A 72089-nucleotide genomic window follows, 5' to 3' on the forward strand; every position below is an offset into this window, starting at 1 on the left:
ATATGCACTAGTTACACTGATTAAACGTGATATGAATAACAAAGCGAGCTCTCACTTCCCATGCTGGCTGTGAGAGAATGCGGTCGAGAATACATGTTCAAGAAGATTATTTGTGGTTAGTAAACAGAGGACTGGAATGATCCTAAAATCGCGCGTTCTAGATTAAAATACCCGTAACCAGATTTAAGTTACTGAGAGTCGGAGGCGGAAAAATTTAGAGCAGTAGCAGTATCTTGGCCCCTCTTAGTTTGCAGTGTGCGCAAAAAAACTCCTTTTCATAAGAAAATATTGACACGCATTTTCTCCTCGGGGAATTTCAGATTCACACCACCATACCATGAAGGGGCTGCTGGGCATTTTTCTATAACTGTCCTTTTAGGCACATTTCTGGCAACGACTAAACGGTCATTCTTGTAAGATAAAGGAGATTGGACGAATTCAACATCAAACTACAAAAATAATTACACGTTGTATTGCGAGTGCCTACTTCTCGCGCTTCCTCGAGAGCTCAAGAAACCTGTGAGAAGCTGCCTCTCAACATTAGACATTTTCTTCTTACCGCCCGCACAGCAGCTGTCCCCACATAATTTTCTTCGGATGGTGCGAGTAAAACACGAACAATTTACCGAAGACCAAGACATGTGAGCTGACCTGAGCGAGGACCCTAAGGAACGTAAATCTTCCTGCAGCTCTGCTACCGTCGCACTCATTTGACAAAAAGCAGCGTCGAGGTCGTTTAGCGTACACACGGCAACCTGTGTCTTCTGCATCCAGTAGTCTCTTTCCATGATGATGGCTTCCAGCTCCCATTCGAGCTCAATGGTGCGCGTTAGGTAGGCCTTCTGCCGCAAAGATGCTGCTCGACGGAACTTGCCTGGTGCGGTCGCAGTCGCGTCCCCCGCAGATGACGGGACGCGTCCCGCATGGAAAAGGTCGCTGTAACGTTCATTTCCTGTAGCATTGCCAGTGGTGTACGAGGAAGCGCCGTGTATCGTATTTGTAGCGTTACGTCGCTTCTTTTCGGCGCCCTTAATCTTCAGGGACCTTCGCCAACCTTTAGGTCTCAGCCGGTTAACAACGTTCTGGAAGAGCGGACGTCGCAGTGTATTCGATGCCGAAGATGGTTTTCTTCGAATGCCGCAGGTCGGTGCCACACATCCTCTGGGAGGGCAGGCGGGCAAGGTGTGGCGATGGTACGCAGTCCACTCGTTGCCGTTGACTTCGCAGTACTGCAGCGACGTTGTGGGGGATGATGCACGTGCAGGTGTCTTCTTCCTCCATAACATGATAGCACCCGCGATGTTGAGACGAGTGAACGCACGAAATAACAAAACTACCTGCTTCTATCCCCGGTGTAGTTCGGAAGGAGAACGGACAAGGCGCGAAATTTCCGCCGTCTGGAGATTTTTCCTCGGACAAAAGTTTACGCATGTGCGCACAAGCTGCAACCACGGCAGAATAAAACACAAAAAACTGACGACAGCGATGTTTGCGTGGAGGGTTCTGGCACTGTACGTGTGAGAAGACGGACTGAGGCGGTTGCAAGGAAGTTAAGATTTTACGAAAGCGGCTTCCGTTTTGTTTCGTTGTGTTTTAGGCAACTTCGTGAGAGGCAATTGTGGCATAACCGACGTTGCCTCGTTTTCATCCCGACATCTCCCGCGTGCAGAAACAACAAGCGCTCTCACTCGACGCGCTTCCGTGGCTGTCTTTTCCTTCCGAGAAAATAAAACAACATGTCGCTTGCCACACGACGTGCTGTGAACGAAAGCAAAAAATATTAAAAATGCGGTCGTGCGGTCTGCACGCCGACCGAGGTCGCCATGTCACTGAAAACAACACAACGTTTGTGATGTCTCCACAGTTCCGGCGCGCCACCTTGTGGTGGTAACAAGAACTCTAGCCATATAAAACCCACTACGCCTCCCAAGGAAACTCACTCCCCTCCTTGTGTAGCCATCTCTTCGGACTAACAAGTACATTTTCTGAGGCCCTACGAGCTTGCGCTCAAACATCACGACCTCCCAGCCATGTTCAGAAAAGTAAGTCTAATTTCGAGATGTAAACTCTTTAGTTATGGTGCTTATTTCATTGTATGTATGTCTATTCTTCTTCCCTAATACAGATAGTTGATATTTCGAGGCACTAGGGCTGCATGCAAGCCTCCTAGCGAAAGATTGATAGCTTGTCATGCATCGGAACGCAACTGAAGGGCGCAGAGAAGACCGGGGACATGGATATTTGAAGCGGGGTCAATTCATTTAATTGTTTGGGTAATCATTGCACGGTAATCGTGAGTACTGTAGCAGTCAAAATAGGGGAGTTGTGTGACCCTTAAGCTGGAAGTGGCGTCGATGGCATCTGTCGTGACATGCGGTCGTCTTCCGCTGCTTCACGGAGCCAAAATGCAGCGGTGGATGAACGACCCCAGGAAGACCTAGGGCATGGCTGTACGCAACGGGAATTACTAATTTATTGGCACGGCTAATCTCTGCACGAAGATCATTATTATTTGCGCATACCCGGTGGGGAATTTAACAACGAGCATGTTCGCTAAAGAACTCCAAATCGCACGAGTCCTTGGGAGAAACCTGGAAGCATAATGCAATCCGGGCTGTACGAGAGAGAAATATGTAAATGGAAAAATCGTAGACCGGATTAAGTTTTTTGACCCGAGAAGTTTCTTTCGCCGCGTATGTCGTACGCTAAGTATTAGAGCGATAGTACAGACATTGTCGGTCCCACCTAGGTGCCCGCCAAAAAGCATTATTCGCAAGGATATTAGCTTCACTCCCCAAAAAGCTGTATCGACGTACACAATAGCGTCCACATGACCAGTGGATCCAACTAGGCGCTCACAAATTTTATTTATATATTCAATGATTGGTTGTAGGGTTTAACGCATCGACGCAACGCAGGCGATGAGGCGTGACGTAGTGGAGGGCTCCGGATTATTTGAACCACCTGGGGATCTTTAACATGCGCCGAAATCTTGTACACACGGGTGTTTTTGCTTTTCGCGTCCATCAGACAAGCGGCCGCCGTGGTCGGGAATCGAAACCATGATCTCATGCCCGGCCGCGCAACGCCTCAGCCACTGAGCCAGCGCGGTGTGTATTTATATATTCAAGTATTTCTTCACAGTGTTGATTTGCCTTTTGAGCGAGGTACAGCATTTGATAAATAAGACCGAGGGGTAGCGTCGTAGACTACTTACTTTTTCTTTTCAGGTCCTTGTTGCGTCTCTTCTCTCCTGTGCCTTCGCCGAAGGCCCGTACGGATTCCAGGGCCGTTCTTACGGTGGCTTCGGTGGGCCGTTAGTGGCAGCCGCGCAATCCCCAGTATTTTCTTCAGTGGACCCCGTCTACGTAAGTTCTCTATAAATCATTTCGTACTCATATAACTATCAATTGTAGCCGTGGAAGCAATAAAACACCTTAAAGCGGCAATAAAATTCTGCAACACGCGAATGGTTGAAGTTAAAGCAGTCGTAAACTTATGCCACTCATGCCTAAACGTCAAGCATGTCACTCTAGAATGGCCGATCATTACTCCTGTCATGCGCAGTACCTCGTATGTGGAATGGGTTGTAGAAAAGGTTTGTGGACACGATATACCCTGGCCTCTTACATTTTTTCTGGTTCATTATGATAGTGGCACTGCACGTTGATGATGCGGCTGCACTGGTAAATATTATTATGCGAAAATTGTAAAAATAATTGACCTGAAAATTTTCTTCTATTCAGACAACCATAAATGTGATACGTGAGTGGAACAGTAAGAAAAAAAAATGAAGTTTTGCTGGTGTCAAGTTTTTAAAATTGAGCGGTAAATTAACCACGAACGTCTTTTGAAGGCACCTTTCAAAGGTAAATATTTTCAAAGTCTGTTTTTCAGCAATCTTGAATAGAAACACACACTTATCTTAGTTTCCGTGGTCTAATTGTCTAAATCTATTTGTAACCCCTTTTTCCTTGGAGGGTTTTTATTTCACGCTTTCTGGCATGCTTTTACGAGAACGCACAAACCAGTATAACGCACGAACTCGGTATTTTTGAAGTTGAACTCTCCTCAACCTCATCAGTCCGAGCTGAATTTGAAGTAGTTCCTGCGAACATGTGGGCAAGGTAGCTTTTGTGAGCCCCACCAACCTTCTGTTGATTGTGATGAGATAAATCATGGGGGCCTAATTGCGGCAGCTTTTGTTCTCGTTCAGCTGTAAGCGATTACAATCTTCCCATACTCGCAGCCGCCGCAGCCGTACAGCTTCGGCTACGACAACGTGGACGAGTTCGGAACGCAGACGTACCACAAGGAGCAGAGTGACGCCAGCAACACTAAGACCGGCTCGTACGGCTACCGGGACGCGTACGGCATCTTCCGCCGGGTCAACTACGTCGCCGACGTCAACGGATTCCGCGCCACCATCGACACCAACGAGCCAGGAACCGCGCCGGGCCGTAGCGCCGACGCAGTGTTTAACGCCAACCCTGTCGCTGCCCCAGTTGCTGCCAAGGCGGCGTCAGCGTCGGCGTCGGCTCCGGTTGCCGCTTACCTGCCTGCAACAGCATACGGAACAGGATTTACCTCTCGTAGAGCTCATGCACCCTGACTGGCTGAGTTCAATAGGAAACATGCAATACATTTTAAGTCGATGGGCCCGTAATAAACTTTAGGTACTCACGGCTTGTCTCTTTGTTATTCAATTGCTTCTTAGTACTGAAAAAAACTCCGTAAAAACTAATCGTCTCTTGGGGCATCGGTTCATGACAGCGGATGCAGGGTGTTTCCTTCGCTCTCTTGGCCGGTCTTAGCAGCATCAACTGCTGATTCCGCTGTGAAGTGACAGCCGCTGAGTTACGATGTCAGGAGCATTGATGAGAGGCTTTTGGATTTTTTGTTGAATCACCGTAACCAATAGGCGGAGAATGCTGTATCGCTAGCCTGCTCGCAAGCAATGTAGGGCGCCTTTAAAATCCGATTGTCTTGGTGTATCCCAAAGCACCAGTTATCTTCCGTCACTTTGACCACAAAGTGGGCATACAATGCTGTTCTGGGGCTCCTTGTTTTATCTTGATTGATTGTAGGGTTTAACGCGCCGACGCAACGCAGGCGATGAGGCGCGCCGTATTGGAGGGCTCCGGAATAATTTTAACAACATGGGGATATTTAACGTGCGCCGAAATCTCGTACACACGGGAGTTTTTGCTTTTTGCCTCCATCAGAAAAGCGGGCGCCGCGGATGGGAATCGAACCCGCTATCTTCTTTTCAGCAGCACAATGCCTTAGCCACTGAGCTTGTTTTATCTTCGGTCTTTTGATACACACGCAGTAGTTCTCTAGGGAAGCCGCCGGTAACATCTACCCACAATATTGAAATGACATTTAGAGGACGTTCAACCACCGCTGCTAAATCACTTGTTCTAACAGCTGCTCAGTGGCTAAGGCGTTGCGTTGCTGAGCACGAGATCGCGGGTTCGATTCCCGGCCGCGGCGGCCGCTTTTCTGATGGAGGCGAAAAGCAAAAACGCCCGTGTGTACGAGATTTCGGCGCACGTTAAAGATCCCCAGGTGGTCAAAATTAATCCGGAGCCCTCGACTACGGCGCGCCTCATCGCCTGCGTTGCGTCGGCGCGTTAAACCCTACAATCAATCAATTGTTCTAACAGCTGCGACGAACATAAATACTAACTCGCGGATCTTGAGAATTTATGGGGAATTTCTTTTATTTTTGTAGTACCACGTTGATAGCAACTGTTGCAAACGTAAGACGAAGGGCCATCTCAGGCGCAGATAACAATTTGAAAGGCGAGAAAATGGGAGGAACAGAAGAAAGAGCCCATGACGATTAAGTTCAGGATAGCGACCCAAAACCTGCAATCACAAGTTTCGCGCTTCCCCACCACCTGTGTGCCCGTGTCCTTGGATTAGAACAATAGTAACCTGTGACCTTATTACGGAAATTGAGATAGCCACATCGGTAAAGTTGGTTAAACGGGTTAACTGCTGTTATACACGTTGCTGCATAAAATTAACCAAATACCGCCACTTTGTCTAAATAGTAACAATTACTAAGTCATTCGTACTCCGTTTTTTTAAGTGTCTCAAGAATTCTCTTCGTTCCCGTCTACCCGGCAAATAATACTTACAAGACCATATATACTTACAAATCCATATCACAAACCCACATTTAATACTCTCAAACCAAAGGTCTCGAAACATACATTTCCAGATAGAGGATAACGATGAAAGTCTTTGCTGACACCGTGACACGCCTTCATCAATGTTTAGCAATTGTCTGCGAATCCTCCAAAAATAGAATGATTTCCCAAGCAGTAAGTATTTTCATGTTTTTGCTTTTCCGTTTATTAATTTTTAATAAGTACTTGCCGATCCCAGTTTAACCTCGAACCAGCCTTTTCTCGCTGATGATTGCTTGATCTATCGCAAATATTTATGCAAAGACGACGAACTGGCGCTCCAAGATTACGTACACTGTATAACCTCTTGGTGCTGTACACGTTAATGTCCAAATCAAGTCAAATCAAATCTTTATGGATTTCCGTTCATAGAGAAAGAGAAGAAAAGGATAAAGGTTGTGCATTTTTAGCACTACGGAGCCCAAGACCACCATTTAATTTTGTTCGGTAGTATTTTAAAATATGCATCAGTTTCGACGTAGTATGTCGACTACATACAGTTTTGCAGAAACAAGTGATTCGTTTTTTTTTCGAAATGAGCCAGATCCACAAACCTAAGCTAAGTCAGCTAAAACGGCAGTGATAGGAAAAACCATGCAACATTTCCCTAATAAAAGGTGAGAAAAAATGGTGAAATACCGCCCGGCAAACATGTACGCGGATCACAGTTCGTATCATAAATGCGCCAGATCCTGCTGTTTTACGGATCAAAATGAGCCGCGGCTATTTTCCCCACGGGATTTTGCTTTTTGGTTAACTGTTCGGGCTGTTTCGTGGGTGTTTTCCGAAGTTTTTTTGCTTTTTGGTTGAGAAGGAGGAGTAGCAAAACTTTATTAACAGTGAAGCCGAGCGGGATTGTGGGCGGTGTCATCAGTCCTGGACTCCGTTGGGGCGGCCTTTCGCATTTCAGCAAGCCAAAGCTGCTTACTCAGGTCTGAGTCGGCAGGCTGACTTATCATGAAACCCGTTGGCAATTACGAATAATGTGTCACCAGACGACGACGACAAAGTGAACGGAAGAAGAAACGAACGAAATGAAACTGAGATGTGAAACAATCACTTAATCTTGTTTCCCCCATCCCTACAAAGTAACTCATTATATTCTATCTACCATTTAAACCAAACGTTATGAGGTTTTACTACAACAATAAAAGTCGTCCCAGAAAAATACACATTGAACTGTTTTCATTATCATGATGAAGATGATAAAGACAACGACCACGACAAAATTTATTAAAGTGAAAGGCATGGCGTCATGTCAAAAACTAACGCATTTCCCCATAGACCGGTTGTAAACAAAAAACTCTCATAAGATGTCTGAATACATGGCGCGCATGGGAATCCGGGCTTATATTCTCTCAAATCAGTTGCTTGTAAATCTAGGTGTGAAGATCCGGCAATACACGATTACCTCACTAAGGAGTACAATAGTATACCTGTATCTCATAAACCACGGATCCGTGTACATTTAGATAATTCGTCGAAGAGTTTACTTACTGCGCGAACAATAGTGGCATGAATTCGCTTTTTGTTTGTGATTTGTGTTTGGAGGTTTAACGACCGATCATACAAACATTCCGCGAGAGTCGGATGCACGTTTAGAGAAATTTTTGACGCAACTCTGGCGCAGTTTTGCTGCGAGAAACCCTTCGCGTTTTTCTCAACTTTCTTTAGGAAAGACTGGTAAGGTGTTTGATTTAACAAAGGTGCAGATTCTATTGCACCTGCACGTTGGGGTGCATCCGTACTCCGGGATACCTGTGCTCGGATGGCGCTGCCGGCACGTTTATGTGTTCACCATGGATTACTAAGTCCGCGCTCGTCAGGCAATCCGCACACTTTTGGTCGCGGGTGGATGCTACTGGGGCATTGCCTGGTATCCGCTGCCGCTCGCAAATCTGATGGAACAGTTTTGCAAGCGCAGGACCCGACCATTGTTTCTGCACATCTGCACGTCCAAGTGAAGTTCCGCAATACCTAAATAAAATTGGCCCGGTACTTCGTGCCCACACGGGCACGAGGGAATGGGTGGGAGTGTGGCGGGACATCGAGGAGCGCAGGCCAAAACCGGCCGTAAATTCGTCAGAAGAGGCCTTCCGATTGCGCACGCGTCCCTGCAGAGGCCTTCTGGACAAGTTTCCTCTTCCAAGGATAGAGTGCTCCTTGGTTCTTTCGTTGTTCAGTGTTTTTATTAAGAAGAGTTTTTTATCAACAAATATCCTGGATGGCCATACCCGGGTTCTCTCACTGTGCGGTGGTCCTCGGTGACATCTTCGTATGCCGGCATGCCGATAGTGTCCGCAAGATAAGCCAAGATCGCCGTGCCAGATGATACCAACCATCATATACAACGTTCACTGCTTAGAGGGACGTTTTTCTGAGCCTTTTTGACAGCAACGCCAATCAATGCTCACATTTGCTGGTGGAGATCAGAATATTGTTAAATACTGCTGTAGTGTGGCCCAGGCCATTTATGTCGTTTTCCTGCAAAAAAATGAGAGTCACCTTTTAACAAAGGAAATTTCTTAACAGCGATGACAGCGTTATCGGCTTATTTTTATTTCAGCTGTCGAACTGTGTTCAATATCTGATTTTTTATGGAATGTATAAACAGTTATATCTGAGTAGACTTTTTTTTTATGTTTAACACGTAAATGTTCCAGAAACGCAGAAGAACCAAGAACAAAACATTAGCCACATCGGGAGTATATGCATGTCGCAAAAAGATTGATATTTGGTTCCGGTAGAGTAATATCAGTGCGAACCACCAAAAGCAGAGAACACTTACTAAAGCTTCGTAACCTTCGGCCGTGAATTTCCTAAGCGTCAATAATTTAGCCCCGGGACCCTGCGTTATATTACACAGCCCCTTCAACGGAGCGGAAAGCGGGCATGCCCATTTCGTCTGACTCTCGGCAAATACTGAACCCTAGCTATAATGAACTAGGCCAGAGATTCGTTATCACAGTCGCTTAGGATGGTCACCTGAGGTAAAAACATTACTGCCTTAAACCGCTCTGCAGAACCAGTTGTCTGTCATGATGAAGGGGCTGCATTGTGAAAACTCATTGCGAAGGTCGCAGACTCACAGCACGCCCGACTAAAGCCTCAGATGCTTAAGAAGTTGAGTGCGAACTAATATTAAAAAAATATTCTTTTTCCGATCGGTATATGTCCGGGAACGGAGGAGTGTGGATGAAGAGGCTCTATTGCGCCATTTACTAAAATATTGTTGGGCTCAAACTAGGAGGGAGCAAAAAAAATCAAATTTTGCAGCAGGGTTTCTTTCGTTACTTTCAGTAAGTACCGTGAAAACCCTAACATGTGCAGTGGTTCCGCACGGACATTCCGCAGTAATACATGCTACCGGTGAATCGACGACTGAAATTAGGACCTTGACCTTGGTCCTGCACAGAGTAAAGTATGTGATCTTTCTCTGTGTACACCTTTTGTGGGGGTAAGGTATGGAACGCGATTTATTGGCGCACGAACCACTGCACGCCCGTAGAACTGAGAGTGAAACATCGCCGAGTCTGGGGTATAACTTTTTTACAAGATAGTATTGCACTACTGGATAAATATTGTTACGTGGCGGCTGGACAATGATGAGGCGAACCATGGGCGACGATGAAGTGATGTATTTACAAGATGTTGCCGCAGAGCGATGCAATCTATTTGCAAGCGGCCATGATCGCTCGGGCGAACCTCGGGCGAACCGCATCCTCTTCGTCATCTTCGGTGACGGGTTATGGCGCTATGGGGCGTTGTCCACGTAGGTGTTCCGTGACATCACCCCCTCCCCCCCCCCCCCCCCCCCGGCGGAGGACGACCATCCCGGTCGAGGCCAGGGTAAAGACAGAGTGGCGAAGCGGATGAGCAAAGCGATGAGAACATGTACAATGATGTCCTTGCCGCCACTGATGATGGTGATGGTAGCGATGAGCACCGCCCCGGAACAGCTGTGACCACCGCCGTCCCCACGAGGCAGCGTCCAAAGCTTTCGGAGAAGCGCCGGAGTTCTGGGCGGGGGTCGTCGTCGGCGGTACGTCTGGTCGTGGCTGGTCAGTCAGTTCGTCTGGTCTCGGCGGGGCATGGGCAGGGGACACGGGGCTGGGGAATGTCGCGTCCGTGGCTCACCGGGGCTGGGGCGGGCCGACGCTTTCCAGGAGCCAGGATGAGACTGCTTCATGAGCCGAGACGGGGTGAAGCTCGGGGCCGGGATGCGACTGAAACCCGCACCATCCACCAAAATGTTACGTGGCGGCTGGACAATGATGAGGCGAACCATGGGCGACGATGAAGTGACGTATTTACAAGATGTTGCCGCAGAGCGATGCAATCTATTTACAAGCGGCCATGATCGCTCGGGCGAACCGCATCCTCTTCGTCGTCTTCGGTGACGGGTTATGGCGCTATGGGGCGTTGTCCACGTGGGTGTTCCGTGACAATATAAAGGCTATACGCTGTTTTACAAATTTACACATGTAACACAATCCACCAGCGCACGCCTCTGACTTTTACTGCATTCTGGTCCTGGTTTATGAAAATCGATTTAAAGCTCTAAGAGACTTTAACCAACACGCCGGTACGTTAGTTATCGAAGCTGTAGTCGCGTGCAAACAAAAAATTACAATTGCTTGCAAAAAACCAGGTTGCACAGATAGAGAGCTAAGAGGTTTCCAATATTTATGTAGCCAGCGTGGCGGCACAGTGTCTACTGCAGGAGTTATGATCGACCCCCCCCCAATCAGTAGCGTCGAGAAGTGCACCTTGCTTCAAAGGAGAACACGCACGCTGCAAGAAAACCGACCTTTCGATTACATCTGAAGAATTTCAAAACGATGTTTAGGACGAGTGTGTTAAGAACTACATAAAGTATCCCCCAAATTCGACTTCCTTGGAACTCACTTCACTTTTCCTTTTACAAGGGGTGAAAGGGTCGATCCCATGGGTATCCTTTTTGTAAGCCACGTTGCTGAAATCTTTTGTTAGTCGCATCGTGTGAAACTGTACTCGTTCTTGCCTCAAAGTCAAACGTTGAAAATAAATAATATACAGGGGCAGATAGGTCATTTCACGATGGACGCGAAAAGCAAAAACACCCGTATGGCGCTGTTTCAGTGCATGGTGTAGATCCACACGTGGTGTAGGCAGTTACGGAGCAATCCACTGACATGCGCCTCATAGCCTAAGCGAACTCCGAGTTCGGGTGGGTGAAAGGGCCAAAATTTGAATTTTGGGGGGAAACGTTGGTAGTGTTGCTTGCACCACTGGCTGCCCGGCTCTGCATCAGTGACGCCACGAGGCGAACGACGTTCCTTGAGCCGTCCACGGGTAGTTTTGCTTTCGTTTCGCAGATTGTTCTCGCGCTGCCGCCATGACTCCAACTGCACCATGAAGATCTTGCTGTACATCACACAAAGAAACCTGTGAACGTACCGACACGAGAGGTCAAACAAACAGCTCTGTCGATGTCGTCTGTTTGTTCTGAATACAACTAGCATAACTCCTCCTCTGAGAATTATTTTAAACTTCTACACTATTAACACCTGTTAGACGTTCTGCCCTGCACCTCGGTTCGCAAACTGCTCAAAAGTAATAACCTAGAAAAAAGAAGAGATTATGGGCGGGCTGCACCCCATTTTGAAGTAAATACCCCCCAACCTCACAAAAACAATCGCCGGTAAGCGGAACAAGTTTAAAATTTCATATTCGTTCCTCCAGCCATAAACAAAGCCCTTTCAGGCCCCCAACACTTATTTCAGCGCAGAAATGCATGTTTCGAGAACTTTCCACCGCATAACTCCAGCAGGGAGCAACTGCCAGATATTTTATTGATAAAGCAATGCGCATACAGGTATAGAGAAAATAGGTTTTTAGATATGGTGAAAACCGAAGATATTTCGTCATACGTCGACTCATTATTAGTTTTAACGTGACGCTGGGTTCTGTTCCTAAAGTGCTAGTACTGGTGGGCTGGAGGTGCTGTTGTATTAGCGTGGACACTGTATTTGTAGTGAGCGAACATGAAATCCTTATTTTCGAAGAGAATGATGCAGATGATAGATACTCCGACACTTAAATCTATCAAGAGCGCTTCAGTTCCGGTGCTCCGTATGAAGCATTAGAGTGGGTTCCACTGCAATTTGTGACCCATACATTTGTTTGTTTATTTAGGCAGAGTACAAGTACACTGCGCAAAATAGTACAATTTTCCATCTTCTGCCGAGGTAAACGGGGCAAAAGGCGTTTGAGCCCATTTGATCGAGCCCTATTGATAGAGCCCGATCGGGCCGCCTGACGAGGCGCCGTCCCTGATGTAGCACAACGCCAGCAGCACTAGCAAAGTGCGTTCAACAACCAGTGAATCAAATTATAAACATGAAACAAACCAAATGCCATTATAGAGAAACTATATCAACACAATTGTTGGTTATATAAAACTATGACAAAGCACAAAAAGACAGTATAATGATAACAGATATAAACAACGAAAAAGGGAGACCGTGACATAAGTAGAAAAAATTTAGCAAAAGGAAGTATTACCCGAACAATACCAAAGCAAACATATTTTTCTTCTGCTCTGATGGCGGGTACGCAGCATGATTTCAGCGGTATACATAAAACAATTCTCAAGGAAACCTACTCATGATGACACAGAATTCGGCATAAAAACCGATCACGCGTGACATTCATTTTTGTCTGGAAATTTTTTTTTAATAAATGTACCGAAAGAAAACTTTTTCACAACTTTCTTGGGGGACATGGCGAGAGGAAAAACCATGCCTCACTGGGCCAGGACAACCTATAGCTGTAGCGGCTTCGAATGGTACGTTTGTTTACAATTTTAACACCAAACAAGAACAAAAAATGTAAATAGCGGCGGAAAAGAGATAACAAACTGTATCAATCAGGTGCACAAAAATATTTTTATTTGCGGCATTCCATAAACAATGAAAATATAACAGTGAATTTTGCGTACATGAACTGATGGTAACAAAACCTAACAAAACATTCATATGAGGTATGTAAAATTTAACACTGCGAATAGGTTGTCAAACATTTCATCTATACATTAATTTTCAGATGCCCTTTTTTCGAGGACTATTTCTTTTATAAGTATTTTGAAAGTTATCACTCGTATATAACTATTTAAATGTTGCAATAAATTGCGCTTTGATTCAGTAGATCAAGTATTTGAGATGCTAATTTCTGAGTACCATAATTTGTTCGGCAGCGCAGTTTTTCAAATGAACTTCTTCGTAGTTCATAACAGGTGTTTGCCGGGCAGTAGTTAGTTTCAAACAATGCTTTATCGGTCCGATGCTGGCGGAACATTTCTAGGCCTAGTTTGTACTTGCATAAACATCGAAGATCGAACACTTTATAAGTTTCGAAGTACGGCTCTACGCTGCCAGTACTATGCAGGATGCCAATAGCCCGCATTCATCTTTCATGTAGGTTTAAAGGTTTCTTAAGTTTGTGTCAGTTGTAGTCGCCCAAACAAAACAAAAGGAACTTATATGTGAGTGGACGAGCGCATAATATATATCCCATTTAACGACTACCGGTATGTAATATCTTAACTTATTTAGGATTCCAATTGCGCGACAGAGATCTGATCTAAATTAGTCTACGTGTGGTGTCCAAGAGATATTTTCTTGGAACAGGACTCCTAAAAACCGAGTTGAGGTTGATACCTGAATTGGAGAACCGCGAAATTGTAGGTTTAAATTTAAAGCTGCGAATATCCCTCTCGGTCTAAGCAATAGGTATGTGGTTTTCTTTACATTTAATTCCAGTTTGTTGGATGCGAGCCATCAATTTAGATCGGACATCCCGCTGTTGGCCTGTAAAAATGAGTCTTGCACGTCTACTCCAGAAAAAAATACACTCGTATCGTCCGCATACAATAATAACTTAGCGTCACCTTTTATGTTTACCATATCATTTATATGGGAAAGGAACAGTGTAGGCCCTAAAACTAATCCCTGAGGTACACCATACTTTAAATACTTAATTTCAGAATTTAGGCCAATTATAACGGTGTACTGGGCTCTAAAAGACAGGTAGTTCTTCATTGCGTGACAACTTGACTCCTCCAATTCCATAGAAAGATAGTATTCGTAAAAGAATGGCGTGCTGAACACCATCAAAAGCTTTACTTAAGTCAGGGAAAAAACCTAGCGTGAAACCTTTGGCTTCACTGTTTTGAAGTATCTTCTCCTTATTTTCAAGGAGAGCGCTTTCTGTGAATTTATTTCTACGGAACCCGAATTGTTCCTTCGCCAGAATGCAATTAGCTGTAAGAAATCCTAACAACCTTTTGTGTATAATGTGTTCCGTTATTTTAGAAAATACTGACAAGACTAAGATTGGTGTGTATTTATTCAATTCCTCTACGGATTAAACTTTGTGTAGCTACAACGCGACCACGTTTCATTTTTTCAGAAAAGACACACGTAGTGAGAATAATCACAAATGTGCGCTGACGGCGCTCTTACGATGTCACTAACAAGTTTTAGTGGCTTTACTTTTACCTCATCTTGGCCAGCAGCACAACAATCTTTCAGCCCAAAAATTATGCACAGAATCTTATTCATTAGTGGGGAATAGATATAAGGAATTCGGGTTTTTTACGCAGATGATTTGCTCGCAAGGTTTTCCTGCTACGTCGCAGGAAGGAGCACCTATGTTGACAAATTATCATTGAACATATTAGCCAATTTCCCATCAGGGAACCCCTGTTATTAAACTATGACTAGTTTAGGTGGCTGACACGAAATTAGTTCTCTAATACTTCACCAGATTAATCGTGAATTACCCAACATTCCCGAGAACTTGTGTATGTAATATTCACGTTTGGCTCTTTGAGGGTGAGCGTTCAGTTTATTTCTAACGGTTTTAAACTATTTCAGGTCAGACTTGTTTCTGTTGCGTAGAAAGGCATGGAAGAATTTCTACGATATTTAATTCTTTTGAATAGTTCACGTATGATTCATTGCTTGCATGCTTTTTTTACGTCTTTGTTGTGTTTTTGAAGGAAACCATAAATTGTATATTCGGAGAAAGATCGTTACAAAGTTGTTGTAGGCGGTATTAGCATGTGTGCTACCCATCACTGAACTCCTGTCTTGGTACAGGAGGTTTATCCATGAAAGGTTCCATATTTGTTTCCGATAATTCCCTGGTTAAAGTATCGTTTTTTAAAGTGGAGGGATACTTAGTAGGAAGAACACAGTATGTCATATCATATCATCATTATATTTTATTTCGTTAAAGACGATGGTGCTGTTCAGGTAGATGTTAGGGTTGGGCAGTTCGGTTGCATTGTTGCCAGTAGTGCTGTAGCGGCGGAGATAGGGTGTTGGTCAGCACCTGCCTCGCTTTCACAAGGCGGCGCGTCCCGTTCCAAGCAAAGTCCAACGAAGAACTCGCCAGGCGGGAAGCAGTAGGTGCAGGACCATTGCCGGGAATACCTGCATGACCAGGGTGAAGTGGCAAGTGCTCTGCGACGTGGCACAGCTGCTTAGGCAAGTTGCACGTCGCAGCGTGGCACTTGCCTAGGACTTAAAAACTCAGGGCACGACTTCAAAACGTTGGTCCTGCGTGCCGTGCCACCCCGCGCGAAGCTGTGGAAGCTGTCAGTGTCTTCAACGCGTGGGGGTACGACACAACACACTGAAGGGCTGCCTACCGGATGCAGTAAGGATGTCTCGCGAACACTCTCACCCTCACCGTATAGCATAATGCGTCAGATCGCTTTCGAAAGCACTCACCTGTGGCGCAAGAAGCAGCGGCAGCCACGCGCTCCGAGTATCGCGTTTCAATCGCCGAGCACTATACGTCCAGTTTGAGCTGAGCTATATCGGCAGCTGAGCCTGCTCTTAGGAGCTGGTCAAGCCGCTTCGACAAATCTTTCAGTGTTTTTAACGCGATAGTGTTATTAGGCTCAATTTCCTTTGTCCCGTGCCTGCTAGCCGTCCGCAATCAGCCGTGCCCATCAAGCGTCTACGGAAATACGCCACCGCTGCCACCCATAAGCTACGACTGCGAATTCTAGGCAGCGAGATGCGAATGTCCGCCTAAATGCGGAAATTGACACAACGGCACCTGAAGCGTGGAAAGGAGGAAAATAATACTACGGCGGAGACAGAAGAAAGGACACACATTTCCAGCTGATGCCGTGCCTGCGCAGTAAAGTTCGTTCTACGTCCTGTCGGTGGTAGCATGCTCGGCAGATACAGTCGCGAGCCATGCCCAAAGGTGGCGTGATCTCACCAAAGCACCTTTCGACCGAAAGATAAAAACTTGAACGTTTCGGTAATTCACGTGCCCAAGCCCAACCCGAATCTCGAGGCGCGCAGTAGTGGAGGGCTGCAGATTAATTTAAGCAACTCGGGAATCTTTAACGTGCACTAAAACTTCGCAACACTGACGTGTTTATTTTGTGCTTCCATTTGGAAAACTGCTGCGACGGCGGAGAATCCCACCCGCGTCCTTGGGCTTAGTAGCGCAACGTCTTACCCAATCAGCCACCGCGGCGTGTTTTCTAACGTCACGGAGGCCGGCCCCAGCACTGGGTAACTAACTTAAACAGGGGCAAAGGATTACCGCCAGTCACTCAGAAATCAAGGAAAGATTACAATATGAGCAGAAACGAATTGGAATAAAACCCAGTGTACAGCGTCTCATACATGAATTTTCAAAATATTTTTTATAGTCCCGCGCTTCAGTTTCGCGACAGGCACTGTTTGACAAAAGACGCAAGCCACAACGGGGCAAAGTTAAAAGTCACCCTGGAAATAGGCATACACATCCTCTTAGAGCGCTATGACGTAAGAGTGCTCGGTGTGCCTTAGATTCAAGCAGCAGAGCCGCTCTCAAAACCACCGAAAAGGAAGGAAAAACCTTTAACCACTTGCTCACATTATGAAACGCCTAACCAAGAGAAGAGCAAGAATGAGAGATAAAACGATGATACTGATTAAGCCCTTGATCACAAGGCGGATTTTACTGAGCCTACCGAACCAATGTAACTTACCCGCAGCGACGAAGATCAAGTTAACACCATCATCAGCAGGGCATATAAGACAGAACCTGCTACTCGCAATTTTTAGCGTGAGACAAACTGACAGCCGGTGGGCCAGAAGCGCAATAGAATTGAAAGACAAAGAGGGGTGTAAAAGAAGGGGAACGGCGTTAGTTCTATGGAGGGAAAAAGTAAGGAAATTCAGAAGGAGATAAAAAATTTGGGCTGCGCTGCCCTGGCGAGGGTGAAGGCCTTCGTTGTGCCGTGGATCTTAATAACTTGTTGATGATGTTGACATTGATTAGGTCCCTAAATTGCACCTTTAGAACATAATTGAAGAAGCTAGACAAACCGTTTACCTGGCACCTAGGCCATGGCTCGTAAAAAGCAATCGCGCAGGGTCATTATCGTATGGAAGACCGGACAACTCCCCCCCCCCCCCCAATTTCCCCCCTCCCCCATCGCCGGGAATTATCGAGTGCACGCCATCATGGTCATGTCACCGATCCAGCGGCTCCGCTAGAAAGCTCTCTACCAAAAACATGGAGGAACAAAGAAGCGGACGTCGGAGCCATCCTTTTGACATACCCAATAGCTGCAGCAGGAAACAGAAGCGTAACTTTCTTGTAGACTCTCAAAGGGCCTCACATTTTTCGCTGCAGGCAGAATAGCTAGAACCTTTTGGGAATTTTCTCCAGTCCATAATAAATAAAGTTAAGGACGTCACTACGACACCCAAGCACAACGGTTTGAAGAGACTGAGGCACCGACCGAAAGGACCCCGAACTCACACACCGTGCTACTTTCGACTACGACTACAGCACTCTCCTCCTAGAAACGAGTGACGGCGTCGTAATCCAACGCCTGGAAACAAGATCTCTCTTTCACGTAACGTTTTCTCACGGGCGGTCCTATTGTCGGAGAATTGCGAACCCTGTGGTGGATAAACCAACAAAACTATCTACCAATAAACATGATCAAGGTGTTAGGTGGGAATAACATAGACTAACTTAAAGTTCCTCTACATTCGGGCACATACTTACCATCTTCTCTGTACCCAAAGCATGTACAGGGGTATGCTCACGGGCGAGAAACTCAAGCATCACACATTCTAGTTACATTGAAACATTGAAGGCAGTTTTGACCAGCTCGTTAGCTCTGGACCAGCGTGAGCTGATTGTAAGAGCAAGGGCAGGACCTTCTGCATCCATTCTCTAGACTTCAAGTTCCACCTTTGAGCTTTCTCACATCTGTTTACCCCTGTTCCAGAACCCCTCCGTATTTCTTCCGCAACAAAGATCTCCAATGTGTACCTCTCCTTCTGTCTCTCCCGCTGCGCCAAAATCAAGAACGTTCAGTCCGACAAAGAAATTAGAAAACAAAAACTTTGAAGCACCTACACTGCCACCTTCTCCCTCACATTTGCCAAACCCTCGTCGCCGCATCCTTTCACGCTGACATCTTAATCCACAGAAGAATGAAGGGTCTCAGGTCTCTTCTGGCACACGGCGAATAAACACCCATCCTGCTAGTCCCCCTCTCTTCGCTGACCTTCATTTCTCGTCAAGCATGCATCTCAAATGCAGCAATTTAGTTCCAAAACGTTCCATTGGAGTGGAAGCGACGCTATCGCATCGTACATCTTAAGACCCAAACGTAGATGTCCTCTGCAATTTTTTTCTCGATGAGCCAAACTCGTCTGAAACTCCTCAAATTTATTTGACATTTCGTGCACGGACGCTTCAAGGGCATCTGCCTTGTCAGGTAAAACAAGAAGCCCGTCCAGCTTATTTTCCATCGCTAGAATTCGAACTAACAGCTCTCTGTGTGTTGTTAGTTTGCCAGGGTCACCTTCCGATCCCACGGTCACTCCCCTGCACTTTTCGCACTTCCAGGCTTTCCGGAAACTCTTATGTTTTGAGTTATACCGTTTCCTCAGTGACACCAGAACAAGATCCTCTATGGAATGCAAACTCACATTCTACCCAAGTCAAACCCGGCCCACACACACAGAAGCGCAACGTACTTGAACGAAAAAGCAGCACAAAGTTTGGCAGTGGTGGCAGAGAAATGCGCGATAACTAATAGAAGTTGACAGTAAAATGAACCAACCTAGAAAAGTGTAAATGCCAAGATCAGGTTGTTGCTCTTCGATACCGCTGCTACCAAATGCGAGATCTGCCCTCGTTGAACCACAGTAGCGCGCGGTGTCTCTGCTATCGTTGATGCAGTGGCGATGTCATTGGTCTGGTCAGGTTCTGTGCGATAAAATTGGAGCAGCATCAGTAAAAAAAATAACACAAAAAAGCAGAAACTGGCTCTTCGTCGCAGCAGCAGGCAGGCAGTCTCGAGGCTTCAGCGTATACGGAACCGCCTCGTCCGCAGCCGGTCGCAATTAATCAGAAGATGACAATTTGTAAACTGCAAGACAAGTTTGTTACCCCTCGATGCCGCTGCTGCCAAATGACAAGCTTTCAATCATATGAAATTTGGGAATAAAAAACTGGAAGCAAAAATACAAACCACAATAACAAATCCAGTGTTTTCAATGCACCTGAGTTCCCCAAGTTAAGCGCTTATACACTTGGGCGATTACGATTAGAACACAATGTCGAAAGAACGTATTTCAGTATGTCCTATACACGTAAAGCAGTATTCCGTTGGAGGAATTTATAGTATTAATGTTCATATAAAGAAGTCCCAAATGAGTCATGCAGACCTGAAAGGGGTTGTGAATGTTTTAATGTAATGAAACCGCAGGGCATTGGTAATAATAAGTACGTGTTTTTTGTGATCACAATAATTCCTGTTAACGGCTCACCCCTATACGTACTAGCTTGTGTTTTATTTAAAAACAACCAGCAAAATAACACGAAAACGCATTTCCCTTTTCTGCCCTAAAAATGTTGTTACGAAATAGCACACAGTTGTTTTCTGTTTTAGTACCGCGCAGAGAAACTTTTAAGAAACCTTACAATTCCAAGCTGCCTTCATAACACAGCAAGAACTTACGTTGCAAAGGGTTCCTTCCCGTACGGCAGTTCAGGCACGTTTTCTCCCAAGGCGAATGTAAAATAAACACTTGCGTCTACAAAACGTGCCGTGAAGAACCGTGCAGACAAAAAAATATCCGGTTGTGGCAACGTCGCTTTGTGACATGACTCCTAACGCACCTAGCAAGAAAATAATAGTGAAGTCGTCTTTCCGGGTCGCCACTTGGCGGCGCAACGGTAGGTAACTCTATAAAACACGCTTACCCAAGGAATCATGCAACCATACTCTGTCAGCCACCTCTTCTACTCAGTCAAAATAAGTGTGCTTGCACAAACGTACAATTTTTGCAAAAATTCTTCGGGAAACCATGATTGGAAAGGTAAGCTTTCTGAAAATGAGACTGAAGATTTAGGTTTTTAACATACTATGGAGTACACTACATTCCGGACACAATTGGATACTGCTTAGAGGTAATGGCAAGTAAATCTCATCGCTCCGTTGTCGCTGCATTTCAGATTCTCGTCGCATCTCTCCTCTCCTGCGCTTTCGCCGAAGGCCCATTCTTCGGCGGATTCCAGGGACCTCTTGTCACCGCGGCAGCCACCCCCGGAGTCGCTTCTCTTGATCCTGTCTATGTAAGCGGCCCCGTTTAACTACTGGCTCTCTGCCTGAGTTTTCGCAGATCAAAGAGTTGTTTTAAAACACGAACTACACAAAAAAGGTCCAGCAATTGAACCATTCTTAAACTGAGCAGTTGCGCTCGGAATTACGACGCTGACAGCGTGCTCTTCATTCCTCGGGGCTATCTATGGTGGCGCGTTGTTTTATTAATGAATAAACATTAAATTAAAGTTGCGGTGCGATTTGGGTTTTATGAGCAGTTATTTATTTTAACTTCAGATAAAGGAGCGACCTTTACAGGTGGCTCACCACTTCCTGATGCACTACTTCCGCCCAAAAAAAAGCGATTCCGAGACGCTAGTAGGGATTCACTCCTTTCAGTAGTTTGAAACGTCAAGACGTCGAAATACAAATTTTAATGGGTAAGCAGATAAGTTAACGAGTCATTTTCAGGAACGAAAGCTACCGTTCTCGGGAGTTCTTAGGTGGCTGTATTGTAAACTAGAAACTTAGTCGAAAAACGGGTACGATTGCGAATATCATGCAGTGATGAATTAAGGGGACAATATTTCAAACCGTGCAAAGGGCGGTCCTCTTTTGACCCCCTCATGAGTCGACAATGGCAGGTCGCCACCAATCCATATCATGATAGTTATCGTGCAGGGGATCCGGTATACAGTGAATGGGCTTTAATCGAAGCAAGCCTTTGTTCGAATAGAATAACAGTGGTGAATAAATAATAATGATACTTAACAGTATTATCTTGCGATACAATTTGCTCGCAGTAGTTCGGTACAATTGCTCGCTGCGCTTATTCAGCGTGCACCAAACGTGCCCCGCCCCCCTCCGTCGCATATTCTTTCCGCCGTGCGTTCACAGATGGCAGGAGAGGTGGCGAGCGGTAATTCGAATGCAGCGATGTGACAGCTCAGATGGGAGAATCCCTCGGATTGAAGTATTTAGGAATATCTACAGATTCCCCTATCTACACACGCCCTCCTGAAAGGTGTTACAACGTACATTTGGTTATTCTAAGCGGTATAATTAAGTGCTCCCCTATAGTATCCATAACATCACTGGACAAGGTTGCCAAAAAGAAAGTTGGGTTTGTTTGCTTCTGTGGAAATTCCCTGCTGATGTTTACATCGATTTCCCTCGCGGTAACCGATCTGAAGAGAAAGAGACTTTCTCCTCAGGGTATTCCTGCAATTACTACAAGAAGGGTAGTACGATTTGATAAATGTTTATCCAAGAACATCGACCTTAACGGGTTTTTTCTACACCCACTCACAAGTGTACATTACAACCGTGCCCCCAGGCTGTTGTTTTGTTCAACCACTTACCCATCTCTCTTCTACAAATTCACGCAGCCTCCACAGCCGTACAGCTTTGGCTACGACAACACGGACGAGTTCGGTACGCAAACGTACCACAAGGAGCAGGGTGACGCCAGCAACACCAAGACCGGTTCGTACGGCTACCGGGACGCGTACGGGATCTTCCGCCGGGTAAACTACGTTGCTGATGTCAACGGATTCCGCGCCACCATCGACACCAACGAGCCAGGAACCGCGCCGGGCCGCAGCGCCGACGCAGTGTTACACGCCAACCCAGTCGCTGCCCCAGTTGCTGCCAAGTCGGCGTCGGCATCGGCGTCGGCTCCGGTTGCCGCTTACCTGGCCGCACCAGCGTACGGAACAGGATTTACCTCTCGTGGAGGTCATACACCCTGGTCTGGCTGAGTTCAATAGAAAATATTCTCTACATTTTAAGTCCATGCGCCCGTAATAAACTATAGGTTCTGCCCTTTGTTATTCTATTGCTTCTTAGTATTGAAAGCTGCAAAAGAACGAATCGTCTTCGGGGCATCGGTGAAGGACAGCGGACGGAGGATGGTTCCTTGGCTCTCGTGGGCTTTCTTAGCTGCTTCAACAGCTATAACGTTGCTGCTGATTCCGCTGTGAAGTGACAGCCACTGGATTACGATGGTATGAGCAATAATGAAAGGCTTTTCGATTTTTCGTTGAATCACCGTTACCAATATGCGGAGAGTGCTGTAACGCTAGCCTGCTCGCAAGCAATGTAGGACGCCTTCCAAATCCGGTATGCTTCATGTATCCCAAAGCACTTGTTATTTCCCGCCACTTTGACCACCAAGTGGGCAGAGAGTGCTGTTCTGGGTCTCCTCGTTTTATCTTCGGTGTCCTGTTACCTAAGCGGTAGTTTCCTAGGAACGTCGCCGGTGACATCTACCTGCAATCTTGAAATAACATCGACGGGATGTTTAACCTCCGCTACATAAAGCACTTGGACGAATAGCTGCGTTGAGCCTAAATACTAACTCGCAAATCTCGAGAAGTTAGCAGTAATTTCCGTCATTTTTAGTACAACCACGGTGATAGGTACTGCTGGAACCGTAAGCCGAAGGGCCCTCACACGCATGGATAACAATTTGAAACGCAAGAAAAGGGGAGGAATTTAAGAGAGCACTCACAACTATTCAGTTCAGGATAAAGACCCAAAACCTGAAATCACAAGAATTGAGCTTGCTCAACAACCTGTACGCCCGTGTTCTTGGGTTAGAACATTAGAAACCTGTGAATGTATTACGGCAATTCAGATAGCCACAACGGCAAACGTTGGTTGAACAGGTTAACTGCTGTTATGTGCGTCGCTGCCTCAAAGTAACCAAATAACGCCACTCGGTATAAATAGTAACAATTACTAAGACAATTATACTCTGTTTTTTAAACGTCTCAACACAATATTCTTTTAGTTCCAGTCTCCCCGGAAAATAATACATAGAAGACCATATATACTTACAAATCCATATCACAAACCAACCAATAATACTCTCAAACGAAAGGGCTCAAAACATACATTTCCAGGTAGAGGATAACAATGAGGGACTTTGCTGACACCGTGACACGCCTTCATCAATGTTTAGCAACGGTCTGCGAAACCTCCATAAAATACAATGATTTCCCAAGTCGTAAGTATTTTCTTGTTTTTGCTTTTGCGTGTATTAATTTTCAATAAGTACTTGCCAATCCTAGTTTAACCTCGAACCAGCCTTTACGCCGACTACTGCGTGATCTGTTGCAAATATTTATGCAAAGATGACGAACACTCGCGCCAAGATTACCTGCACTGTACAACCTCTTGGCGCTTTACACGTTAATATTCAAATCAAATCAAATCAAATCTTTATGGATTTCCGTTCAGAGAGAAACAGAAGAAAAGGGAAAAGGCTGAACATTTTCAGCGTCACGGCTCCCAAGACAACCCATGTTATTTTGTTCCGTATTATTTTCAAATATTTATGTTTTGACGCAGTATGTCGAATACAAACAGATTTAAACAAACAAGTGATACGTTTTTTTCCCGAAATGAGCTGGATCCACAAAGCGAAACTAAGTCAACTAAAACGCAGTGATAAGAAAAACCATGCAACTTTCCCTTAAAAAGAAGTGACAAAAAATTGGTGAGGTACCCCCTGCATGCGCGTACGCGGATCACAGTTCATATCGAAAATGATCCAGATCCTGCTGTGTTACGGATCAAAATGAGCCGCGTCTATTTGCCCCACTAGAGTTTGGTTTTCGGTTGACCGTCCGAAATGTTTCGGGGGTGTTTTCCGAAGGTTCCGTTTTTGTTTTTGGAAAGCCGATGGCAAGAAGGAAGGACCTGTCACCAGACGCCGACAACAAAGTGAATGGAAGAAGAAGTGAACGACTTTCGATGACACGAAACACGATGGCAAGAAGGAAGGAACAGTCACCGGACGCCGACGACAAAGTGAATGGAAGAAGACGTGAACGAAATGAAATGAGAGATGTGAAACAATCACTTAACCTTGTCTCCCCGTCCCCACGGCGTAACTCTGGTTATATTCGACCCACCATTTAAACCAAATGTAATGAGGTTTTAATGCTACAATAAAAGTTGTTCCAGAAAAATACACATTGAACTGATTCATTATGATGACCATGATGATGACGACGACAACGACGACCACGACAAAATTTGTTAAAGCGAAAGCTTTCTGCATGGCGTCATATCAAAACTAACGCATTTCCCTATAGACCAGTTGGATTTGCATTGGATTGGATTCGATTGGATTGGCTTGGCTTGGCTTGGCTTGGCTTGGATTGGTTTGGATTGGATTTAGATTGGATGGGATTAAAGTGGATTGTGTTGGATTGTGTTGCGTCATAGCCGCGCCACGTTTGGCCATAGCCGCGGCAAGGGGGTTCACGGCATGTTTCACGCGATGGGAGAATCAACCTAACGGAAAAAACAACGGAACCCCCTATGCGTCGCATGTACACAGGGGTTCCCGCGAGGGAAGGTGGAAGAAATTTTTCTTTCTTTCGGTATTATTTTGAACTATGCATCAGTTTCGACGTAGAATGTCGAACAAAAACGGTTTTACACAAACAAGTGATGCGTTATTTTTTTTTCGAAATTAGCTGGATCCACAAACCGAAACTAGGTCATCTAAAATTGCAGGGATAAGAAAAATCATGCATTTTCCCATAAAAAGAACTGGAAAAAATTGGTGAGATAACGCCGTGCAAACGTGTACGTATATCGCAACAGGTATCGAAAATGACCCAGATCCTGCTGTTTTACCCATCAAAATACGCCCGGTCAATTTGTCCCACGAGGGTTTGCTTTTATCTTGACAGTTCGGACTGTTTCGCGGGTGTCTTCCTAAGTTTTTTCTTGCTTTTTGGAGCTGGCTTATCACAAAAAGATCTGTCACAGACGCCGACGACAAAGTGGATGTAACAGGAATTGAACGAAATGAAACTGAGAGATCTGAAACAATCACTTATTCTTGTCTTTCCCGTCCCTACCCTAGGGAGTAACTGTGGTTATATTCGATCGACCATTCAAAGCAAAGGTTATGAGGTTTTAGTACGGCAATAAAAGTTGGCCCGAGAAAATACACATTGAACTGTTTTATTATGATGACGATGATGGTGATGACGACGACGACCACGACGAAATTTATTACAGCGAAAGCTTTTTACACGGCGTCATGTCAATAACTAAATCGTATAGATTGGTTGGTGCCCCAAAAGCTTTGATAAGACTTCTGGATATATGGCGCATTTGTTAAACCAGGCTTACATTTTGTCAAATCAGTTGTTTGAAAATCTAAACATGAAGATAAGACAATACACGCCTAGATCACTAAGAAGGAGTAAAATAGTATAGCTGTATCTCATAAACAACGCATCGGTATACATTTAGATGGTTCGCCGATGAGTTTACTTAGTGCATGACCAATCGTCGCATCGATTCGTCTTTCGTTTGTGATTTGGGTTTCGAGATATGACGACCGATTGGACGAACCTTCAGGGAAGGTCGGACGCACTTTTAGCGAAATTTTGGACGCACCTCTGGCGCTGTTTTGCTGTGAGAAACCCTTCGCGCTTTTGTCACGTTTCTTTAGGAAAGACTGGTAAAGTTTTTGATACGAGAACGGGGCAGATTCTAGGGCACCGGCAAGGTAGGGTGCATCCGTACTCCGGGATACCTGTGCTCGGATGGCGCTGTCGGCATGTTTACTTGTTCTCCCTGGATTAATAAGTCGCGCTCGTCAAGCGATCCGCACAGTTTTCGTAGGAGGTGGATGGTACTGGGGCATTGCCTGGAGTCCGCTGGCGATCACAAATCTCGTGGTGCAGTCTTCCAAGCCTAAGACCTGACCGTTGTTTTTCGTTTTTGCAACATCTGTGCGTGCAATTGAAGTATCGCAATGCCTCAGGAAACTGAGCCCAGTTATCCGCCCCCACACGGACGCAAGGGTGAGGGGTAGGTGGAACATCCAGGAGCTCTGGCCAAAAAAGTCGGGAAATCCATCAGAAGAGGCCTTGCGTTTGAACACCCGTCCCTGTGCAGGTCTTTTCGTCAAGCTTTCTCTTGACGTTCGCCACGGATGGAATGCTGCTTGGTTCTTTTGTTGTTCAGTGTTTTTATTATTACGAGTTTCGTTATCTTATTGACATGTATTCGCGAAGGCCATGCGTGGCTTCTCTTACTGTACGGTGGTCCTCGGCGAGATCCTCCTATGCCGGTGTGTCTATAGTGCAAGCAAGGTAAGCCAAGGTCACCGTAGGTAATGATAGCAATCATCCTACACTACGTTCACTGCTTAAAAGAATGATCTTCTGAGCCTTTTTAATAGCAATACCCATCAATGGTTACATCTGCTGGGAGAGACGGCAATTGTGTTAAATACTGCGGTACTTGGGCCTGGCCCATTTCTGTCATGCTCCAGCAAAAACGAGAGGCATCTTTCGAGACAACATAAATTTCTTCAAAGCAAAAACAATGTTGTTATTCTACTTTTGTTTCCAGCCGCCAAACTTTGTTTCATAACCATTTTTTAAGGAAAGTAAAACCAGTGAAATAGTAGTAGACTCTGTTTTGTGTTTCTGTTTTGTGTTTCTGTTCTACCAAAGTAAAATAACCAAGGACATAACATTCCTACATCGCGCGTATGCGAATGTCGCGAAAAGTTGATACTTGGCTGCTGTGGAACAATACCGGTCCGAAACACTAAAGCAGGGAACACTCCTTAATGGTTCAAAACCTTCGGTCGTGAATATCCTGAGCGTCAACACTTTGCTCCAGTAACCCTGCGTTATATCCGGGGCTATATTGTGCTATACTCTTTTGTATACGGGCAAGCACCAGTCGCCCCTTGTGCCTCACCTGTTGTTCAGCGAAATCCATTAAGGAATCTTTGCTAAGTAAACTAATTAACAAATTGCCACAGGGGGGGGGGAGCTCATGAGGGGAAATATTTGCCAAGCTATAGTAAACTAGGCCAGAGATTCGTAATCACAGACGCTTAGGATGGTCGCCTGAAGTAAAGTAATTACTACTTTAACTACTTTTCGGTCCCAGTTGTCTGTGATGATGAAGAGGCTGTATTGTAAAAACACACTGCGGAAGGCCCAGCCTCAAGGCACGCCCTCTAAAACCTCCCATGCTCAAAAAGTTGAGTACCAACAAATGGTCAAAAATAACGTAATTTAAACTGGCAGATATTGGAGGACGGAAGAGATCTCGCTGAAGAGGCACTACTGCACCCTTTCCTAAAATAATGTTGGGCTTCACCTAGAAGGGAGCAAAAATATCGAATTCGACAGCAGGGTTCCTTTTGTTCATTTGAGTATGTTGCGTGAGAAACCTAACATGTGCGCCGGATCCGCACGAACATTCTGCAGTATTACGTGGACCCGGTGAATTGAAGACTGAAATTTGGACCGGTACCTAGGTCCTGCGAACAATAAAGTTTGGTCTCCACCTTTCTGTACCAGTTTTACGTCTGCAGGGTGTAGAACGTGATTCGTTAACGAGCGTAACGACTCTTCGCTCGTACAATTCAGAGTAAAACGTCGATGTGTCGGGGGTATAAATGGTTGCTTACAAATCCAAAGAAATGCGCGGGCAGTACCTTACCATGCCGGGTGAAATTTAAAAGCTATATGCTGGTTTGCCAACTAGGACTTGCAAGAAAATCCGCCAGTGAACGCCACGGACGTATAAAGGGACACTGAAGGAATGTAGCAAATTGGGCTCAGACAAAGTCCAACTGCCCCGAAGCCCTGTTAGCGTTTATTGGGCGGCGAAAGATGCTTTAATTGTCGAAAAATTACCAATTAACAAACGCATCTCATTCCTCGCGCCTTTTCATGACGTTTCGCGTGACGTCAATGGTGCCGGAAGCGAGTGAGACGGCGGTGGGGTCTAGCAGGAAAACTAAATCTTACCGAGGGAACCATCGGGGCCGCAACTTGCCCGCCTTCACTTCCGTTACCTGCCACTCTCTGTGCGCCAATATTGGCGCTACACGGGACGTAAGATGGTGGTTAAATAATGTGAATTTGCCGCAAGGCCTTTTTGTTTACCTACAAAACGTCTAGTGTACAGCGCGACCGCAGCGCGAACGACGACAGGGGCGTTAATTGAATTTGCATTCTCGAGCCGTTATTGATAGTCTGGTTTTAGTCACTTCAATGCACTCGGAATAATAGTGTGGCGTTATCTGTTAGTTTAACTTGTGATAGAGTGCCACACTAAGTTTATGCGGCTCGCTACGTCGGCACCATGACGTGAGTTTTAGTAGAACGTTTCGTCAGTTTACCGTCGCGATATGGTAACGCTTATTGCGTCATCTTGAATGTTTTGCGAAGCGAATTGCCTATCAGCCAATCTGCCCGAAGCGCGCTTGGAGCTTTTATAAGTGCCAAAATCACTACTAACAAACGTCTTGGCGCCAGTATCGAATAAATAAGAAACGTGCATAACGTAATACAAATATACGCACCGTAGTGGAATCATAGCAGCACACAACGCCCTGATCCAAAACACCCGGTTTGACGCCCACATTTTGTTCACCTTCAAGACAATTAAGAAATGGGGTCAAACAAACTCATCCTCACGTCATGTGCGTTGAGACCGAATCGCAAAATTTACAGGTGATCGATTGCCTCTTGTTTGTCGTAAGGGTAGCACGCGCACTTGTGCGATTATGGGGGGTGAACAAGTCCCTTCACACCGGCACAAGCCGAGAACGTTTTTTAAAAAAAAAAACGCACACACTCTACATATCCGAGGCGTGCTGAATCGTAACTAGTGGTAATTCCAATGTAGTAAGCACAGTGCAGCCGCGGGAGCTCACCGTTGCATTTTATCGCGTAGCGAATGCGACCAGAACACACACAGCTTCGGCCGCCGCTCTGAGTGCAAAAATTTCTTCGGGCACACAGCGCTACGTGAGGGAGCAAAACACTTCTATCAGACGAATTGCTGTCCACAGAAGTCCGGAACACTGGAAGGCCGACGCGCTACTTGCCGCCATGATGTCAGCAAGGAGATAACAGGCATGTGATTACGCCGAACCTGAAATAACCTTTGCAACCGCCAGTGGCGGCGCGGTTTGGGAGCTAGCGAATGCGGGCACGACTTGAATTCTACCCCTACAATTATACTTGTTCAAGGCTTATGCAAGTTAACGTGCAAACTAAGATTTTATGCATTTCTTTGAGACCTCGTGTGCGCGGTTCTCGTTACGTTGCTCGTTACGTTATTCTTGGCAGATCCTCTCAGTCGCTGTTTACGTCATCGCTGCTGGGCGACTTATCGCTTCACTTTTTCATAATTTGCGCGATAATTTTCCAGGTACTATTTTCAAGGTATTTTCACTTCTTAATCTTAAAAATACTATGCCTGGACACGATAACATTCCCGCCACTCTCATGAAAGAGAACGTAGATTCCATAAGGGATATCTTCACCCATGTACTTAGCCTGATTTTCAAATCTGGAGTATTTCCCCCTGAACTCAAAAGAAGCTTGATAATTCCTGATTTCAAAAAGGTGATAAGGTAATAAAAAATAGCTACCGCCAGGTTTGAATTGTAAAATTTTTTAGCAAGGTAATTGAAAAAAATCACAGAAAAGTGCCTCTCATCATATCTAAAGAAATTTAATATGGTAACCGATAGGCAATTTGGGTTTGGGCCTGGTTGATCCCCCAACCTCACAATGGTAGCTCTGACAGAATATATTATCTGACAGAGGTGCACAGCTGGGCACACTCTGGCGGCAGTGCGCCTGCCGCGGCTATGACATCACTCCTCTATAATGCGCAGGCCGGCGAAAGTGGAGACCCAATACTCCAAACACCCGTACTCCAATTGGATTGGATTTATCCAATCCAATCCAATTCAATCCAAATATAAATCCTATCCAATCCAATCCAATCAAATCCAACCCAATGCTCCTCTCGCTTGCGCAGCAAGGCCCTTCAAGGTCAACGCAAAACTGCTCAACCTCGGCCAGTGTAGCTTACGCTACAAAAAAATTACAAATGGTACCAAAAATATCACGCGTCTCCACAAAGTGAATCATGACCAGTGGGCGAAGCACTGGGGATCTTTCTTACCGTAAACAACCCGTGAGAGTTCTTACTGCTGCTAAGACAATTTCCGATCCAATCCAATCCGAAACAATTCAATTGAATCCAATCCCATCCAATCTATTTCATCCAATCCAATCCAATTCTATTCTTTCCAGCACGGATCTCCAGGAACACTCTCTCCGTCTCTTTCTCTAACCTATTGTGAACCATATATTTTGTTCTTGTTACCCTTTTGTGAATCTTTTGTTCACAGATGTTTCAATTTACATGGTGCTGCGGTGTCTCTTTCTCTCTCTCTCTCTCTAACCTTTTTTGAACCTTTTATTTCGTTCTTGTTAACCTTTTGCGAACCTTTTGTTCGCAGATGTTTCGATTTACAAGGTGCTGTGCCGTGAGAACGGACACCGGACGTCGGACGGACAAGCCTCGGCCTTAAGGTGCTTCGCCCCTAAACGCCAAGTGGCAGTACAGGCCTGGTGATTTCGAATCTTTCGGTAGCCAGCAGGGCGGGAGAGCGTCTTCTGAAGGCGTTTGAAGTACCCTACCAGTCAGAGGCGTCCAAAAGAAAGGGTGCGTTGCCTCACGGAAAGTGCACGCTTTGCAAGAAAACCGACCGTTACATTACCTGTGGCGAATTTCAAAGAGGTGTTCAGGGCGAGTGCGTTAAAAACTACACAAACCTGCCTCCAAATTCGACTTCTTTGGAACTCACTTCACTTTCCCTGTTACAATGAGCGATCAAAGGGCCGATGCCATAAATATCCTATTTTCTAAGCCACATTGCTAAAAGCTTTCATTCATCGCATCAGTTGAAACCCTACTCGTTCTTGCTTTAAAGTCGAAATACGAAATTCGGAACAAAGTGGCAAAGGCGCAAAAAGGTCGTTTCGGGATAGAGGCGAAAACCAAAAACGGCTGTGTGTCGCGATTTAAATGCATCTTATAGATCCCCAAGTGGCGTAGACAGATCTGAAGCCCTCCTCTGGAACCAAGAAATTGCCGAGTGCCCGCACGTGACCGCGGGCCCGCTGCGACCGCCCGGTAGTTAAACCAAGAAAATGCTTAGCGCTCGTTAATTGGTGCCTCGTGACGACAGCCCAGCGTCCTCTGCGCACGTTTGCCAACCCAAGCATACCCACTTAGGGAGATTGACCAAGATTGCGGCGAGAGACCGCCGGTTGAAAAACAAAAAAAATGCCGTACACTCGATGGTGCGTGCCGCACTGCCACCGCCCAGTTTTCCCGGCGCACGGTTGTGAAGTGAAGCATGACCACTTAAGGAGAGTGGCCAAGATTGTCAAAAGAACTACAGCATTCGCCGTAATCGGGGCAACACTTGCTTAGAACGAGAAAGACTCCAGCGTTCGCCTGAATCGTGCAACAGTTGCTCGGAACGCGAAAGACACGTCATAGCGTACGCTCCTCCAAGGGGACGACTTATGTTTATGACTTCTAAAAAATGAAAGAAGCACGCACTTACAGAAACAATGATAGAATAAATGTCGTTGCGGCAGCGAAGGAGAAGCAAATCGGGTGCTATCGTGGACTTAAACCTTCGGGGTGGTCGTGAACTTTGCGGAAAGCTCCGCTACATAGAAGTCTAACACGGTAGTGGTGTGAGCTCCCCGTGCTATGAAACATTAGAGAAACGTCATAACTCCTAACCGCGCTCATCACACAGCAACAATTTACGTTGCAAACAGTTAGTTCCCATACGGCAGTTCCGGCACGTTTTCTCCCAAGGGAAAAGTAAACTAAAACACTCGCGTCCGCGAAACGTGCCTGAAGAACCGCGTGGAAAAAGAATATGCTGTCGTGCCCACGTCGCTTTGTGACACGGCTCCACATGCGCCTAGCAAGGAAATAATACTGAGATCGTCTTTCCGGGTCACCACTTGGTAGCACAACGGTGGTTAACTCTATAAAACGCGCTTCCCCAAGGAATCACGCAACCATACGCTGTTAGCCACCTCTTCTCCTTAGTCAAAAGAAGTGCGGTTGCTCAAAACTACCATTTCGAAAAAAAATCCTCAAGCAACCATGATTGGGAAGGTAAGCTTTCTGAATATAAGACTGAAGATGTACGTTTTTGAGGATTGTGGGCTATGATACATTCAGGACAAAATTAGATATTGATTAGAGATAATGCCAGGGGCATCTTATCACTTCGTTGTCGCTGCGTTCCAGATTCTCGTCGCATCTCTCTTCTACTGCGCTTTCGCTGAAGGCCCGTATGGGCCCCAGGACCGCCTCTACGATGGATTCCAGGGACCTCTTGTCGCAGCGGCGGCCACCCCAGGAGTGGCTTCTCTTGATCCCGTCTACGTAAGCGGCCCAGTTAAAGTATTGATCCTCTGACTGGGTTTTGGAACCTGTACCAATGCGTTTATGGCAAGCACTACACTGAAAAGGTCCAGGAAAGGTTCGTAATCGGAGCGGTAGCGATAGCAAAACCGCCAGATACAAGGTGAGAGCGGCCGTACTTTTCATTCCAGGCTCCTCAATCTTGGTGGCGCGTTGTTTTATGAATGCATAAGCATTAAGTTTAAAGTTTTGGTACGAGTTTCTTTATGAGCAGTTATTTTTTTTAGTTGCGGTAAGGTAGCGATCTTTTGTGGTGACACAGATCCCCTCTATTCAAAGCCTCAGACAAACAAAACGTGAACCCGAGAAGGCATTAGGGATTCATTGTTCAAGTTTAATCAGTACGAAGTTTCTTAAAGGGGGAATACAAAAAGGAAAGTACACAATAAGCTAAATTAACTAGTCCTTTTCGGGAAGGAGAGATAGCGTTCTCGGAAGCCATTGGGTGGTTTCATAGAAAGCAAGCCATATATGAAATAAGTCGGAAAACAAAAACCATTGCGAATATCTTAACAGTAATGCATTAAAGCGACAATACTTACAGCTGCTTAAAGTGTGGACCCCTTTTGCCCCTTCATGAGTCGACAGTCGCAGTCCGTCACCAATGCATCCCAGAAAGTTTTCGTGTAGGGGATGCGGTATACAGTTAATGGGCTTTAATTGAAGCAAGCCTTCGTTTAAACACAACTTCAGAGAGAATAACAGCGCTGAGTAAATAATCGTGATACCTAGCAATAATATATTGCGAGGCACCTTGCTTGGTTTGAAGTATTTATGAATAGCTATAGATGCCCGAAATTGCACACAGCCTTTTCAAAGGGCGTTACAACAGCGTGTTTGGCTAATCTAACTGACGCTTATGAGTTCTTACCCTCAGTACTGATAGAATCACTAGGGAAAGTTGCCAATATAGTAAATTCACCTTCCTTGCTTGTGTGTTAATTTCCCGCGTATTTTTAAGTCGGTGTCCCTCGCCGTAGCCGGTAGGAAGAGAAACAGGTTTCTTCTTATTGCGGTATTTACGATATGAAGTGCAGTATGATTCCCTACATGCTAAAAAAATAACTTCTAGCTTAGCGGTTTTTGCTTCTCGCCACATAATAGAGTAGTTTACAACCACGCACCAGGGTTGTTTTTTTGTTCAACCCCTCGCCCGTCTCTCTTCTATAAATTCACGCAGCCTCCACAGCCGTACAGTTTTGGCTACGATAACACAGACCAGTTTGGTACGCAAACGTACCACAAGGAGCAGGGGGACGCCAGCAACACCAAGACCGGTTCCTACGGCTACCGGGATGAGTAGGGCATCTTCCGCCGCGTCAACTACGTCGCCGACGCCAACGCTTTCCGTGCCACCATCGACACCAACGAGCCAGGAACCGCGCCGGGCCGCAGCGCCGACGCAGTCTTCAACGCCAACCCAGTCGCCGCTCCAGTGCGGGCAAAGTCGGCGTCGGCTCCGTTGCCGACCTACGTAGCCGCACCCGTGTACGGTTCTGGATACAGAGCTTCTGGAGGTGTTGCTCCATGGGCGGGATAATCTGGATATGTCAGCCTATATATTTAACAAAGTCTGCGCAGATCTCTGAAAATAAAGCCTACGTTTGGACTTGCACTCCTTGTATGGTACGCTTCTATGAATATTTAAGAGCGAAAGCCTTATGTAAACCCATTACGAAAACAGGCCTGATTGCTGCTCGTATTGACCGGTGTAAAAATTGCCACCGCTGTGAAGCCCAAGTGGATAACGCAATTTTATAGACGATAGTCTTTCTTGTGCTACTTAACAGTAGAAATTTTGGTCGGTCTGTCTGTCTGTCTGTCTGTCTGTCTGTCTGTCTGGCTGTCTGTCTGTCTGTCTGTCTGTGACTCCATTCAGCCATCCGTACAAAGTGAAACAAAAGCGGCGCAAGTCTTATATACCCACACCCAAATTTAACCGTCTAATTTCGGCGTCAATGTTCATACTTGTCAATATTGTTGAACAGGAACAAGATATTATGCAAGTATAAGGCAGAAAATGAATACATAAGTGATATTTACAGCGTTTCTCTATACAAAGAGCTATAGATCCTTGATTTTTTCGAAATGAAATACTACAGCCACTGCAGAAAAGAACTTCACGCTGTAGCATGCTGTCGCCCGCGCCACTATAGCTGCTGGCGGCATTTTAATAAATCAAGCTTCAACAGTTGCGAAAGCTTCTACTAGGTAGGTTCTACATTCGTCTTGGAACGCAGGTGGAGTGGGGCAACGTGGTTCTATAAACAATGAAGTAGGGCGTCCCAATTCACGCGCGTCTCCGCCGTACGGCAGCACTGGCATCACGTCACCCATACTGGAAGCCTGGAGCAGTGCAATGCGGTAAATTTAAATTGACTTGAGCAAACCTCGAGCATCTTTACCTTCGGGGGAGTGCGACGGAAGAGGAACAGCATGTCAAGTGAGCGGGAAAGCGAAGGGAGGCATTTACTTTGCAAATATCGACTAAAGATTATCGTCTTTTGTCGACATCTGCAACGAAAGGTGCAGATACGCGGCCACTTTTAGAGGGAAGATTGCCTGATTCATACAAATACCTTCCCTATGCATAAAAACAGCCATACGTTGTGACATAACTTTATTATTTTATTTGAGGTTGCCTGTTTTGTGCACGGCGAAAGCTAGTTCATAAGGCTCTAACCGCTCCTATCTAGCATCGGTCGAAGTCAGTCGCTTCTCGTAATTTTTCCTTTTTCACCGCGGTCTATGTTTCGGTTCGGACTCAGTTTCACACCGCTGTTGTGCGTGTCAGTTCGGGTACCCGCCAGCCTTTCGCCCGACAAAGAAAGTTCACCTCGACTGCTTCCCTTCAATTTGGTCCAAATCGTCAACAAAACGAATTCATTTTCCGTTTTTTTGTTTGCCAGGTAATGGGTTCCAGGTGTATCGGGCAGACCAGCAGAAATGAGCTGATCAAATACCGATAACAATGTAACAGGATTCTACAAAATGCGATCTTTTCAAGCCCGACCATACAGTTTTCACGTGCGTGCGCCCCCCCCCCCCCCCCAGCTTCCAAAGGAAAAAAAAGAAAACACGTTGGGTTTCTCTGTGAAGTGAAACCAGGTGCCCAGATTAAAAACAGTATACTTTACCATGGGAGTATCCCCGCGTGTCGCCCGTTGGAAAACGAGAGTTTGAGTAGTGCGTGCCACGTGATAAGTGAGCGTGCCCGGACGTGATTAGAAGGAGGGAGCACCAGCCACCGGGGGCTCTGATTCCGGAGATACCGCCGCTGTACGTGTGAACAGTCTTTATGTGGCAGCAATTCCGACCAAAAGACGAAGAAATTGAAGTAAACTCACAGACGCGGACACAACTAGTAAAGAAGTCAGAAAAGTTACTATCGCTAGGCTATTGGCTTCAAAGTCACATCAGCAGAATTAGATTAACGAGATATATTGTTATGTGCGTGCCTCAAAACCCCCCACGCCCACAAAGCCAACAACTGAGGCCATGTTCTGACAGGAAAGTAAGGTGGCGCTATAGGGGCGTACGGCTCAAGTTTCGCCGCGCGCATGCAGCGCCGTTTCCTCCCCTGGCGGCCTTTTCTCCCATTTCATTGCCGCACACGGGGTGCGCTTTTCCGCAGATTCGCTTGGCGTACGCTGCTTGCTGCTTCGCCGTGATGAAAACTAGCGCGCCTAAGAGGAAAAGACAGGGCTCTAAATATTGTTGTGTAGTTGGGTGCCACAACAGCGTCGCAAAGACGTAGGAAAAAGAGCCCATCGTCAAGTTCTACTCGTTTCCCGGCAAGTGGTACGAGATAGACCGCCGTGACATCGGTGGGTGACTCTGGCCTTGTGTCCTTGGCACAAGTGAGGGGTCCAGCTAGAAGAAAGAATTCCGGTCAGGTTAACAGTGGTCATTATGGACAAACTTACACTATTAGCTCCATCCTAGTTTTTTTAATATACTTCGCACTGACCGAGCTTTATCACCTTTTAAGCGGCTATAGGCATGAGAATTTCTGAATCACCTAGTTGAATAACTGGAACTTTTACTTAAACTGATTTATCCCTGTAACTTTTGGAGGAAGAACAAAGTTTTACACACTTCCTTTGTGTAGAGAGGCTCTAGAAACATTCAGATAGCTCTGTATGGAGAGTAAAAAGAAAGACTTCGAGACGGCATTTTTTCTCAGCCCCTTGCACTGCCTACAAATTGCGATTTCGGTGTTACTTTCACGAAGAATGCAACGCTGCTAGCATGAAACTAATCAGCTTTCACTCGGTTTAACAGTAGAAATATGAGGAGGATAAGTTTTCAAGTTCACGAAACCAGTGTATGTCAAGAAAGCGGGTTCGGTTCCCGGCCGCGGCGGCCGCTTTTATGACGCAGGCGAAAAGCAAAAACGCCCGTGTGTTCGAGATTTCGGGACACGTTTAAGATCCTCAGGTGGTCAAAATTAATCCGAAACCCTGCACTACGGCGCGCCTCGTCGTCTGTGTAGCGTCGGCGCGTTAAACCTCATAATCAATCAATCACGAAACCACGGTGAAAAGAGGAATCCAGCGAATGCATTCCTAATCAAAATACCTGGGAACAGGTCCGCGATGGTCTTGTTCACGTCCCGCTTGGGTTTTTTCGACGGTTTTCCCCACTGCTGGGGTCTGCTTGTGCAGGTATCGTCAGTTGCCTCATTCACGTAGGCGCACACAGCCGCGGCATGCTTACAGCGGCCGGTTATTTCCGCCTTGCAAGAGCACGTCCCGGAGGCTACGGACCGTGTATGAGCGCAGATCTGCATGCGAAAAGTCAATTTAGTATCACCACCTTTGTGTACTTAGCCTCTGAGCGCGAATACATTCGACAAGAGCGGTAGAAAGAACACAAAAAAGAGAGAGAGCGTTTACCTTCAGATGCACATCGTAGACGACGTTGTCTTGCACTTGTGAAACGCACTTGGCGTTCAGCTGATGCTCGTCTGTTTGTATTATCTCCTCCACCGCAAACACATGTTTCACGAGTAGCTTTCCTTTCTTCAGGGTCGCCTCCCTAAAAAATAGCTCACAGTTTTCGAGAGGAAGGAAGCCGCAGTAGAATGCCAACGTGTTAGTCACCATTGAAAACCAGCAGCGGCCACACGGCAGCTCGGTGCGCGTACGGCAATCTGGGGCGGTTCTCCGCCGCGCGCAGCGCTGCTAGTATCGCTCCGGCGCGCCACCTGGCCCAGCCGTACGCCCCTATAGGCGAACAATATGTAATTTTTCAGAAGATTGATAGTGGAATTAGTTGGGTTTGGACGAGTTGGTTCATATAGACTTCAAACTTCATCTTGAACGAAAAAGCGCAGGACGAAGGAAGGGAGCACGAACGCAATGCTGCATCATTGTGTCTGTGTTTCCTTTTTTCGTCCTGTGTTTTTTCGTTCAAGCTGAAGCTCCAACTTGATAGTGACCTTTGTTTTCAAGTATGTGCCCTCGACGATGTAGCACGGCATCATGCACAAAGTGCGATATGCGTGTTCCTGCCTATTTTATAAATTGTATATAAAACACACGCATTAGTGGCTGGACTCCTCTGCATCTGGACGAAATTCACCGACATTGCGGTTCTAGTGGTACAGCCTCCCAAATTTTAATAATTAGCGAGAGCGACGACCGACCGGCATGTCAGCGCTTTATCAAGGCGTTCAGCAGCGAAATGGGCGAGAGCACGCGCACGCGCATAGGGCTATCTGCTGTATGAGTGTCGTCTGCTGCGGTGTTTCCTTCAGAGTGGTACACCCGCTGCCACTGCATCTGAATAACTTTGTGCCCCACGCTGCTTAGCTACCTTTGGCGGTAGCGAAACGGCCTTGCAAGATAAGAAAAACAGGGAGTGTTTTTCACTGAGAAGAAAAGCGGAGCATACGACGATGCCACACAGATAGTTCTAGGCGCGTGCGTGTACCCTCGACTATTTGGCCGGTGAACACGGTGATGAGGCACTGACATGCCGATCGGTTGTCGCTCCCGCCTAATTATTAATAAATTGGGAGGCTGTACGTAGATTTTGTGCTCGCCACTTTACATGGTAACCGCCATGGAATATAATTTAGACCCGTGTTTCCCATTCTCTGGCCAGGAAAACAACTTTCCAGTTAGCGCGCGAAAAACTAAAACGGTTTTCCGATAAAACTCAAAGTTGAAGAGAAGAAGCATTCCGTTCCGAGTTATCATCGACGTTTTCGACCTTTGGGACATCAGTTGTGGGAGCGGACGAGTGTAAAATATTTTTAACGGTGAAAGCATTATATGTCGCATCGAAAAGTTGCCGTCTTCGTCGGCGTCGACAAGCGTGGTACCAAAATGGCGACCGAAGAAAAGAGATGAAAAACAATTAGGCCTATCTTAAAGGACTTAACGTCGCGAACGCTTATGTGTACAGGGAAGCTGCATTACTTTACCTGTCGCAAGGCTAACTTTCATAGAGCTTTTCAACGCCAGCAGATATATTCCCTATCGCGCCAATTCATTTATGTCGTGTTGCGCTGCTCGCACCATACACTGGAACCTACTTTTGAACTTTAAAAATTGAAACGAGAAATCGCTGCGAGCGGTGTTCGCTTTTTCACGCCGTATGTTTTATTAGCCTTTGAAAAAATCAAGCATACATGAAGTTTTAATAAAGAACAATGCAAGTATATCTTGGGTATTCATTTATTTTTTCAAAATGGTTAATTTTTTTATTTTTGCTCAACAATAGTGGCAAGAGATTGGAACAAGATTGAGTTGTTTAGAGAAGCTTTGCCTATATAAACATCTCGTTCATTAACTCGGTGCATGCGGGCTTGGTAATTGGATGTCCTCCTCGCTAGGCTATGCCCTCTCCGCATAACTACGACGGCGTTGCCACATTTCGTCCCATTAATGCCTAGACCGAGAAAAGCTTCGCGGTTAAAATTCAGCGCCCTTCTGCTGTGTGAGGGAGGGTCACCAGAGCAGCTGGGCGCAGTCTAAGGAGCGCACGAAGCAACACACGTTTGCTTGTAATTCTCGATTGCGTATGTTTTCTCTCTAGTTAGCTTAAGCAATCTTGGAAGTACTACGGTTTTATTCTAGTGGTCAAACATATAGCTTTCCGTTTCCCTCCCCCCTCCCAACATAATAGACATCTCACGTCGGTGTAACACACCAACCCAAACACCTAGGCCAAGGATTACAGTAGTGAGTTGGCATCGGCCCGTGAGACGTCCCTGTTGAAAATAATTTTCCACCTTTTCCTTAAAAATTGAGAGACGTGCTATTGCTAAAATTTCGTCCGACCTTCTCTGAATGTGCGTCCAGTCGGTCACAAAACTTCCAGATCTAAATCGCAAACGGAGGAGAAACCCATGCTATGATTTTCCCGCACTAAGTACCCGCTTCAACAAACAATCTAAATGTATACCGATACGTGGTTTGCGAGATAAAGTTATACTATCGTACCCCTACTTAATGTGTATTGTCTTCTCTAGAACGGACCATTCGCAATTTTCGAGTAACCGGTTGTACACAACGGGAGCCCGGTTTCACGCACGCACCGTCTGTCCAGAGTTCTTATCAGAGTTTTCGATCGACGAACCTGTCTATGGGGAAATGAATTGTTTTTTTACAGAACATCATCGGTTCCACTAAGAAAACTGTTGCTTTAAAAATTGGCTGCGTGTCTGCTCACTTCTCTGCAAATGTCGTTTAAAGATGAGAGTCTTCAATGGCTCCGGCTTTGCTCACCTAACCTTCGATATGCAAAACAAAAGCTTGTCTTGGTCTGGTTGAGTCTTGGTTTCGCTTGGTTAAACCTTTGATTTATCTGTATTGCCGACCATGTCTGAACGCTGTTCGGTTGCGTGCAACGCTCACAGAAGGAGGCCCGATTCGCTTTCATTCGCGGCAAACGCGGTGTTCCTCTTCGCCTGGCGCAAAATGATTCACGTAGCCCGAGACGACCCAGTGGCGCAGGCGTGGGAGGCGGCGGGGTTGGTCGGCTGCCGATCAGATACCCGCCCGCAACCTCGGAGGCTGCCGCCGTTATCTAAGCAGAACAACTGAAAACGAGGCATTGTGCGCAGCGCAGAAAGCGGGCCCGGCGAATCACGCGATGTGCTTCAGAGGCTGTGTCGCCTTGGACGTGTCTGCGGTCAGAAGGTGAACTTGCGCATCCGCGGCGAGACCGTTGGACGAAAGTAATAAACCTGTGCTTTAATACTGCGTTCTGCTATTGGCACCATCCTGTTGAACCTTTTCTTGCTCTTGAACTTAGAACACGGCCATTGTTGGAACAGTGCCACGAGGTCTAGGATCACGCGAGCGCTTTTTGTTTAAGGGCGGGGGGGGGTGGGGTCAAAATATTGGTTTCTGCGCTTTTTTATTGGCTATCGCAAAAATCAAGAACCTACTTCTATTTAATTCAAAGTACACCGCGAATGCAATTTATGTAGTGATGTTCTGCGTCAAATATGTCCAATGTTGGCTATTAAGTGCGAATGCACTTCTTAAGCGAGCCTGAATCGTCCGCCGCCGTCGTCCGCATAGCAACAGCTGCGGGTGCGCGCGCTCCTCGTCTTCCCTAGCAACGGGGGGAGATGGGCGCGCGCTACTCTCCTCCTCCTCTCTCCGCTCAGTGACTGCGGGTGTTGGGCGCCTCCTCTCCACTTCGGGCGGGAGAGCTCTCGCTCGCGTAGCGGGCGCTCCGCATTCCGACGCGTGAGGGCGCTCGTGTAGCCCTCGCCGTAACGGCGGGCGCTACTCTCCTCCTCCTCTCTCCGCTCAGTGACTTCGGGTGTTGGGCGCCTCCTCTCCACTCCAAGATCACGATATCCACCGTAATCGCGCAATCAACAACCGTGCATTCGCACTTACACACTCTCCCCCTCGGGGAAGTGCGAGGGAATTTTTTTTCTTTAATGGTGACAAGTATGAAGTGTGTTTCCAGGTGCAGAGGTTTTGAAAAAAAATTGCCTTATGAAGCTGTCGATTACGCATTCTTTCCCTTTTTTCCGGAAGGCTGAATCGATAGGCACACACAGAGATATACGGGCAGACCAACATTATGCGGTTTAAGTACCCCAAGAAACACTGTCGTCTTTACCATACAACGCGCCCGCCCCCTCCTTCCTCCCCCCTTGACAGCGGGCATGCCCCTCACCCTCTACACTTCACCCCGCGCAAGCATAAATTGCGACTGGGGATGTGGCCGTGTTTAGACTGCTTAAACCGGAAAGACACCGGCCAAAACGTCGCACCAGAAGCCTTTTAAAGTTCTATGAGGGCGGGAAAAAGGGCGGCCAAAACGTCAATTAAAAACCCTTTCATGCAGAAAACACGACATAACAGGTCTGAGGACGAGAAACTTCTGCTCAGGCAACGTTTGTGACGGAGACGACAAATGGAAACCAAGACAGTGACAACTTCCCGTAAAGGAAATTTGGGGTCTTTGGGAATTTGAACCCGGGTCTTCAGAGCATAGGTCCAGTGTGTTCTCGTGCACTGCGTGAACTCCTAATCCTGGCGAGTTATTTGTTTCGGGACAACATAGGTTGAATAATATTCAATTATTCACAGATACTGAGGATTAGCGAGGTTGGATTGAAGTGTATAAGGATAGGTTAGGGCTGAGTACAATGAATTAAGATGGAATAATGATTCTCTAGAGACTGATAGTAATAACTATTAACGAAGAATTAAGGCGGAGTTGGAGGGTTTAAAGCGACCCTGCAACACTTCCGATTAGCGCTTTCACTCTTTCCTTCGCGTCTGCAACCACTGGGGCAGTTATAGTTTTCGCCAGCACGGAGAGGCACTGCGTGATTTGCTCGTCGTACGAGATACGCCTTCCATTTCTGCTATGTTTTGGTGGCGTTTTTTAAGTTGCGATCGAAAAGCGGTCAGTGCTGCAACTGACGGAAAACCATGGAACAGCTGCAACATGGCATTAGTGACGTAATTCGAACCGTCGAAGAACATCAAGACTGGGAAAGAAAGAAAAATCTATTGAACGCGTTTACAAGTTATATGACGGGCATGCAGCACTAATTTTCGGCTGAGGTACTTTGCGACCCCCTAATTTATGCACTGGGTGTGTTAGATGAATACGCTCTGCAAGCATTTGAGATTTCAAAAAAAAGTTGAAAAACTGTTTCAGGGTCCCTTTGAGGTGGTATAACGTGGAATAAATTGAATAGTGTGAAAAAAATTTGCAGTGGCCCTTAGCCCGGCTACGCCAGGATATTCGTAGCGTGAGCTAACGTTCAGCTGGCTAGTCCTAGCTTTCCTGGTTGTCTCGGATTAGCTCTATTATCATGCTTACTGCTTCTTCAATGACACACACACGCACGGTATGCGCATTATGTGACACATGTGTATTTGTCAAGCGGATCCGGCGCAGCGTCACCAATCGCCCCAGAGCTCAGCGGGTTTCACAGGCGCCTGCAGGTGTTGCTCCGACGCACAAGCCATCGGTTCCACACCCGGCCACCCCCCGCATAATCATCAAGTGTACCGGGCCGCCACGTGCGGAATGGAGGTCGTTAAAGACGCTGGGCGCCTGGGGTGTGTCAGAGACGCCGGGCAGCGAGCAACGTTTTGTGCGCGATGTGACGTCACTGCTCCTCGCGCATGCGCAGCACGGCTCTCCAGGAGCCACGCGAAACTGCTCAACGTCGGCCAGTGTAGCTCACGCTACAAAATAACCGGAATAAAGCGAGTCTTTTGAAACCTGTGCATTGAGACCTAAAAATATTACCGACTACTTTATGTCTTTCATTATGGGGGGAAAAGCAAAAAAGCCAGTGTGTACGAGATTTCGGCGCACGTGAAAGATCCCCAGGAGGTCTAAATTAATCCGGAGCCCTCCACTACGTCACTCCTCATCGCCTGCGTTGCGTCGGCGCGTTAAACCCCACAATCAGTCAATCATGTCTTTCAGTGTATATCGCTTATTGTTTACCACTTTGTGAATGCGTATAGATGAGGTTGAGTCAAATGTAATAGGCATACTAGAGGCCTAGCGTTAGTAGTAGAGGCCCAATGAACGACGGCTGTGACGTCACTGGCGTTTAAAATGTATTTTCGTTGTTTTGCACTTGTTCATATAACGTCTATTACATGATGGTTTTGCCTGTTAATATTTTTGGTCATCAAGACAATAAAAGTTTCTTGAATACGTCACCGAGTATTGGTGTGTATTTGAGTTAATATCTTTAGGTATCAACGCAATCAAAGGTACCCCAATGTGTGACGGCGTTTGCTGAGTGCATCTTTACAGGCGACGTTAGGGAATAGGTGAGGTGGATGAAAAAGGGACAACCTTAAACAGTGTTGATGCCAGAAGATACATACACCCTACATAAACCGAAACAACTCAGGACCGGGTGCACGGAGTCTAAATGTTAACCTCGTATTGATATTAGATGACGCTCAAAGCTCTTCTCAGAGTAATAATTTCGCCTGCGACGAGATCGTCCAAAACAAAAAGAAATTATGAAATATTACGCGTCCGAGGTTCGCACCGCCATTATTGCTAGACACCTCAAGAGTATCAAGAATTTGGCCGTTAACACACCTTCATATTCGTGCAACAGCGCGAACAGATGGGACAAAGTAAAGCAGACAGTGGTTCAGTTGCCTGCAACAACCATGCATTGACGGCGAAAAATCAGAATAGGGTGTACGAAGCCTGAACCTAACCTCATAATGTTATTAAACCATTCTTAAAGCTCTTACGAGGGTCATTTGATTGCCTGCGATGAGATTGTCTAAAACAGCAACACATTACGAAATATCGCAATTCCAAGGTCCTGGCCGCCATAATTGCTACAGGGCTCAAAAGTACAGCGAACTGGAATACTTGGTATTCTGGTTCACTATATCACAAGTACTGAAAATTGCGCTACTTGGTACAAATTGATGGTGGTGCAACAACAAGAACAGACGGGACACAGAAAACGAAACGACAACACGAAGGCTGGAATCCAGTGATACACAGCCCTCGCACCAAGTGAACCTAAACAGTCACTTTTATTCATCACTCATGTCTGTTCACCGTATTGCCTATTTATTCGTAGAAACATTGGCATTCTATTTGTGATGTTATCGTAAGCTCCCACCTACCTTAAGTCTCAAAGGCTGAACTACTGTGGAAAAGATTCGCCTTCTCATTGTTTCGAATCAATTGCTCGGCAATTTTACCTTAGTGTAACAATATATTGACCTGTAATAAATATTCCATTACATCGTTTCTTAATCGACACTGAGAAATACTGAATGAATTTTTTCAGAGTGCTATGACGTTGTTCGTAGGGGTTTTTTATTGCAATACAATTTTATTAATCAACAAGTATTTAGGGAGGTCCTGAAAGGCTTCTGTTACTTTAAGGTGGTCCTCGGTGTCACGTGAACGGATGGTGGGATGGTCTTTACTAGCTCGGAGGAATGGACACAGGACAGCCGTTGACGTGTTTAACAACATATACATTTAATGCACACTCAAAAAACCATCAGGCAACGCACTCAATGTTTAAACTACACACAAACGATAAACACTCACACCTCTAACAATCATAACCAACAATTCAAGTCTCCACCCAAAATGCTCTACAATAAAGTTCTACACAATTCGTTCGAATCAACTAATTCTATCACCCTCTAGGTGATCTCACTGAACCACAACTTCCTAGTTGTGTCCTATGCTTGCGTCCCTATTGGACTGGCCTACCCCGGTCGTCGGCGCTGACGTGTCACACCCTTGCGTGGCCGCGACTCGGTGGTAGCCGTCGTCGTCTCACTTCGTCGGTGCCGGCGTTCGATGCGCGCGGTCACTCATTGGACAGCGTGGGCTCCGCGCGTCCTGACTTCTTTCCTCTATGGCTACCCCCTGGTAGCCGCTCTCGCTGGAGGTCCTTGATGCCGGCGTTCGACGCGCGCGGTCATCCCTTCGGCGGCGTGCGTCCTCGGTGGCTACCCCCTGGTAGCCGCTGCCGCTGGAGGTTCCAGGTAGGCTCGGCACGAACGTCGCCTTTCGGGGCCGTCAAGACGAACGTCGACGGAGCGTGGACGCTGGCCGCTGGTGCCCGACCGATGTCGCCGGGGCCATGAAGACGCAGGTTCGTGGTGCACCTAGGATGACGGTGCCGATGCGAAGTCGGCCCGCTCCCGCCCAGGCTCGGGTGGCGTGGTCGATGGCCTCGCCGCGTCCCCCTGGCTCGTTCCGGGAAGCTCACGTGCTCCGGCCGCCTCCTGGTTGTCTGCCTCCCGTTGTCTTACCTCCCCTCTCCTCTTTGTGCGCCCCGCTTTTATACCCTCTGGGCTCTCTCGTGGCGCACTCCCATTGGCTCCTTGCTTCTTCCCGGTCCTAATATGGGCAATACGCAACTTGTCCCATGCGCAGCCTTCCCTGATTGGCCGACCAGTGCGCTGCCTCCTTTGCCCATGATTCCTCTGTGCGTCGGCGCTGGCGCTCGCTGATTAGCGCGCTCCTGGCGCGCACTTGAAATGGCCGTTCCTTTGTTCGTTTCTTATATTTTTCGGGGGGTTTCATGCATTCCCTCTCAGGGGGTGCCCTTGATTCATGACACTCGGTGACATCTTCCTATGCCGGCGTTTCTGTAGTGTAGGCACGGTAAGCCAAGATCGCGGTAGTTAGTGGTGGGAATCATACTGCATTACGTTGACTGTTTAGAGGAACGTTCTTGTGAGCATTTTTAACAGCAACGCCAATAAATGCGTGCACCTGCTGGGGGGGATGGAAATAGTGTTTAGTTCTGATGCACTTGGCCCCGGGCCGTTTCTGTCATGCTCCCGTAAAACCTGGACAAAAGTATAATAAAGTCACTAATTTTGACACCATACAAAATTTATTAAAATCAACGATAGCGTTATGAGTTTGCTATTGCTTGCAAGCGTCAAACTGGGTTCAGTAACCGAATTTTGCCGAAAAGTAGAACACATTCAATTCTTGGAAGAATTTCTCTTCTGGTTAAGAGGTTCTGGCAAAGCCAATGAACCAAACACATAATATTCTCTCCATCGAGAGTAAATGCGTGTCCCCAAATTATCTTATTTGGCTGCAGAGTGGTGATACCGGTCCGAACCACCAAACCAGGGAATTCCCACTCAAGCATCGTAACACTCGGTCCTCAACTTCCTACGCGTTATACATTTCCCCCAGGACCCCTGCGTTAAATTACGATCAGTATTATGCCATGCGCTTGCATATCATGGCCAGCAAAAGTTGCCCCCTGTGGCTCAACGAGATTTATTTAGGAAAACTTTGTCAAACAACATTGATCATAAATTGGCGCGGGAGGAAAGAACGGGTAACCGAAAAGCGACCACACTCCATTTATCCGACTCGCGGTAAATGCTTAAGACTAACCATTGTGATCTATTCCAGCGACACTTTATCACAGACGCGTAAGATGGCTTCCTTAACTGAAGTAATTAATTCCTTAAACAAACGTGTGCTCCCCGTTGTCCGTCATGACGAAGGGTCTGTATTGTGAACGCACAGTGCGAAAGGACTGCACTCACAGCACGCCCGACTAAAATCGCTGGTGCTGAGAAAGTTGAGCAGCAACATCCCTTAAATTACAATGTAATTCAAACCGTTAGATTTCCGGGAACCGACTAGTGGCGCTGGATAGCACTACTGCGCTATTTCCGAAAATAAGTTGCGCTGAATATAGAAGAAACAAAAAATAAAATTGGGCAGCAGGCCTTCCTGCGAAGTCTGGTGTTTGGATGATGGTGGGTGTGGTGGTGTCGTAGGCAACACAGCTCGGTTGACCAGTGCTCGATCGGTTGTATGGGCCAGTTCATTTCCCTGAAGACCAAAGCCAAGAACAAGCACACAGTATTAAATCGCACAAAGACAGGCTAGTCACATACAGGGAAATAATAAAGCACTAAAGGTTAGCCAGATGCCAATATCCACCGGCCCACCCCACCCTGTCCAGAAAAAAAGGCAGTCACGGGGCGACGGCTGCAGACACACTTTTCCAAGCCCTTTTTCCCTCAACCGTTGCCATCCAGACCTTTACTCAAGCCTCTGCACTTGGTGCAGGAGTAGAGCCGACCTACACCCCATGATATGGTCCTGCCATGAGCTCCTAAAAAATACGACCGCCTATTATAGCTAATCTGATGTAAATACACTTAAAAGATAAAAGCTTAAGACTGTAAAACAAAAGGAGGCTGTTCTGCTCAGCCCCACACCGGAGGAACAACTGACAGCTGTCCGGATGTCCGAAGCTGCCCCGAGGATCCAAGGAATCCTGGCTGACGGCTGAAGGAGGGAGACCGTCCAAGTCGTCTACCCTTCAGAACCCATCTCGGGCACCAAATAAAATCATCTCTCTCTCTCTCTCTCTGGGCAGCAGGCTTTCCTTCGTTCATATATGCATGTTCCGTGAAAAAGCCCTGTACGAGTTTTACGTCTGTAGCTTATAAAATGCACTTTTTTGGTGCTTGTAACAGCTCTTCGCTCATAAAATAATTCTAAAACACAGCTTAGCGGGGAGTGTAAGTTATTTCCTAGATATTTGCCAAAAGTTGGGACACTGAGTTATGGTACTGTAAGCAATACAAAAGATACATGCTGTTCTCCTAATTTAGGCATCTAACGAAATCCGCCAGCGCATGCCACCGACCTTTGCTGCATCCCTGTCCTCGCTAATGAAAAGCAATTTATAGCTCTACGCGATTTGAAGCAAAAGGTCGGTGCTTTATTAATCAAAGCTGTAGTGCCATGAAAACACAAAATTACAAGTGGTAGCACAAAGCCAAGTGGCATTACCGGTTTAGTGATTTCGAATCTTTTGGTAGCCAGCCTGGCAGAAGAGTGTCTACCAAAGGCGTTGTGAAGGGCCCGACCAATCAGGGGCATCCAAAAGAAAGGGCTTCTCGGATTGGCGGAAAGCGCATTTTCAAGAAAATAGATCTCTAAGTTACTTTTGAGGAATTTCAAAGGGATGTCCTGGACGCGTGAGTTATAACTACATAAACCAGCCTCCACATTCAACTTTCTGGGAACTCCCTAGATCCTGGACTAGATCAAGGCTGGATCTACCCTTTTACAGTGAAGGGGTAAGGGGTCGATCTCATGGATATCCTTCTTAGGGACGAAACACCTTAGGGGCTCGGGCTGTGTGCGTCTCCTGTCGTCGACTCCTGTAGTCGAGGTACTACAACACCGTGACACTCATTTCCCAACGCCTCGCTCTAGAACGTAACGCGTATTAAAGAAGCAAAACGAGACACTCTTTTTCAAACGCCTCGCGCTAGAACGCGTTGTGCTTCAATTACAGCAAAGCTGTATACCTCTACTCCCCTTGGTTCATCTCCGTGGGCTAAAACGCCAAGGCGCCAATGTCTAAGCTTACGGCGAGTGTTCAGCATCGAATCCGCATTACCGTCGATATGGTTCCCGCGAATATGGGACCCCACCACTATGTGTACCTGAAAATGATTATGCTTGAATATTATCTCTTAACGCTAGGCAGGATATAGTCTTACTAGCAGAGCGCAAGTGCCAAGCCCGCCGAGACGACAAAAAACAATTCATTCACTCCGTCTGAAAATCCGTCTCGAAATTAGTTTCAAAAGCCAGGTTTTCTCCGGTAATACATACTTGGTGCTGCGTGTGACACAATGATAATACTTGGTGCTGCGTGTGACACAATAAGTTACGGCCAGTTCGGTTCAATGGAAGAGAGGGCGCCACTGCCTCAGCAAACGAATGATTGCTCCGCCCATGCACCTGTGCTTCGCCCGCGTCCAATCAGCGCGCGTCGTGTGGCAAGAGAGAAACTTACAATCTCTGCATACACTTAAGCGCGAGACACGTGGACGACAGGTGCACGCGATTCGCATGCGACTGATTGTTACGATTTATCGTTAGGACTCGTTTTGGCGTCGATCGCTGGTCGGAGGAAGCTCACGACGTGCGACTGGCAAGCCAGATGCAGCGGTGCCATCGTTTCGATCGTCGTGAGGCCGCAGCCAATGAGAGCCGGCTGAGCCCGCAACCGGATTGCGTTGCTCGGGTCGGCTCGGGTGATGGGAACTTTAGGCATAGCATCTTGGCGGATATTTGATCGCCGCTATCTGTGCAACTGCGAATGACAATCCGTAACACAACTTTTCAGCACACTATCAATCCCTTTCTCGCATTTGCAATTTTATTTCAGCTATAACTCCCGTTTGAGCGATAGGTGACCAAGACATCTGCGTAGCCTATTTCGATGCTTCCGCGCAGGTATCGCCATCTTTCGGCCTCTCGGCGCACCGCGTGCCGCGGTGCGTGGCCTCCGCGATCGGCTGCCCGCGGCGCGCTGTTGCTCCGGCCGTCCCAATCGCCCGGAGAGAGCGTAATTCTGAAGAGGCCGTTTCGCCGTTTTCCACCGCACCGCGGCGCGCGTAGCCTAAGGTCGCTTTCCCTGGCACGGGCGGGCGCAGAGGACGAAAACTCGGCCTTCGCAGCCTGTGTGCGACGTTTAATAATAAAAACGTTACCGCACACCAATGCACGAGAAAGGTAGAAGTAGTTGCTGGTGCCATTAGGGTAGTTATTGGTGCCTTTGAATTTTCGACGTAGACTATGCCCGGGGTGATGCATAAGTAAATTCATTGCACAGCAGTATTCCTTTTTGTAGTAGAACCAAGAGAAGTGCTCGCGCGGGGTATTATTGCTCGGGGCTGTTCATTAGCTACCTCGTTGTTTCCCACGCCAGTGTGAGCCGGGGTCCACAGCAGTACCACGGGCTTGTCGGGAGGTCTTTTCACGAGAATTTTTAGGGCCGAGGCTGAGATGTTGCCCTCCGCATAATTGCGTAGCGCCTGCTGTGAGTCTGACAGGACGAGGGTCGGTGTTGGCGTCTTGGTTATGGCGAGAGCCAGGGCCGTTTCTTCTGCAGTGGTGGGGTTTGCCGTACAGATGGAGGCTTTGATTGTTGGTTGCGTTTCTGTGGCGGAGGCGGTGCCTGCGATTGTGAAGGCTCCTCTGCCGGTGTACCGTGCCGCATCCACATACATGGTGTGTTTGTCTGGTGGGTAGTGCTGCGAATGGTACTGCGCGCGTGCCTCTCTTCTTCCCGCGTGGAAGGTCGGGTGCATGTTTCTGGGGATAGGTTTGACTTTGATTAGGGCTCGGATATTTCTTGGTATCCTGGCCGGAGTAAGATGTAAGGAAATGCTACTGCGCAGTTGTATTTCGCCGTTGGCTCTTCAATATACAAATGATGTGTTAACAAGCCGTGTTGGATTCTCTACGGGTGCATTTAGGATTGAGTTATGTTTGACTATGCTTCTACAAATGAGGATACGACTGCACATGTTTGAAGAAGTCAGTTTTGAGAGCACGTGAAACATGGTATAAGAATCACCATGAAAATTGTGGAAACGAAAACAAACTACCACCATCTCCGCATTTTCTCTTCAAAATGCGGTTTTTTCCAGTAGCGATCTTCGCATACGCGGGATGCCGGTCCGCCATTCTTGCCAGTATCCTCGGGCAAAATAAGCAAAAGGGAGCCCCCTCAGCTTGCTGCTTCAGGTGCGGCTATGCTTTCTAGCGCAGCACGTGTTTGATTCCTTTTTTTCTACAGCATGGGTGACTTCGTACGAGCACATTTCAAAAGAAAGGGGCAAAGACATTTGTGACTGACCACACTGCCAGCACATGGCTGACAGGGAGGGAGTAACAAAAATGAAAAGAACGAGAAAGAAAGGGGTACTGGAGGGACTACAAGACGAGAACATTTTGTGCACGAGTTCTCCGGCTTCTTTGTAGGCGCGCCTTACTGTCATTTTTAGTTCGCCGTTGGGGCAGCTAGGAGGACCGTATTCGAAAAAGGCCCATTGTGCCGCTTGGCACTAATATTGAGAGTCCCATTCTACTACTTCTTGCAGTTGGTTTCAGGATGTTGGCAAACGAGAAGAGTGGGCGGAACGCTACAGAGATTTGAACAGTATGTGCTACCTAGTAACACAGGCAACGATCTCTTATTGCATCCCAAAAGTGAAACTTGAGGGCAAACATTGTTCCTATTGGCCCCGATTTTGAAAATTCACATTAGTAGGCATTTACAAGAATTTAGACACAAACGCCAAAACAGCCATTTAGGGGCACTATAAAAACACCATAGAAGACCTTCCTAACCTCTCATTTGTGCTCATATATGGAATTATGGTGATAGGAGCGCAAGAAAAAAATACACATTTGCATACAATCTGGTCACTAGGCATAACCGACGGTATTTTGCTCTACGTCGGCTCATTATTTAGTGTAACCGCCACGGTGCGTTACATTTGTAAAGTCAGTGTACTAATGGGCTGTCAGTGCCTTCATATAAGCGTGGACACGGTTTCTACTGTGAGCGATCACGAAACCATTATATTCAACGAAAATAATGAAGAGGGTGGAAACTCCCGAAGGTTAAATCTATTAGGAGTTCATCACTTAGGGTGCCTCACTGTGAAGCATTAATGTGCGTGCCGCTGCAGTTTCTGACACATACATGTTATTTAAATAGTTTCGAATTCAGGATTACGCTGAATAGAAGTGCAAACAAAAATTGCAGCCATTACTAAAAATTCTATGTTTTCCATGCAGCTGAGTACCCTATGTTAAGCGCTCATAAGCTCGGAGGATAAACATTGGAACACGTTATTCAAAACCAGTACTTCAATATGGGCAATACGGATAACGCAATATGCTTTAATGTGTGCAGAAAATTTTGATTGGAATGCCCGTAGAAAGAAGCATACCTAAAGTGAGATCTGAGTGGTGCACCTCTTAGATATGGATTGTGTTATAAGCCGTTCAATGCATCGAAACCCTAGATCGACTATAATTATAAAAGTGTTTCCTTTCAATTCTTCAGTGCCAGCATAACTGCGCTAGCTGCTTACCCATACAAGTATTAACCTCTGTTTCTTATCAAAGCAAACAAGATACCATTAAACCGCATTTCCCCTCTTATGGTTGAGATTAACATTACGAAATAGGGCCCACTCGTATTCTCTTTTAGTTTCGGGCAATGAAACATTAATGTAACGTTACAACGCCAAGCCACCTTAATCACACAGCTTACGTTGCAAAGGGTTAGTTCCCGTATGGCATTTCCGGCACGTTTTCTCCCGAGGAGAAAGTAAAAACACACTTGCAGCCGCAAAGCGTGCAGACAAGAACCCCGTACAAAAAATATGCCGTTGTGCCTACGTCGCTTTGTGACGTGAAAATGCATGCACCTAGCAAGAAAATAATACTGAAGTCGTTTTCGCGGGTCGCCACTTGGGGCACAACGTTGGCTAACTCTATAAAACGCGCTTACCCAAGGAATCACGCAACCATACTCTGTTAGCCATCTCTTCTCCTAAGTCAAAAGAAGTGTGCGTGCTCAACCCTACAATTTCGCAAAAATTTCTCAAGCAACCATGATTGCAAAGGTAAGCTTTATGAATATCCAACTGGAGGTTTCAAGGCACTCCCCAACACTTCTGATAAATACTTACTCTTTCGTTGGCGTCTGGGAGCATTTTCACACGCGCAGTTATTGCCAGAACAGAGCGGCGCTGCATGACGTGCCCGTAGCACAAGACGCGCCTTCTGTTGGTGCTTTCCTCTTGCGGCGAGTTTTTAAAAGCGGCAATGGACTGTGTGCTGTGATGCAACTGAATAAATGACGGCCAAGTGCCGCTCCATCGCTCTATGACGGAATTCGAGTACTCAGAGAACGCTAAGATCGTGAAAGATAGAAACATTTTTCAAACCAGTTTCCAAGTTATCTGAAGGATAGAGAAATAATTTTGGGATGAAGTATGTTGTGAACCCTGTTTTAAGAACTCGATGTGCTTGTTCACTACGTTCTGAAAGCCTTTGTGATGTATCAAAGAAGTTGAAAAAAATGTTTTATGGTCTCGTTAACGTTTTGAATACTATGAACTACATTACATTATGTTACGGACAGAATCCGATATTGATTAGAGCTAATGGCAAGTGCATCTCATCGCTTCGTTGTCACTACCTTTCAGATTCTCGTCGCATCTCTCCTCTCCTGCGCTTTCGCCGAAGGCCCATACGGGCCCCAGGGCCGCCTCTACGATTGATACCAGGGACCTCTGGTCGCAGCGGCGGCCACCCCAGGAGGCGCTTCTCTTGATCCTGTTTACGTAAGCGGTCCATTTAAACTACTCCCTCTCTGCCTGAGCGTTCGCACCTGTAGTAGTTAGTTGAGGAAAATAACTACAAATAAACGGTCCAGCAATTGAACCATTCTTAAACTGAGCAGTGTTGCTAGGACCTCCGCGCAAGACAGCGTTTCACTGCATCCCTGGGGGATTTGGTGGCGCGTTGTTTTATGAGTGAATAGGCTATAAATTTAAAGTGTCGGTACGAGTTTGGTTTTATGAGCAGTAATTTCTTTTTCAGGTATGGGAGCGATCTTTGCTGGTGACATGTAACCCCTTGATTGACAACTTAAAAAAAACTAAACGCGAATCTGAGAAAGTAATAGGGATTCATTTTTCAAGTATAATCAGTACTTGGAAGGGTCACGACGTGAGATTACAAATTGAAAGTAGGTAATCAGCTGAGTTAACGAGTAATTTTCTGGAAGGAGAGGTAGCATTATCGGAAGCCATTACCCGCTTTCGCAGTAAGCAAAGTATATATCAATTAAATCGAAAAACATGAAGGATTGCCAATATCATGGCAGTAACGTATTCAGGGGATAATTTTTCAAGCCGTATAAAATGGGGACATCTTTCCACCCCTCATGACTCGACAATGGCCGTCCGCCACGTGAGCATGGCATGCTAGTTGTCGTGTCGGGGATGCGGTATACAGTGAATGGGCTTTAACTGAACGAAGCATTTGTTTGTTGTATACAGCATTACAGAGACTAACCGTGGTGAACGAATAAGTATGGTACGTGGCAATAATATGTTACGACATAATATAATGGAATTGAAGTATATAGGAATAGTTACCCATTCCCTACTGTACAGGTAAGCTGAAGAGGCGTTACGAGACAAATTTGGGCATTTTAAGAAATTTCCATAAGTGCTGACCTCTAGTTCCGATATCATCACCAAAAAAGGTTGCCCCCCTCGCCCCCCCCCCCAAAAAAAAAAAAATCAGATTCATTACTTCTGTAGAAATAGCCTGCTGATTTCTACACTTGTTTTTCTCCTCGTAGCCGCTTTGAAGGCAAACGAGTTGTGTATAAAGGGTATGGCGGTAATTCCCCCATGAATTGGAGAAAGATTCGCTCCATGCTGAACCAATAGCCTCGACCTTAGCGGGTTTTTTGTAGCATCTTAACAGAGTACTTTACATCCATGCGCCCAGGTTGTTGTTTTGTTCAGCCACTTACCCGTCTCTCTTCTACAAATTTACACAGCCTCCGCAGCCATACAGTTTTGGCTACGACAACACGGACGAGTTCCGTGCGCAAACATTCCACAAGGAGCAGGGTGACGCCAGCAGTACCAAGACCGGTTCGTACGGCTACCGGGATGAGTACGGCATCTTCCGCCGCGTTAACTATGTCGCTGACGCCAACGGATTCCGCGCCACCATCGACACCAATGAGCCGGGAACGGCGGCTGGCCGCAGCGCCGACGCAGTCTTCAACGCCAAACCAGTCGCTGCTCCAGTGCGGGCCAAGTCTGCGTCGGCTCCGTTCCCGACCTACGTAGCCGCACCCGTGTACGGCTCTGGATACCCAGCTCCTGGAGGTGTGGCTCCGTGGGCGGGATAATCTGACAATTTTAGTCTACATATTTGTCAAAGTCTACGCAGATCCCTGAAAATAAACCCTACGTTGGCACTTGTCCTGATTATATGGTATGTTTGGGTGATTAATTAGGGCGAAACCCTTAATTAACACCCTGTTTGAAAACCCAGACCTATTGTTGCTCGTGTTCTCTGGTATAAAAAATGGTCACCGCTGCAAATCCAAAGTGGATAACAGGTTTTTAGAGGGAACACGAATAACACCCTTTATATTGAATGGTAGTTTTTGGCTGAAATACGTCTTTTAAACTCCTCACGGCAGGTGGCTGCTCCCACGTGTGTTAGTATGAAGGTGAAAAAGAGCCACTTTACACCGGGGGCAACGATCCGTTGTAAATAGGCGCATTTACCGCGATTGTACCTCCCCTCAAAAAGCAGTATCTAGCTGTAAATACTACGTTTGTCCCAATGGGTGTATTAAAGACTCCCACGCTCCTCCTTCCTCTCCTTCCCCCAATCCTCCTCTAATCCTCCTTACAAAATGGATGCCAGTTGGTGTCGCTTGTCGTGTAAGCTCTAGCGTCCCTTAAAATTTATTGTCGGTATGAACTTGCGGCCGCACGAATGGATGCGATGTGCTTCCCGACAACTGAAGCTCGTTGAAAACATTGTGGAACCAACCTAGACTACCGTGCGTCGCACTGCAACGTCGCCTCCGAGTCACCGACCTTCAAGCCGACGTAGTACGCCAGCGAGCCGACGCGAGGCCTAAACGCATTCATTCCTAACGGATAGTGGCTCGTTAAAAACAACGCGGTTGCGCGTCTGCGGGGTGGTTGAAGGAAAGATTTGCACTTTTTTATTGTAACCAACATTTTAGGGGACTTGTGCTCCTTCCAGTGCCAAAACTATTTAGTGTGTTTCCCGCGTCACTCCGCGGGCGTTTCTCCGCCACTGGAGGTGAGCTTTGTGCGTGAGAGATGGCGCCATTCCCTGAACGTCAATGGGGAGGCCTAACGGTGTGAAAGCAATGCGTATTTGCGCGGTTCTCGACCAGAACACTCACTCATTCACACTCGCGAGAAGAATGAAAACCGTCTACACTGTGAACGGCTGTTAGGTGTTTTTTGTTAGGCTGTGTCTGTGGCTGTGTCTGTGTCTGTGTAGGCGAAGGTGAAGTTGCCCGATCAAACGTCGCAGGGCCGCTTTTCTTGAGAAGTACGTGGTACCCGCCGCGCCTGCTACGAGGAGGGTGAGTGCCGCGTGCCGCCGGAAATTAATTGCTTTCACTGGAAAGGGAAAAGGTCGGGGCCCCGTGGGACCTTTCCGTACGTACGCTAGGCGCGTGAAACTATAACCAGCAAACACACTTCGAGGGAGCATTGTGTAGATTCGACGCACGACTGCTTGTTTTATTTTTTTTGAAGGTGGAAGGAGGGGGGGGGGGCGGGTTCAGGCGTCACACCGACCGAAGCTTTTCCCTTAACTTTAGGTGAGGGGAGAGAGGGGAGGTGCGGGTGGTAAAACCCTAATCTCGCTCACAGAACACTAAACGCGAGGAAAAGAGGGAAAGGAAGCATTTTGAGAAGTTGGTCGCCACAAGGGTCGCGCTCCCTTTCGAACAACACTTCGTATTGACCAACTAGTGAGCGCAGGTGTCTAGAACGGAAGTGCAATTTTCGTAGCTTTAAATAAACATTCAGACATTACGAAAAGTTGGACACAAGAGTGATAAGTGTGGCGTCATTACAATGCCGTTTCTTTGTTGTTCTTTTTCAGGTCAGATTCCCAATATGCTTCTTTATTTGTTGCCATATATATCAAGCGTTGATCTACCCCTGTAATGCATGTGGTAGTGTGGCTTCCTGGGGAACGTGCCAGGAGGCGCGGCAACGTCAGCGTTTGGGAGGCAAGTGCAAGCAAACAGCGCACCGACGACATGCTGACCTCATTATTTGCAAATGGCTTACATTTTTTTCGTTGAAGAGTGTTGTAGTAGACAAAGTTCTTACCAAGATACATTGTGTTCTCGATGTAGGTGTTTTGTTGATTCAGTGTTTCGATTGTGTTAATAACGTGTTCGCACGTATATCATTTTTATGTAATTGCTATGCAATAAATTGACTGTGTGCAGAAAGCAAACTTTTCACGTTTTGCCATTGAATGCTTGAAGCTGAGAAAGACTGGAAATTACGTAATCGTAAACAAAAAATTAAAATGCGGCCTGTGCTCTCATTACGAACTCCCAAATACAGTAACAAATTCCTCTACAGTGCTTATATCAAACGCCCCCAAACAGAAAAAAAAACCCTCTATTGCAGGTAAACACTGCTCCCAACGTGCCCCCTGAAAACTCCCAGTTGGAGAAAATAAGACCCTCCCAATGGTACCCCGGAAAACTACCATTATAGTGGCAGTACAATGGAACTCCCATTTGCTACTGAAAAAACTTCGGAAATAATGGGGTAAGGCGATACTGCCACTGGAAGGAGTTTTGAAAACTCCGAATTCGTACTCAGTCATGCGACTCTCATTCCGGCTTATTTGTGTTCTGTGGGAAGATCGCCTGACTCATAGAAAGATCTTCCCTAAGCCTAAAGTTAGCCTGGCGGTGTTGCCACAGTTGTATTTTTTATTTGAGGTTGCCTGTTTTGTGCAAGGAGAAAGCTACCTCCAAAAGCTCTAATCACTTCTATCTAGTACCGGTAAAAACCAATGTTTTCTCGTAATTTTCCCTTTTTCTGGTCGGTCTATGTGTCTGACTCAGTTTCACATCGCTGTTGTGTGTGTCAGTTTGGTTACACGGCAGCATTTCGCCTGACAAGGGAAGTTCAACTCAACTGCTTTCCTTTAACTTCGTCCGAATCGTATTCCGGTTTGTTGCTTTCAGGTCGTCTCTATTACTGGTTGAAAAAAAAAAAAAAACGGGAAATAGGGCACTAAGCAAGAACCATAACGCAGTGCCAGTGTTGTGTTTTTTTAGTCCCGTATTCTCCGATGTTTTTTCAAGACGAAATGAACCAACAACTGCTACCGTAAACCATTTTTCAACTCTTTTATTCGTTATACCTGGATAAACGAGCAGATCAAGTACCAAGAAAATGCGATCACTTTTTGTGCGTTCATTTTCTATATAAAAACGATGCACCGAGAGCTAAATTTCCCTCAGGGCGTGTCCAGGCTTGTAATTTCGTAGTTCCATCGTTGATGATAGGCTGTTAAACTTTAAAATTCGGGTAGAATATTTCCGCGGATAAGTTATTCTGTATTTATGGAGGTTCGACGGGAATAAATCTACTGAGATATTTGATCTAAATTGGTCGATAGAAGCAGGAAAGCGGGAAGAGGATCAGCCCACCAATGCCCTCCAAAGCGTTGCCACAGGTGTTCCCTATATATTAAACCAATAGCACTAGTGAGCGTATATGCTAGCATGGACTCCGCGATCGTCTGCCAGCGATGGCGCGCCGCCGGCAAGCGATCGCGGAGGCCGTGACGCGAGTATCATGGCGGCTGCCTAGCCTGCCTCGTCTGGGTGCTCCTGCTCTGTGCTGCATGCTTTGTAAATGCGCATAGGGAGAGAGAGAATCGTCTTTAATGGTACTGGTGAGGTTAGCCTGGCCAAGGCGCCAAGCTTGCTACACCAGATGTATGAATAAATGAGATCAATCAACAGATGATGAAGATGACGCCCTCATTAAGAGAGTCCTGCTTAAAGAGTCTGATGCAGTCTTGTGCTTCGCAGGAAAGACAATACAGCTTTTGTCGCTCGAGATGCTCGTTTAGAGTTCGACCAAGGGCCTAGCACGTCACTTAGAGTTAGTCCTCTAGAACGCGGACGACCCAAGGACACTAAAAGGGACGTTCTAGCTGCTCTATACCGCGAGCACTCACATAATACGTGGTTCCAGTCCTCGTGCACGTCACAAAAAGCGCAGAATGGGGAAGCGGCCTGTTTTATTTTGAATCGAAAATAACTTGTGTAAGCGAGATTTAGCCGCACGCGCATAGTGTTTTGCGTGGAAGCGTAGGTGAAGTGAGCATATCAGTTATTCGTTCGACAGAACGGCGCGCGAAAGCCGCGGTAAATCGAAAACTTTTGTGCAGATTAATAATGTTTAGTTTTTATTTATTTTACATTGCACGACGTCTGTTTTTTTTTCGTGCACTACATTTTCGGTTATCTTACGGGTCAGTGTAGCATTATTCAACTTCCATACTAGTCACCCCGCCAGGAATCGGCAATAATAAAACTACAAGTTTGTGCATCCCAAGCAACCTAGATCAATTGTGTTGGGGAATTGTTATTGCCAATTCGTGTATGCGTAGCCATCATTAACACATATATTACCTCTCTAAAAAAGAGTTATCAAGAATCACCAAGAAGCAACACTGCCTTCTCGAGCTAATTTAAACGATGACCCGTGAAACGGGGCCAAATGTTATTTTGCTTGTCAGTTCTTGATTGCCATTCTTATAATTCAACATAAACTACCGAGGCTGTAAGTTTTTCAGTGGGACTTGTTTTCAGTTGAGCATTTAGTTAATCTTAGACACAAAGGGACCATCAAATTTGTAACACGCCTCGGTTTCCGAATCCCAATTTGTCTTATGGGGTTTAACGGGAGAGCGTTTTTTATTATTTAAATGCGTCAAACCCATGTGTGTGTCCCCGGACCATATACTTTTGTTTCGGCTGCTCACACCAGTGGTTACAGTCCAAATATTCCATCGGGAAAACGGTTTTTCTGTACCCTGAACACAGACTGGAGTATTTGCAAAAGGGACCAGAACCCAGCAAAATTGCTTCAGGAGTGGGTAGTTTGTGTGGGGGGGAGGAGGAGAGAGGGGGGTGTTGTGGCGCAACTGACACTGAGGAAATATTTCGACGCTAACCCTGCTACGATGACCCCTTACTGTAACAATTAACACCTCTGTAGCACCACGCGGGATGTGCTTTGAGTTTGTGTGGGAGATATAGACTTCCTTTTTCAATTTTGCTGGTGCCGTTTGTACTGCACTGAATTCCATATAAAAATAAAAACTACCAGCATAGAACTGAGGCACCGCAATTATTTTGGGATAAAAAATTTCGTGGACACTTATCCACATTTTTTAAGGTGTAAATAAGAAAGCAAGACATTCAAAGCATAAATTCACAGTTGCAAGCCTGAGACGCCTTGCTTCTACTTCGCGTTGTCTAAGCAATTTGTATTCTTGCCGTTTGGAAAACTCTGGTTTGCAATTTGCCTTAACGCTTTCGAATGGATTAAATCCAACTCCTAGAGCGTTTTGCCGCTGCTCGTGGCAACCGCCTTGCTACGGCAGAGTGGAAAAACATGGTGCGTTTCCCTGTTTGGCTGCTTTCTTGTAGAGCTGCGTTCTTCCGCCTCCGTTATGAGCGGTGTGCTGGCGTAGGCGCCCACCTCTCGCTGCCTGGGAGTGAAGTTCGCGTTATAAAACTCCTCATGCTATGGAACGCTTTCAAGAGATCCATTTTCTTCTGCCAGACGCCAAAGCCCACCCAGCCACTGGCTCTTAGCTCAATGGGCCCTGTAACGCTTTCACAAGAACAACTGCGAGGTAGCTCAGCTTTCACTTAAAAGATGAGTATAAGTTGTGCTCCACATCTGGCTTAGCAATGCTGGGTAGTTACGTTGATGAGTTTATCATCGCTTAAGACATGTGTCTTTAAGTTCGCTCCATGACAACTAGCGTGACAGGCTTATATAGAGGCTTAAGATTAGGCGACGGCGGGCTCTGGTTCAAGAAGATTACACCTGAAAGCATGACGCTAGGCCTAATGCCAGGTCGTGGCAAATACGCCCCTCTCCAGGAGATGTGCCACATAGGCTGGTTGAATGTGCACCTCTTCATCCTGGCTCTCTTTCGCTCAACCACATGACGGACCGTGTCTAGGCCTAACGAATTCACATAGCCACCATACTCGGGCCATTCACTGAAGCTCAGCTGATTTATCGTACGCCTTATTTCACCGAGAATAATAATGGTACACAATCGAACACAGGGCCAAACGGCAGAAGGCTGTGTCATCTTTTGCCAAGATGTGCTTTAGTCGAAGTGCGGGGTACGGTTGACTGCATTCATTAAAGCCGGTCAACACATTCCCTGGTCCTTGATGCCTGTCACCCATATAAATGTACCGCAATTTGTTGCGGTTACGTGCTGTAAAGGCATATATTTTTTGAAGACCCCGTCCCATAGGTGACATCACCGGTACGTCATGTGATCCGCGGGAGACAAAACCTGTCCCTCTTTTAGCAAGGGAAGCACACAATCCAACTTTATACCCGATCGAATCAAAGCATACAAGAATACGAACTTCAGAAAATTGTCTAAGCAGCAATGTTTGGTTGCAGAAAATACAGATATACATACTCATATCTCCGTTTTCAAAATTCCCAAATATTTAAAATTGAAGCCGCAATGAATACTCAAAGGAATTTGTATAAAACTTGAATGCCCTTCTTGAGCCGCTAGTTTTTAATTGAAAAAACTGCACTACACAACACTCCCGAGGTCAAAACCGAAGTTCATCATGAAGCTCAGCACTAGTGTCTAAGCATTAGGCAGGGCCAGGCTATATTGGAATCACTGGGGCACTCCAGTTCACATCTCCCTCCCATCGCTGACACCCAGCCACCTTGGACTGATCTTCCTCGCATCAGAGTACTCCACACAACCCGTAATTCTTCACAGTTATAGGCCGCAAACTAACTCTTTGACGTGCCAACTTTTTTACCCCCTCAAACTCTCAAGCCATCCATACTGTAAGGCCGTTATGCCAACATTCCGAAAGCCTATTGGTCGTGCCTTCGTGCCACTCATTTACCACATTACCTATACCCCGACACTTTCACAACAACGGCACCCCGCAACCCTTAGTGGGAAATCTGGGTCCTTCCTCCGCAAATCTCCGTGCGACACTATGGCACCAACTCGTGGAGTCACTAAGCTTATGTGTTGCATGATCAGTCTCCTACATCTCCGCCTGCTAGTGCCTACCTTCTCGCTCTATCCCTAAGTCCACAGTTTAATAGCGCACACTTCCACAATTCGGACGTGACTCATGTAAAAATTGATTTGATTGATTGTGGGGTTTAACGCGCCGACGCAACGCAGGCCATGAGGCGCGCCGTGCTGAAGGGCTCCGGATTCATGTTGACCACCTGGGGATCCTTAACGTGCGCCGTAATCTTATGCACATGGTCGTTTCCATGTAAAATGCTATATTTGTCATAGCAAGAGACAAAGAAATAAAGGCAATATAATTCTCGAGATGAACACTATTCATTTCAGTGAGCCTCCTCAGCTAGAATGTTGGCGAAACGCATTTGGGTGACACAATTTATTGGTGCACTCAGTTATTTATGGGTGTACTGTATTCACCACTGTAATAAATGTCTATATACATATGCTCTTTATTATCCATATCGATATATAATGTGTCACGAACATCCCAGACAACAAAACGCTCTTGCAGCGATTCGTGGTGAGGTATCATTGCGATTTACGATACATGTGCCCAGCAATTTTCTTGACGTCTTATGCAATTTCAGTGACTCATAAATAATATATTTCTAGAAAACATACTTCTCAAATTAAAAATAGCCAGAACGCTATTACCAGTGATGAATAACTCAGTGGCTCCCTCGAATAAGTTGAGTCCCTCAAACAAATCGAGTGCCTCAATAAAGATTACGGGGGAGACGCTGGCACCTGTCGTACCGTTTGTCGAGGCTCACCATACACAAAGTGTATACAGTGAGTGGTTGAAACTTGGAACAATGAATTGCTACCCGTCATTAATGTAGAAACTTCGACCCTGTCCGGACAAGCGTAGCTGCATGCCGAAGCACCCAGTTGGAGGAGCAAATAAAGTACACACCTGCCAACATAATTTCAACCTGTAAGCGTATGTGCTCATGGTTGATTTCAATTTCTACGCGTAATTCTTCCCAGTAAAGACCACGGCTCATAAAGACCAAGAGAAATAAACACCAAGGGCATATACTCCAACACAACATCCAATTTCATGAAGGCTTACAACATTTATTCTTTCATTGCCCTAAATAAATAGTTACACAGAACGCCACAGCTGTCTCATGCACACAATTTCACCGAAGACTTGGTGTTTACTTTGAACGCAGAAATAATAGCTCCTTTGCAAACTCAGGTAGAAAAGTGCGCTCGTGAAGACTATTCGTAGCTTGGTAGCAGTTGGCAACTTCCAAGAGTATTGCCATCATGTCTTTATTTACCCTATTATAAAAGAAATGTTGTGTTTTGAAACTTGCGGGCGGGCTGAACCTCTTTGATAGCGTTCCCTTGTTTTACATTTTTATTCATCACGCAGTCTTGCCATCTAACTTACGACGTAACCACAGCCGTCTGTGTAATACCGGAATCTGCTACCACAAAATTGAGAGGAACGCTCACGCAAGGCAGTTTTTCCACGCTCGCTCGAAAGCAGAGCGTAAAATAAAAACTCTCCGTCCTGCAAAGAGCCCATAAGGAAGGCAAGTAAAGTAAAACAAGATAAGCGGAAGTGTCCTCAGCGCTTTTGTAGGACGACGTGAGTTCCTCCTAACAAGAAAAAAACGTTCTAACCCATTTCGCTTTCGAGGCCGCCACTTGGTGGCGGCTCGGGCAACGTGGCCAGTATAAAACGTTACTTTGCACTCCGAGACGTACACCACTCCGCACTGTCCACCATCTTCTCACACTAGTCAGAAGCAGCCTGTGATCTGGCCCTGCAATTTTGAAGGCGCAACTTCTGTCAACCATGATTGGAAAAGTAAGCTTCCTGTACACCAGGCACAATTGTGCAACGTTAGCACAGCGTTATAGCCTAATAGTACCAATACCAACCGCAATTAGCTAGCGCTGGTCGTAAGTTTCCGTCGTTGAGGTTGTCAGTTGTTTATTTCTTCAAGGGCTGCTTCGCGAAACAGCATGTTTTAATCTTTACTCATTGCTAGTAACTTCAAAGTATGTGTAGTTTGTGCGAATACAAAAAACGGGGTGTACAGACCGTTTTACTAAAAACGAGGATTACCCTACACAGCCGCTTTTCTAAACTCTTTTGGTGGTGGCAGGGCGTGCGTTCGATCAGTTTTCTAATAGTTTTCAGTTTTCTTTCACTAACGTTAGAGTCCTCACGGAAATAGATGTTTATTGTCAATTTAGGAGGCATGAGGACCTTGGGGTAACTGATCCCTCCCCAGAGCCTTCATCGCGCAGTGCCAGGTTGCGATTTTGGGCCACGTAATTGATGAGTTGTTCTCATTACTGTGCTGCTTTTGTTTCAGATTCTCGTAGCATCTCTATTCTCGTGCGCCTTCGCTCAAGGCCCGTATGGTCCTCAGGGCAGCGGATATCGTGAACCCCGCGTCGGTGGGGCCGCTCCTTCCATCAGCCCTCCTCTGGATCCCATCTACGTAAGCCAAACACTAGCCAAGTGTTCTCAAAAACCTATTATATGGCAATAAACCTGATTTAGTCGTAAATAATGACTGAGAACATTTATGGGAGCACTGCCTTGATAAATTATTTTAAGTTGAGTGTTTTTGCAGTTCGCATGTACCGTGGGAAATATGTCTTTTGTTGAAGCGACGGCACTGAGAGTTGAACTTTATTGTTTCCGGACTTGTCCGTTTGCTCAGTCTTTGAACCCACACATACTCTCTTTAAACGTACGCAGCCGCCGAAACCGTACAGCTTCGGTTACGACACGGTGGACGAGTTTGGCACTCAGAGCTTCCACAACGAGCAGAGCGACGCTAACAACGTCAAGAAGGGCTCCTACGGCTACCGCGATGCGCATGGCATCTACCGCCGGGTGAACTACGTCGCCGACCACAACGGCTTCCGTGCCACCATCGACTCGAATGAGCCCGAAACCACGTCTGGACGCAGCGCCAACGCTGTCTTCAACTCCAAGGCACTCGCCGCTCCTGTCGCCGCACGGCCGGCTGCTGCTCCATTCGATGCAAGGCCGGCTGCCGCTCCATTAGCCGCAAGGCCGGCTGCTGCTCCATTCGCCGCAAGGCCGGCTGCCGCTCAATTCGCCGCAAGGCCGGCTGCCGTACCTGTCGAGAGCTACCAACCCACGCCAGGATACGGGCCAGAGTTCAGGCCCTCCGGAGCTGGTTTTCATGGGCGAGGTGATTTCGGATACTAAGGCTGCATGTTTGAGATAGGGTGCATTGACTATATGTAAATAAAAAGAAATTTTGCTAGCATCTACATGCGCTGTATGATTGATTTTTCAGTGCTCTGCATGCGCCCTGGTTGCAAGTAAATCACGGTATGGATTCCCAGCTTGCAGAGTACTCGCAGTCTTCTTCTTCTTCTCCATTTGTAATGACACGTACCCACTGAGGGGGATTGGCCAATGCTTGAGCTTTGTCTAATAATTTAAAAAGTATTCTTTAAATTGGAATATAATGATAAAAAACTACACTCCTTAGGGGCGGGGCCAGATAAAAGATAGGACGAATTCGCTAGCATATGAGTCTTCCGGTATCCGTGATGAATTCGTGAAGGAGGAAGTACATTTCTTTCTCCTGCTTTGCAAGGCAGCAAGCACTGAATTTTCGTCTCAATAGTCTTCATCTGCACCGACGTATGATATTGGCTAGGAATCTGAGTGCAGCACATCACAGTCGCCCACCTCATGTGACGCCAGCATTGATTTAGTTCGTTGCCTGCAGCGAGTCGAAGTGAGAGCCGACTGCGTGTTCGGTACTGAGCATGGAATCACAGACCGGGTCGCTTCAATAAATAGTCGGAGTGCCGCAGATACAAGAATCGTTACGATACAGACTTCCAGTCTGAAACCGGAAATATTATGGCGGAGGCTTGAAGCGCTGCGTAATGGCGATGTGGTAGACCGTCACAGCGCTGTTCATTATTAATTTGGCATCATGATAAATATGTGAAGAATGGGTGCACGAGATGGGCGCACACATGGACCCGCAAGACAAGTGCAGCTGTAGAAACATGGGAAGGCCTGGGTCCCGCAGTCTACACAACAATGATGATGATGATGGTGATCTCGACGAGGACGACTATGATGCCCGTATAAATATTTACACTCGTCAGGCATTTGTTGCTCACATTCCGACGAAATTTTTCTGCACATCAGAATTAACATAACCGCCAATCTATTTCTCCAATTGAAGCGGCCAGGACGCTTGAAGTAAGTGTGTTGCCTCAGTCAGCAACCTTTTCTGCCGTTTTCAATGTACCCAGATCTCTTCGCTCATTTGCGCTTGAATCATATCACACCTGCAGGCATAATCTCCCAACCTTGACACCCAAGAATCAAAAGTTTTTGATCAAAGGAAATCAAAGTATTTTATGCATAGCCGGCCTGGGGCTTTTCTGTGAAAGTCGGGCTCTTTCCTGTTATACTGTTGATAATGGTACACCCCCGGTGTAAAGTGTGTTCCTGTGGCGACGTCATTCGAAACAAATAGATCGAAGACTTTTATCCCTTTTTTCGACTAACCCTTCTCATTGAGTAAATTTCGATTTAAAGGCGCACCTTCGTGTTCTCCGGTCACTTTCCGCGAGGCAGTGACCGCTTAGACTGTTGTTTTGATTCCCAGCACCTTTTCTGCGCATGTTTTACCAAAAACGGAATTCTCGCTTGGAAGAGCTTTAGCTTTAAACGAATGATATTTGCCTGAAACGTTTTCACTCCCACTCTTCAAATTTTTATTTGCTTAGTTTTATCGTGGGCTAACAGGAACAAGAATACAATATCTGGAATAAAACGTGAAGCTTTATTCTATCTTTCTCGCTTCCAAGCCCCCAGTCCTGCAACCTTTATTTTTTTGGAGGCGTGATTCGCAAAGCTGGGTGCAGTGCTTACCCACCAACAACAGATACGTGCAATGCACATATGTCTGGAGCTCGAGTAGCTCGCTGTGGTAGACAAAGCTCAGAATCCGTAGGTGAGAGGAATAAAGAAACAGATAATTTTTGTGGCACGAGTTGATAATAGCTACACAATGATTCCACAAACCCCAAAAAGACGTACCAACCTTGCAAGACGGCATTCGTGTTTAAACGCTTTTTTCTTAAGTTTTTACCGTTAATTACGATGTCCACTTCAATTTCTGGAGCAATACTCATACAAAAGAAACCTTAGAGTTGGATGCATTAAAAAAAATTCCGAAAGGGTCTTGAGGCGGCTGCTTCAGAAATGCGAAACAAACTTCGGTGTAGTTAAGTCGGCGATGACCCGGCTAGAAATTAGTCATTAACACGAAGTAACATGACGTGAGGTTGTGCAGCTCTGAGTCCCCGCGGTTGTATTCTAGAGATAAAACTTCTGTACAGCAAGGCAGGAGCCATACAGCCCTGGCGTTGCACTGTTGGTGGTAATCCTAATATTCTGTACGCGGGTCGTCGAGGCAGTGCTGAATTCCTTTACACTCACCGTTGTTTATAGTGAGGTTGCCGGACCTCTCCTGTGTCACCAGCATGCTTTACTACTAGAAAAAGGCTTACCTCGCTACCGACTTGGTCGCATCTCAATACCTGACACGACTTCGAGAAGTGCTGTAAAGCAGGCTGTCCAGAGCAGCAGCCTTCACTTTGCTACATATCAATGAACACTGCATCTAAACATTGTCGGCAAACGAAGCACGGCCAATTACCTAATTTAGCCCTTGATATAAAAAGCCCTTTAATCTAATTGCGCCGTCTATATGTATAAAATAGCCTGCACAGCACGTAAGCTAGCCCTTACTGCCCTTCAACGACCTCAAGAAAATCCACAACTGCTTTGGCAGGTCTTCCGAACACTTACCAACTTTGCCAATATCCCCTACTTTGATCGTTGATCCTTCCGTTGATGGGCGGCCCATTGGGTAAACATGGACTCTACCTTGAAGGTACTCAGTGAGGCCCCAAGTTTCTGTGTCAGAAATTATCACTGGCAGTACGCACTGGTTGTATAACTTTATTTTCAGGAAAAAAGGAAGCCCACTGTTCAATATTTCCGCGAGCCCGCTTGTCACCCGTTTCCTTAAATTAGGGTGCACTGTCAGAAGATATGGGGAGTCGACTCAAGAGAGCCAACAAACCCCACCGAATCTACAGGGCACAGGTGACAAAGAGGGTGGCCGTCTGATGTGCGGCTTTCGCCGACTAGAGCGGCAAGAATGAGCAAGAGCCTTGAACGAAAAACCACACAAAGACTTATATTTAGACAGGCAAGTCACAAACACAAGCACGAGATATCGGATCGATAATGACAGACAACTTAGATGGAATTCAAATGCAAGAAACCGTCCACTTAGACAAAATGATACAAACAGGAGCGTTAACAAATGAAGATTACGAATCGGAGCAGTTAACTAAAAAGAAACGAACAGTTCGATGCATATGAGAGACAGAGTCCCAGCATATTCACCGACCGAGCCGGACGATGCACCGCTGTCGGAGGCGAGTCGGCTGCCTGGGAAGCGTGGCTTCGCTGTAGGCCAGGCCGTCCGAGACGATCACGGTCATTCGAGGCCCGGGAGCACGTTGGAGTCCTCCAGGGCGCGGGTCGCCGATGGTGTGATGTACAAACTGGCAGGTGCAGTTGTCAATCACGACGTCCAAACGTAGCTGGTTTGCTTAGGCGCGGCTTCTCTGTTTATAGGCGCGCCGGTGCGGAGAGGGAGAGCACAACACACAACGCGCCCGCCGCCGTCAGCGAATAACTTCACTCTTCTCCCTTCTAGAATCATCGACGCTCTTTACAACTGGCAAGGCCACGCGCACCTCCTCGAAAGTACTGGAAGCTTCGACGAAACCGGAGCGGCGGGGGTTTTATTTTTGTTGTTTTCTTGCCGGCGAGCCGGCGGGTGATCGTATTACCGCCTCTTCGTTCGCGAAAGTTCCAGCCTTGTCTCGGGGCGAATAGAACCGAGTGTAAGAAAAATTAGGCGCTGTACAATAAAATGAAAAATTTATACGGTACTTTTAGACGTCGTACGCTCGAGTTTGTGACACCGCTTGTTAATTTGATTATGAGGTTTAATGCGCCGACGCTGCAAAGGCGATGAGGCGAGCCGTAGGGCCAGGGCCCGAATTATTTATGACCACCTGAGGTGTTTGACGTGCACCAAAATTTCTACACACGGGTGATTTCGCTCTTGGCCTCCATCATAAAAGCGGTCGCCGCGGCTGGGAATCGAACCCGAGGAAGCACGCTTGTTTATCAACAGCAGCCTCGGCCATTAACTGAAAAGAAAGGCATACAACCAGTCACTTCTGCAAGTGATAATTTATGCAAGAGAAACTTGGGGTCTGATTAAACGCCTGTAAGAAAAACTTTGGTAATCGCAAAGAAAAATGGGAGAAAATATAATAGGAGCAACAATTGGGGATATCCCACGAGGATACCATAAGAAACAAAATGGCACAGCGTGTTAGAGAAACACCTGGCGTGGGAGACATCATATATCAGTTTAAAAGGGGACTGACTGCCGGTTAACGATCAAGTTAACAAGGTAGTTACTGCGAGACCTGATTAATGTAGGGAGAGGCTATTAACGTAGTGGAGGGATAAAATTACAATCATTTGGAGCAAAGTATGAACAAGTGTTTGGGAACATAGAAGCGGCCGGGGGAATCTCGGAGAGGCCTTCGTCCTGTCGTGGGCAAAACGGTGATGGCGGGGGAGATAATAATAATGATGATGATGACTAAGATGGCGGCTGGCACCGCAGCTAGAAATATCTTGAACCTCTTAAAATAGAAACACATCAAAATGCCAGAACTGAGAAAAGAATTCCGTCAACTGGTCAACTGTAGTGCAGCCCTCCCAGTTTTCAAAAACAATTTAGGACATAGCTATGGTTTGTTAATAGTCCACTTCAAAAATGGCGAGGTAGGAATCTTTTTGTTTGAGAAATAAACGAACAACAATATCCACGCGAAAAACAGAAAGTGAAGGATCAGAAACAAGATACGTGTACTCTATAAATGAGATACGCTCAAATTGTTTATGGCGATAGCAAGATTCCAACAAAGTTAGTAAAAATTTAATAAACTGCGCGCTATCCTTCAGGGGCTACGATCAAACGAAACTAGAGGCTTCCATCAATCTCCCAGTCGCGTTTTTGTGGGGTGGCTTCAGTCGGTGGCCGCTATGCGCACAAAAAAAAAATTCGGGGCGTCAACAAAAAATTGCCGGAAAGTGGCTATGGAGTAGCCACTGTCGCATATGTTTCCCTAAATTTCGATATTAGTTTTTTAGGTTTGCAATAAAATTCGTATTATTTTCAGGACTAAACTGCCTTTCTATTTGTATTTTTATTTGTATATTGTCTTCATGAATCGTTTAAAGTCCCGAAAAGCCTAACAAACACATCTACAACAAATTATTAGAAAAAATATCCCGATACATGTTCTACCTATTAGTGTCATGAGTATAATGGTGCACCAGGGCATTGCCCGCCGCTAGTATATGAACAAACGGACACACAACATGCTGGTATATAGGAAAGGCACTGGTGCGTGTTGTATATAATCTGATTTTTTGAGCGTGATAACAAATACATGTGCTTAAATTGTCAAAGTACGGTTTCCACACCAGTAGTGTCCTTCTGACGGGTCGCGTAAACGCTATCTGGCCGACATTCTCTTTGAAATACCCGAAAAGCTCTCCTACGTATCGGGCGGAGGTGGAACTTTTCTCATGCTGATATCTCGTTAAGCAATAAAAATTCTTTATTCGACGCTGCCTGCTACTCCCCATAATGTCATGGACCTGGCGGACAGCATTCTGCCCAAAGGCAGCATGCTGTAGTATACCACTCCCCATTCCTTCTTGCAGTTCTGCATCCAAACTTTTTCGCGACTTCCATGACCATGGCGAACTGTAAAAAACTCTGGTAATAGCGTCGCGGCTGTATCTCTGTAAATCGCATGTTAGTCGCATAGCTTGGTGTGCATGCTCACGAGGACAGGCTACTAGCACCGCCCCCGTTGGTACGGAAACGCTAATAGAAACGAAAATTCTTAGGGTTTTTCACTCTCACTGTAAAACTAAGGAGTCAATCTTCCCCAGCGTGAACAGGTTGAATTTCCTAACGCAAGTTTACAGATGAGTGTGTAATCTATCGACCAGTAACTGACACTCATGTCCAACCTTTTCTCAAGAA

The 72089-nt window shown here is 46.4% G+C and overlaps 1 protein-coding gene and 1 pseudogene across 1 annotated transcript; both read left to right on the top strand.

Annotated features, from left to right (window-relative positions):
• Positions 1 to 2030: 2030 nt before the first annotated feature.
• Positions 2031 to 55921, top strand: LOC144168111 (uncharacterized; annotated as a pseudogene).
• Positions 55922 to 64702: 8781 nt separating this feature from the next.
• LOC144168112 (uncharacterized) lies at positions 64703 to 66100 on the top strand. Its single transcript, XM_077697173.1, has 3 exons — positions 64703 to 64714; positions 65229 to 65357; positions 65621 to 66100. The coding sequence occupies exons 1-3, from the start codon at positions 64703 to 64705 to the stop codon at positions 66098 to 66100; spliced, it is 621 nt and encodes a 206-aa protein (XP_077553299.1).
• The last annotated feature ends 5989 nt before the right edge of the window (positions 66101 to 72089 follow it).

The sequence above is a fragment of the Haemaphysalis longicornis genome, unplaced genomic scaffold, assembly GCF_048455015.1.
Source record: "Haemaphysalis longicornis isolate Haplotype H1 unplaced genomic scaffold, Haemaphysalis longicornis Haplotype H1 scaffold_2, whole genome shotgun sequence".
NCBI lineage: Eukaryota > Metazoa > Arthropoda > Arachnida > Ixodida > Ixodidae > Haemaphysalis > Haemaphysalis longicornis.

Coding starts and splice junctions, on each gene's coding strand:
- LOC144168112 (XM_077697173.1), top strand. Junction 65,358..65,620: donor CTCCTCTGGATCCCATCTAC/GTAAGCCAAACA, acceptor AAACGTACGCAG/CCGCCGAAACCGTACAGCTT.